General features: G+C 64.2%; 2 long non-coding RNA genes across 2 annotated transcripts; one reads left to right on the top strand and one right to left on the bottom strand.

Moving 5' to 3' along the window:
• Window positions 1-27,532: 27,532 nt before the first annotated feature.
• On the top strand, window positions 27,533-28,491 carry LOC127042667 (uncharacterized). Its single transcript, XR_007772010.1, has 3 exons — window positions 27,533-27,649; window positions 27,729-27,781; window positions 28,058-28,491. It is a non-coding gene; the product is annotated as an uncharacterized LOC127042667 (long non-coding RNA).
• A 4,091-nt stretch (window positions 28,492-32,582) lies between these two features.
• On the bottom strand, window positions 32,583-33,826 carry LOC127042666 (uncharacterized). Its single transcript, XR_007772009.1, has 2 exons — window positions 33,790-33,826; window positions 32,583-32,751 (listed from the first exon to the last, which is right to left on the bottom strand). It is a non-coding gene; the product is annotated as an uncharacterized LOC127042666 (long non-coding RNA).
• Window positions 33,827-68,116: the final 34,290 nt, after the last annotated feature.

The following is a 68,116-nucleotide window of genomic DNA, read 5'->3' as shown; positions in this document are numbered from 1 at the left end:
CTCCAGAGGGCCCAACCCCTGGGGGCCCAACACCAGCTCCGAGGGGCCCAAACCCTGGGGGACCCCAACACCAAGCTCCAGGGGCCCAACCCCTGGGGTGCCCCAACATCAGCTCCAGGGGCCCAAACCCTGGGGCCCCAACACCAAGCTCCAGGGGCCCAAACCCTGGGGCCCGAACCATAACTCCAGGGGCCCAACCCCTGGGGGGACCCCAAAACCAAGCTCCAGGGGCCCAACCCCTGGGGGCCCGAACCATAGCTCCAGGGGCCCAACCCCTGGGGGCCCCAACATCAGCTCCAGGGGCCCAAACCCTGGGGGCCCGAACCCAAGCTCCAGGGGCCCAACCCCTGGGGGCCCAACACCTAGCCTCCAGGGGCCCAACCCCTGGGGGCCCCAACACCAGCTCCAGGGGACCCAACCCCTGGGGGCCCGAACCATACGCTCCAGGGGCCCAACCCCTGGGGGACCCAACACCACTCTCCAGGGGCCCAACACCCTGGGGACCCCAACACCAGCTCCAGGGGGCCCAACCCCTGGAGGGCCCCGAACCATAGCTCCAGGGGCCCAACCCCTGGGGGACCCAACCACCAAGCTCCAGGGGCCCAACCCTGGGGGCCCCAACACCAAGCTCCAGGGGCCCAACCCCGGGGGGCCCGAACCATAGCTCCAGGGGGCCCAACCCCTGGGGGCCCCAACACACAGCTCCAGGGGCCCAAACCCTGGGGGCCCGAACCATAGCTCCAGGGGCCCCAACCCCTGGGGGCCCCAACACCAGACTCCAGGGGCCCAAACCCTGGGGGCCCCAACACCAGCTCCAGGGGCCCAAACCCTGGGGCCCCGAACCATAGCTCCAGGGGCCCAACCCCTGGGGGCCCCAACATCCAGCTCCAGGGGGCCCAAACCCTGGGGTCCCCAACACCAGCTCCAGGGGCCCAACCCCTGGGGGCCCTAACACCATACTCCAGGGGCCCAAACCCCTGGGCCCCAACACCAAAGCTCCAGGGGCCCAAAACCCTGGGGGCCCCAACACCAACTCCAGGGGCCCAACCCCTGGGGGCCCGAACAATAGCTCCAGGGGCCCAACCCCCTGGGGGCCCCAACACCAGCTCCAGGTGGCCCAAACCCTGGGGGCCCCAACACCAAACTCAGGGCCCCAACCCTTGGGGCCCGAACCATAGCTCCAGGGGCCCAACCCCTGGGGGCCCCAACACCAGCTCCAGGGGCCCACACCCCTGGGGCCCAAAACACCATCTCCAGGGGCCCAACCCCTGGGGCCCCCAACACCACCTCCAGGGGCCCACCCCTGGGGCCCAAACACCAGCCCAGGGGCCCAACCCCTGGGGCCCGAACCATAGCTCCAGGGGCCCAACCCCTGGGGGCCCCAACACCAGCTCCAGGGGCCCAACCCCTGGGGCCCGAACAATAGCTCCAGGGGCCCAAACCCTGGGGGCCCCAACACCAGCTCCAGGGGCCCAAACCCTGGGGGACCCCAACACCAAGCTCCAGAGGCCCAACCACCTGGGGGCCCCGAACCATAGCTCCAGGGGCCCAACCCTGGGGCCCCAACACCAGCTCCAGGGGCCCAAACCCTGGGGGCCCCAACACCAACTCCAGGGGCCCAACCCCTGGGGGCCCGAACCATAGCTCCAGGGGCCCAACCCCTGGGGGCCCCCAACACCAGCTCCAGGGGCCCAAACCCTGGGGCCCCAACACAAGCTCCAGGGGCCCAACACCCTGGGGGCCCCAACACATAGCTCCAGGGGCCCAACCCCTGGGGGCCCAACACCAGCTCCAGGGGGCCCAAACCCCTGGGGGGCCCCAACACCAACTCCAGGGGCCCAACCCCTGGGGGCCCAAACCATAGCTCCAGGGGCCCAACCCCTGGGGGCCCCAACACCAGCTCCAGGGGCCAAACCCTGGGGGACCCAACACCAACTCCAGGGGCCCAACCCCTGGGGGCCCGAACCATAGCTCCAGGGGCCCAACCCCTGGGGGCACCAACACCAGCTCCAGGGGCCCAAACCATGGGGCCCCAACACCAGCTACAGGGGCCCAACCCCTGGGGGACCCAACACCAGCTCCAGGGGCCCAAAACCCTGGGGCCCCCAACACCAACTCCAGGGGCTCCAACCCTTGGGCCCCAAACATCCAAGCTCCAGGGGCCCAAAACCCTGGGGGCCCCGAACACCAGCTCCAGGGGCCCAAACCCTGGGGGCCCAACACAACTCCAGGGGCCCAACCCCTGGGGGCCCCAAACCAAGCTCCAGGGGCCCAACCCTGGGGCCCCAACACCAGCTCCAGGGGCCCAAACCTGGGGGCCCCAACCAAGCTCCAGGGGCCCAACCTCTGGGGCCCCAACACCAAGCTCCAGGGGCCAAACCCCTAGGGGCCCAACACTAGCTCCAGGGGCCCAACCCCTGGGGGCCCCGAACACAAGCTAAAGGGGCTCAACCCCTGGGGGCCCAACACCAACTCCAGGAGCCCAACCCTGGGGGCCCCAACACCAGCTCCAGGGGCCCAACCCCTGGGGGCCCCAACACCAGCTCCAGGGTCCAAACCCATGGGGCCCTGAACCATAGCTCCAGGAGTCCAACCCTTGGGGGCCCCAACACCAGCTCCAGGGTCCCAATCCGTGGGGGCCCCAACACTAGCTCCAGGGGCCCAACCCCTGGGGGCCCGAACCATAGCTCCAGGGGCCCAACCCCTGGGGGCCCCAAACACCACACCAGGGGCCCAACCCCTGGTGGCCCCAACACCAAGCTCCAGGGGCCCAAACCCCTGGGGCCACGACCATAGCTCCAGGGGCCAAACCCCTGGGGGCCCCAACACCAGCTCCAGGGGCCCAAACCCTGGGGGCCCCAACACCAGCTCCAGGGGCCCAAACCCTGGGGGCCCCAACACCAGCTCCAGGGGGCCAACCCCTGGGGGCCCGAACCATAGCTCCAGGAGCCCAACCCCTGGGGGCCCCAACACAACTCCAGGGGCCCAACCCCTGGGAGCCCGAACCATAGCTCCAGGGGCCAACTCCTGGGGGCCCCCAACACCAGCTCCAGGGGCCCAAACCCCTGGGCTGACCCCAACACCTAGCTCCAGGGGCCCAACCCTGGGGACCGAACCATAGCTCCAGGGGGCCCAACCCTGGGGGCCCCAACACCATAGCTCCAAGGGGCCCAAACCCTGGGGGACCCAACACCATAGCTCCAGGGGCCCAACCCCTGGGGGCCCCAACACCAGCTCCAGGGGCCCAACCCCTGGGGGCCCGAACCATAGCTCCAGGGGCCCAACCCCTGGGGGCCCCAACACCAGCTCCAGGGGCCCAACCCTGGGGGCCCCAACACAGCTCCAGGGGCCCAACCCCTGGGGCCCGAACCATAGCTCCAGGGGCCCAAACCCTGGGGGCCCCAACACCAGCTCCAGGGGCCCAAACCCTGGGGCCCCAACACCATAGCTCCAGGGGCCCAACCCCTGGGGGCCCGAACCAGCTCCAGGGGCCCAACCCTGGGGGCCCCAACACCAGCTCCAGGGGCCCAAACCCTGGGGGCCCAACACCAGCTCCAGGGGCCCAAACCCTGGGGGCCCAACACCAACTCCAGGGGCCCAACCCCTGGGTGCCCAAACACCAGCTCCAGGGGCCCAACCCCTGGGGGCCCGAACCATAGCTCCAGGGGCCCAACCCCTGGGGGCCCCAACACCAGCTCCAGGGGCCCAAACCCTGGGGGCCCCAACACCAACTCCAGGGGCCCAACCCCTGGGGGCCCGAACCATAGCTCCAGGGGCCCAACCCCTGGGGGCCCCAACACCAGCTCCAGGGGCCCAAACCCTGGGGGCCCCAACACCAACTCCAGGGGCCCAACCCCTGGGGGCCCGAACCATAGCTCCAGGGGCCCAACCCCTGGGGGCCCCAACACCAGCTACAGGGGCCCAAACCCTGGGGGCCCCAACACCAACTCCAGGGGCCCAAACCCTTGGGGCCCCAACACCAGCTCCAGGGGCCCAAACCCTGGGGGCCCCAACACCAACTCCAGGGGCCCAAACCCCGGGGGCCCCAACACCAGCTCCAGGGGCCCAACCCCTGGGGGCCCGAACCATAGCTCCAGGGGCCCAACCCCTGGGGGCCCCTAACACCAACTCCAGGGGCCCAACCCCTGGGGGCCCGAACCATAGCTCCAGGGGGCCCAAACCCCTGGGGGCCCCAACACCAGCTCCAGGGGCCCAAACCCTGGGGGCCCCAACACCAACTCCAGGGGCCCAACCCCTGGGGGCCCCAACACCAGCTCCAGGGGCCCAACCCCTGGGGCCCCAACACCAACTCCAGGGGCCCAACCCCTGGGGGCCCGAACCATAGCTCCAGGGGCCCAACCCCTAGGGGCCCCAACACCAGCTCCAGGGGCCCAAACCTGGGGCCCCCAACACCAACTCCTAGGGGCCCAAACTCCTGGGGGCCCGAACCATAGCTCCAGGGGCCCAACCCCTGGGGGCCCCAACACCAACTCCAGGGGCCCAAACCCTGGGGGCCCCAACACCAGCTCCAGGGCCCAACCCCTGGGGGCCCCAACACCAGCTCCAGGGCCCAACCCCTGGGGGCCCGAACCATAGCTCCAGGGGCCCAAACCCTGGGGGGTCCCAACACCAGCTCCAGGGGCCCAACCCCTGGGGGCCCCCAACACCAGGTCCAGGGGCACAAACCCTGGGGGCCCGAACACCATAGCTCCAGGGGCCCAACCCCTGGGGACCCGAACACCAGCTCCAGGGGCCCAAACCCTGGGGGACCGAACCATAGCTCCAGGGGCCCAACCCCTGGGGGCCCCAACATCAGCTCTAGGGGCCCAACCCCTGGGGGCCCCAACACAAGCTCCAGGGGCCCAACCCCTGGGGGCCCGAACCATAGCTCCAGGGGCCCAACCCCTGGGGGCCCCAACACCAGCTCCAGGGGCCCAAACTCTGGGGGCCCCAACACCAGCTCCAGGGGCCCAAACCCTAGGGGCCCCCAACACCAGCTCCAGGGGCCCAACCCCGTGGGGGCCCCAACACCAGCTCCAGGGGCCCAACCCCTAGGGGCCCCAACACCAGCTCCAGGGGCCCAAACCCCTAGGGGCCCGAACCATAGCTCCAGGGGCCCAACCCCTGGGGGCCCCAACACCAACTCCAGGGGCCAAACCCTTGGGGGCCCAACACCAGCTCCAGGGGCCAAACCCCTGGGGGCCCGAACACCATAGCTCCAGGGGCCCAACCCCTGGGGGCCCCACACCAGCTCCAGGGCCCAACCCCTGGGGCCCAACACCAGCTCCAGGGCTCCAAACCCTGGGGGCCCCAACACCAACTCCAGGGGCCCAACCCCTGGCGGCCCGAACCATAGCTCCAGGGGCCCAACCCCTGGGGACCCCAACACCAGCTCCAGGGGCCCAAACCCTGAGGGACCGAACCATAGCTCCAGGGGCCCAACCCCTGGGGGCCCCAACATCAGCTCCAGGGGCCCAACCCCTGGGGGCCCCAACACCAGCTCCAGGGGCCCAACCCCTGGGGGCCCGAAACCATAGCTCCAGGGGCCCAAACCCTGGGGGCCCCAACACCAGCTCCAGGGGCCCAAACCCTGGGGGCCCCAACACCAACTCCAGGGGCCCAACCCCTGGGGGCCCGAACCATAGCTCCAGGGGCCCAACCCCTGGGGGCCCCAACACCAGCTCCAGGGCCCAAACCCTGGGGGCCCCAACACCAACTACCAGGGGCCCAACCCCTGGGGGCCCCAAACACCAGCTCCAGGGGCCCAACCCCTGGGGGCCCCGAAACCATAGCTCCAGGGGCCAACCCCCCAACAACAACCCCTGGGGGGGGGGGCCCCCAGGGCAACCAAACACCAACTCCAGGGGCCCAACCCCTGGGGGGGGAAACCAGCTCGGGGCCCAACACCACCCAACATCAGCTCCAGGGGCCCAACCCTGGGGGCCCGAACCATAGCTCCAGGGGCCCAACCCCTGGGGGCCCCAACACCAACTCCAGGGCCCAAACCCCTGGGGCCCCAACACCAGCTCCAGGGGCCCAACCCCTGGGGGCCCGAACCATAGCTCCAGGGGCCCAAACCCCTGGGGGCCCCAACACAGCTCCAGGGGCCCAACCCCTGGGGGCCCAAACCAAGCTCCAGGGGCCCAACCCCTGGGGGCCCAACACCAGCTCCAGGGGCCCAAACCCCTGGGGGCCCCAACACCAACTCCAGGGGCCCAAACCCTGGGGGCCCGAACCATAGCTCCAGGGGCCCAACCCCTGGGGGCCCCAACACCAGCTCCAGGGGCCCAACCCCTGGGGGCCCCAACACCAGCTCCAGGGGCCCAAACCCTGGGGGCCCCAACACCAACTCCAGGGGCCCAACCCCTGGGGGCCCCAACACCAGCTCCAGGGGCCCAAACCCTGGGGGCCCCAACACCAACTCCAGGGGCCCAACCCCTGGGGCCCCAACACCAACTCCAGGGGCCCAACCCCTGGGGGCCCCAACACCAGCTCCAGGGGCCCAAACCCCTGGGGACCCCAACACCAGCTCCAGGGGCCCAAACCCTGGGGGACCCAACCATAGCTCCAGGGGCCCAACCCCTGGGGGCCCGAACATAGCTCCAGGGGCCCAACCCCGGGGGCCCAACACCAGCTCCAGGGGCCCAACCCCTGGGGGCCCCAACACCAGCTCCAGGGGCCCAACCCTGGGGCCCCAACACCAGCTCCAGGGGCCCAACCCCTGGGGGCCCGAACCATAGCTCCAGGGGCCCAACCCTGGGGGCCCCAACCATAGCTCCAGGGGCCCAACCCCTGGGGGCCCCAACACCAGCTCCAGGGGCCCAAACCCTGGGGGCCCCAACACCAACTCCAGGGGCCCAACCCCTGGGGGCCCGAACCATAGCTCCAGGGGCCCAACCCCTGGGGGCCCCAACACCAGCTCCAGGGGCCGAAACCCTGGTGCCCCAACACCAGCGCCAGGGGCCCAACCCTGGGGGCCCGAACCATAGCTCCCAGGGGCCCAACACCTTTGGGCCCAACCCAACTCCATGGGGCCCAACCCCTGGGGGCCCCAACACCAGCTCCAGGGTCCCAACCCCTGGGGGGCCCCACACCAACACCAGGGACCCAAAACTCTGGGGGGCCTCAAACACCAGCTCCAGGGGCCCAACCCCTGGGGGACCGAACCATAGCTCAGGGGCCCAACCCCTGGGGGCCCCAACACCAACTCCAGGGGCCCAACCCCATGGGGGCCCGAACCATAGCTCCAGGGGCCCAACTCCTGTGGACCCCAACACCAGCTCCAGGGCCCAAACCCCTGGCTGCCGAACCATAGCTCCAGGGGCCCAACCCCTGGGGGCCCGAACCAAGCTCCAGGGGCCCAACCCCTTGGGGGCCCGAACCATAGCTCCTGGGGCCCACCCCTGGGGGCCCAAACACCAACTCCAGGGGCCCACCCTGGGGGCCCCAACACCAAGCTCCAGGGGCCCAACCCCTGAGGGGCCCGAACCCATAGCTCCAGGGGCCCAACCCCTGGGGCCCCAACACCAGCTCCAGGGGCCCAAACCCCTGGGGGCCCCAACACAACTCCAGGGGCCCAACCCTGGGGGCCCCAACACCAAGCTCCAGGGGCCCAACCCCTGGGGGCCCCAACACCAAGCTCCAGGGGCCCAAACCCCTGGGGCCCACACCATAGCTCCAGGGGCCCAAACCCTGGGGCCCCAACACCAAGCTCCAGGGCCCAAACCCTGGGGGCCCCAACACCAGCTCCAGGGGCCCAACCCTGGGGGCCCCGAACACCTAGCTCCAGGGGCCCAACCCCTGGGGGCCCCACACCAGCTCCAGGGGCCCAACCCCTGGGGGCCCCAGAACCATAGCTCCAGGGGCCCAACCCCTGGGGGCCCCGAACACCAACTCCAGGGGCCCAACCCCTGGGGGCCCCGAACACCATAGCTCCAGGGGCCCAACCCCTGGGGGCCCCAACACCAGCTCCAGGGGCCCAAACCCTGGGGGCCCCAACACCAACTCCAGGGGCCCAACCCCTGGGGGCCCGAACCATAGCTCCAGGGGCCCAACCCCTGGGGGCCCCAACACCAGCTCCAGGGGCCCAACCCCTGGGGGCCCCAACACCAACTCCAGGGGCCAAACCCCTGAGCCCGAACCATAGCTCCAGGGGCCCAACCCCTGGGGGCCCCAACACCAGCTCCAGGGGCCCAAACCCCTGGGGGCCCCGAACACAAGCTCCAGGGGCCCAAACCCTGGGGGCCCCAACACCAGCTCCAGGGGCCCAACCCTGGGGGCCCCAACACCAGCTCCAGGGGCTCAACCCCTGGGGGCCCCAACACGAGCTCCAGGGGCCCAACCCCTGGTGGCACGAACCATAGCTCCAGGGGCCCAACCCCTGGGGGCCCCAACACCAGCTCCAGGGGCCCAAACCCTGGGGGCCCCAACACCAACTCCAGGGGCCCAACCCCTGGGGGCCCGAACCATAGCTCCAGGGCCCCAACCCTGGGGGCCCCAACACCAGCTCCAGGGGCCCAAACCCTGGGGGCCCAACACCAACTCCAGGGGCCCAACCCTGGGGCCCCAACACCAGCTCCAGGGGCCCAACCCCTGGGGACCGAACCATAGCTCCAGGGGCCCAACCCCTGGGGGCCCCAACACCAGCTCCAGGGGCCCAAACCCTGGGGGCCCCAACACCAGCTCCAGGGGCCCAACCCCTGGGGGCCCGAACCATAGCTCCAGGGGCCCAGCCCCTGGGGGCCCCAACACCAGCTCCAGGGGCCAAACCCTGGGGGCCCCAACACCAACTCCAGGGGCCCAACCCCTGGGGGCCCGAACCATAGCTCCAGGGGCCCAAACCCTGGGGGCCCCAACACCAGCTCCAGGGGCCCAAACCTGGGGGCCCCCAACACCAGCTCCAGGGGCCCAAACCGTGGGGGCCCCAACACCAGCTCCAGGGGCCCAACCCCTAGGGGCCCCAACACCAGCTCCAGGGGCCCAAGCCCTGGGGGCCCGAACCATAGGCTCCAGGGGCCCAACCCCTGGGGGCCCCAACACCAGCTCCAGGGGCCCAAACCCTGGGGGCCCCAACACCAACTCCAGGGGTCCAACTCCTGGGGGCCCGAACCATAGCTCCAGGGGCCCAACCCCTGGGGGCCCCAACACCAGCTCCAGGGGCCCAAACCCTGGGGGCCCCAACACCAACTCCAGGGGCCCAAACCCCTGGGGGCCAGAACCATCAGATCCAGGGGCCCAAACCCTGGGGGCCCCAACACCAGCTCCAGGGGCCCAAACCCTGGGGGCCCCAACACCAACTCCAGGGGCCCAACCCCTGGGGGCCCGAACCATAGCTCCAGGGGCCCAACCCCTGGGGGCCCCAACACCAGCTCCAGGGCCCAACCCTGGGGGCCCCAACACCAACTCAGGGGCCCAACCCCTGGGGGCCCGAACCATAGCTCCAGGGGCCCAACCCCTGGGGGCCCCAACACCAGCTCCAGGGGCCCAAACCCTGGGGCCCCAACACCAAGCTCCAGGGGCCCAAACCCTGGGGGCCCGAACACCATAGCTCCAGGGGCCCAAACCCTGGGGGCCCCAACACCAGCTCCAGGGGCCCAACCCCTGGGGGCCCCTAACCATAGCTCCAGGGGCCCAACCCGTGGGGGCCCCAACACCAGCTCCAGGGGCCCAACCCCTGGGGGCCCCAACACCAGCTCCAGGGGCCCAACCCCTGGGGGCCCGAACCATAGCTCCAGGGGCCCAACCCCTGGGGCCCCAACCACAGCTCCAGGGGCCCAACCCCTGGGGGCCCCAACACCAGCTCCAGGGGCCCAACCCCTGGGGGCCCCAACACATAGCTCCAGGGGCCCAACCCCTGGGGGCCCCAACCATAGCTCCAGGGGCCCAACCCCTGGGGGCCCCAACACCAGCTCCAGGGGCCCAAACCCCTGGGGGCCCCAACACCAACTCCAGGGGCCCCAACCCTGGGGGCCCCAACACCAGCTCCAGGGGCCCAAACCCTGGGGGCCCCAACACCACAATCCAGGGGCTCAAACCCCTGGGGGCCCCAAACACCAACTCCAGGGGCCAAACCCTGGAGGCCAGAACCATACGCTCCAGGGGCCCCAACCCCTGGGGGCCCCAACACCAACTCCAGGGGCCCAAACCTGGAGTCCCCCAACACCAGCTCCAGGGGCCCAAACCCCTGGGGCCCGAAACCATAGCTCCCAGGGGCCAACCCCTGGGGGCCCCCAACACCAACTCCAGGGGCCCAACCCCTGGGGGCCCCAACACCTAGCTCCAGGGGCCCAACACCCTGGGGCCCCAACACAACTCCAGGAGGGCCCAACCCCTGGGGCCCCAACACCAGCTCCAGGGGGCCAACCCCTGGGGCCCGAACCATAGCTCCCAGGGGCCCAACCCCTGGGGGCCCCCAACACCAGCTCCAGGGGGCCCAAACCCCTGGGGGCCCAACACCAGCTCCAAGGGCCCAACCCCTGGGGGCCCGAACCATAGCTCCAGGGGCCCAACCCCTGGGGGCCCCAACACCAACTCCAGGGGCCCAAACCCTGGGGGACCGAACCAAAGCTCCAGGGGCCCAACCCCTGGGGGCCCGAACCATAGCTCCAGGGGCCCAACCCCTGGGGACCCGAACCATAGCTCCAGGGGCCCAAACCCTGGGGGCCCCAACACCAAGCTCCAGGGGCCCAAACCCTGGGGGCCCCAACACCATAGCTCAGGGGCCCAAACCCTGGGGGCCCCAACACCAGCTCCAGGGGCCCAACCCCTGGGGGCCCCAACACCAGCTCCAGGGGCCCAAACCCTGGGGGCCCCAACACCAGCTCCAGGGGCCCAACCCCAGGGGGCCCCAAACCAACCACCAGGGGCCCAACCCCTGGGGGCCCAACACCAGCTCCAGGGGCCCAAACCCTGGGGGCCCCAACACCAACTCCAGGGGCCCAAACCCTGGGGGCCCCAACACCAGCTCCAGGGGCCCAACCCCTGGGGGCCCGAACACCATAGCTCCAGGGGCCCAAACCCTGGGGGCCCCAACACCAGCTCCAGGGGCCCAAACCCCTGGGGCCCCAACCACTAACTCAAGGGGCCCAACCCCTGGGGCCCCAACACCAGCTTCAGGGGCCCAACCCCTGGGGTCCCAACACCAGCTCCAGGGGCCCAAACCCTGGGGGCCCCAACACCAGCTCCAGGGCCCAACCCCTGGGGGCCCGAACCATAGCTCCAGGGGCCCAACCCCTGGGGGCCCCAACACCAACTCCAGGGGCCCAACCCCTGGGGGCCCCAAACCATAGCTCCAGGGGCCCAACCCCTGGGGGCCCCGAACACCATAGCTCCAGGGGCCCAACCCCTGGGGGCCCCAACACCAGCTCCAGGGGCCCAACCCCTGGGGCCCGAACCATAGCTCCAGGGGCCCAACCCCTGGGGGCCCCAACACCAGCTCCAGGGGCCCAACCCCTGGGGGCCCCAACACCAGCTCCAGCGGGCCCAACCCCTGGGGGCCCGCACACCATAGCTCCAGGGGGCCCAACCCCTGGGGGCCCCAACACCAGCTCCAGGGCCCAAACCCTGGGGGCCCCAACACCACTCCAGGGGCCCAACCCCTGGGGGCCCGAACCATAGCTCCAGGGGCCCAACCCTAGTGGGCCCCAACACCAGCTCCAGGGGCCCAAACCCTGGGGGCCCCAACACCAACTCCAGGGGCCAAACCCTGGGGGCCCCAACACCAGCTCCAGGGGCCCAACCCCTGGGGGCCCCAACACCACCTCCAGGGGCCCAACCCCTGGGGGCCCCAACACCAACTCCAGGGGCCCAACCCCTGGGGCCCAACACCAGCTCCAGGGGCCCAAACCCCTGCGGGGACCGAAACCATAGCTCCACGGGGCCCAACCCCTGGGGGCCCCAACACCAGCTCCAGGGTCCCAACCCCTGGGGGCCCCAACACCAGCTCCAGGGGCCCAACCCCTGGGGGCCCCAACACGAGCTCCAGGGGCCCAAACCCTGGGGGCCCCAACACCAACTCCAGGGGCCCAACCCCTGGGGGCCCGAACCATAGCTCCAGGGGCCCAACCCCTGGGGGCCCCAACACCAGCTCCAGGGGCCCAAACCCTGGGGGCCCCAACACCAACTCCAGGGGCCCAACCCCTGGGGGCCCGAACCATAGCTCCAGGGCCCAACCCCTGGGGGCCCCAACACCAGCTCCAGGGGCCCAAACCCTGGGGGCCCCAACACCAACTCCAGGGGCCCAACCCCTGGGGGCCCGAACCATAGCTCCAGGGGCCCAACCCCTGGGGGCCCCAACACCAGCTCCAGGGGCCCAAACCCTGGGGGCCCCAAAAACAACTCCAGGGGCCCAAACCCTGGGGGCCCGAACACCAGCTCCAGGGGCCCAACCCCTGGGGGCCCCAACACCAACTCCAGGGGCCCAACCCCTGGGGGCCCGAACACCATAGCTCCAGGGGCCCAACCCCTGGGGGCCCCAACACCAGCTCCAGGGGCCCAAACCCTGGGGGCCCCAACACCAACTCCAGGGGCCCAACCCCTGGGGCCCCCAACACCAGCTCCAGGGGCCCAACCCCTGGGGGCCCGAACCATAGCTCCAGGGGCCCAATCCCTGGGGCCCCCAACACCAACTCCAGGGGCCCAACCCCTGGGGGCCCCAACACCGACTCCAGGGGCCCAACCCGTGGGGACCCCAACACCAGCTCCAGGGGCCCAACCCCTGGGGGCCCGAACCAGAGCTCCAGGGGCCCAACCCCTGGGGGCCCCAACAGCAGCTCCAGAGGCCCAAACCCTAGGGGCCCCAACACCAACTGCAGGGGCCCAACCCCTGGGGGCCCGAACCATACCTCCAGGGGCCCAACCCCTGGGGGCCCCAACACCAGCTCCAGGGGCCCAAACCCTGGGGGCCGCAACACCAATTCCAGCGTCCCAAACCCTGGGGGCCCAACACCAGCTCCAGGGGCCCAAACCGTGGGCGCCCCAACACCAACTCCAGGGGTCCAACCCCTGGGGGCCCCAACACCATCTCCAGGGGCCCACCCCTGGGGGCCCGAACCATAGCTCCAGGGGCCCAAACCCTGGGGGCCCCAACACTAGCTCCAGGGGCCCAACCCCTGGGGGCCCTAACACAAACTCCAGGGGCCCAACCCCTGGGGGCCCGAACCATGGCTCCAGGGGCCCAACCCCTGGGGGCCCCAACACTAGCTCCAGGGGCCCAACCCCTGGGGGCCCGAACCATAGCTCCAGGGGCCCAACCCCTGGGGGCCCCAACACCAGCTCCAGTGGCCCAAACCCTGGGGGCCCCAACACCAACTCCAGGGTCCCAACCCCTGGGGGCCCGAACCATAGCTCCAGGGGCCCAACCCCTGGGGGGCCCCAATACCAGCTCCAGGGGCCCAAACCCTGGGGGCCCCAACACCAACCGCAAGGGCCCAACCCCTGGGGGCCCGAACCATAGCTCCAGGGTCCCAACCCGTGGGGCCCCAACACCAGCTCCAGGGGCCCAAACCCTGGGGGCCCAAACACCAGCTCCAGGGGCCCAAACCCTGGGGGCCCCAACACTAGCTCCACGGGCCCAACCCCTGGGGGCCCCAACACCAGCTCCAGGGGCCCAACCCCTGGGGGCCCGAACCATAACTCCAGGGGCCCAACCCCTGGGGGCCCCAACACCAGCTCCAGGGGCCCAAACCCTGGGGGCCCCCACACCAAGTCCAGGGGCCAAACCCCTTGGGGCCCGAACCATAGCTCCAGGGGCCCAACCCCTGGGGGCCCCAACACCGACTCCAGGGGCCCAACCCGTGGGGACCCCAACACCAGCTCCAGGGGCCCAACCCCTGGGGGCCCGAACCATAGCTCCAGGGGCCCAACCCCTGGGGGCCCCAACAGCAGCTCCAGAGGCCCAAACCCTAGGGGCCCCAACACCAACTGCAGGGGCCCAACCCCTGGGGGCCCGAACCATACCTCCAGGGGCCCAACCCCTGGGGGCCCCAACACCAGCTCCAGGGGCCCAAACCCTGGGGGCCCGCAACACCAACTCCAGGGCCCAAACCCTGGGGGCCCAACACCAGCTCCAGGGGCTCAAACCCTGGGCGCCCCAACACCAACTCCAGGGGCCCAACCCCTGGGGGCCCCAACACCATCTCCAGGGGCCCAACCCCTGGGGGCCCGAACCATAGCTCCAGGGGCCCAAACCCTGGGGGCCCTAACACCAACTCCAGGGTCCCAACCCCTGGGGGCCCGAACCATAGCTCCAGGGGCCCAACCCCTGGGGGCCCCAACACCAGCTCCAGGGGCCCAACCCCTGGGGGCCCGAACCATAGCTCCAGGGGCCCAACCCCTGGGGGCCCCAACACCAGCTCCAGGGGCCCAAACCCTGGGGGCCCCAACACCAACTCCAGGGTCCCAACCCCTGGGGGCCCGAACCATAGCTCCAGGGGCCCAACCCCTAGGGGGCCCCAACACCAGCTCCAGGGGCCCAAACCCTGGGGGCCCCAACACCAACTGCAGGGGCCCAACCCCTGGGGGCCCGAACCATAGCTCCAGGGGCCCAACCCCTGGGGGCCCCAACACCAGCTCCAGGGGCCCAAACCCTGGGGGCCCAAACACCAGCTCAGGGGCCCAAACCCTGGGGGCCCCAACACTAGCTCCACGGGCCCAACCCCTGGGGGCCCCAACACCAGCTCCAGGGGCCCAACCCCTGGGGGCCCGAACCATAGCTCCAGGGGCCCAACCCCTGGGGGCCCCAACTCCAGCTCCAGGGGCCCAAACCCTGGGGGCCCCAACACCAACTCCAGTGGCCCAACCCCTGGGGGTCCGAACCATAGCTCCAACGGCCCAACCCTGGGGGCCCCAACACCAGCTCCAGGGGCCCAAACCCTGGGGGCCCCAACACCAACTCCAGGGGCCCAACCCCTGGGGACCCCCTACACCAGCTCCAGGGGCCCAAACCCTGGGGGACCGCACCATAGCTCCAGGGGCCCAACCCCTGGGGGCCCCAACACCAGCTCCAGGGGCCCAACCCCTGGGGTCCCGAACCATAGCTCCAGGGGCCCAAACCCTGGGGGCCCCAATACCAGCTCCAGGGGCCCAAACCCTAGGGGCCCCAACACCAACTCCATTGGCCCAACCCCTGGGGTCCCGAACCATAGCTCCAGGGGCCCAACCCCTGGGGGCCCCAACACCAGCTCCAGGGGCCCAAACCCTGGGGGCCCCAACACCAGCTCCAGGGGCCCAAACCCTGGGGGCCCCAACACCAGCTCCAGGGGCCCAAACCGTGGGGGCCCCAACACCAACTCCAGGGGCCCAACCCCTAGGGGCCCCAACACCAGCTCCAGGGGCCCAACCCCTGGGGGCCAGAACCATAGCTCCAGGGGCCCAACCCCTGGGGGCCCCAACACCAACTCCAGGGGCCAAACCCCTGGGGGCCCCAACACCAACTCCAGGAGCCCAACCCCTGGGGGCCCGAACCATAGCTCAAGGGCCCAACCCCTGGGGGCCCCAACACCAGCTCAAGGGGCCCAAACCCTGGGGGCCCCAACACCAACTCCAGGGGCCCAAACCCTGGGGGCCCGAACACCAACTCCAGGGGCCCAAACCCTGGGGGCCCCAACACCAGCTCCAGGGGCCCAAACCCTGGGGGCCCCAACACCAGCTCCAGGGGCCCAACCCCTGGGGGCCCGAACCATAGCTGCAGGGGCCCAACCCCTGGGGCCCCCAACACCAACTCCAGGGGCCCAACCCCTGGGGGCCCCAACACCAGCTCCAGGGGCCCAACCCCTGGGGGCCCGAACCATAGCTCCAGGCGCCCAACCCCTGGGGACCCCAACAGCAGCTCCAGGGGCCCAAACCCTGGGGGACCGAACCATAGCTCCAGGGGCCCAACCCCTGGGGACCCCAACATCAGCTCTAAGGGCCCAACCCCTGGGGACCCGAACACCAGCTCCAGGGGCCCAAACCCTGGTGGCCCCAACACCAGCTCCAGGGGCCCAACCCTGGGGGCCCCCACACCAGCTCCAGGGGCCCAACCCCTGGGGGCCCGAACCATAGCTCCAGGGGCCCAACCCCTGGGGGCCCCAACACCAGCTCCAGGGGCCCAAACCCTGGGGGCCCCAACACCAACTCCAAGGGCCCAAACCCTGGGGGCCCCAACACCAGCTCCAGGGGCCCAAACCCTGGGGGCCCCCACACCAACTCCAGGGGCCAAACCCCTGGGGGCCCGAACCATAGCTCCAGGGGCCCAACCCCTGGGGGCCCCAACACCAACTCCAGGGGCCCAACCCGTGGGGGCCCCAACACCAGCTCCAGGGGCCCAACCCCTGGGGGCCCGAACCATAGCTCCAGGGGCCCAACCCCTGGGCTCCCCAACACGAGCTCCAGGGGCCCAAACCCTAGGGGCCCCAACACCAACTCCAGGGGCCCAACCCCTGGGGGCCCGAACCATACCTCCAGGGGCCCAACCCCTGGGGGCCCCAACACCAGCTCCAGGGGCCCAAACCCTGGGGGCCCCAACACCAACTCCAGGGTCCCAAACCCTGGGGGCCCAACACCAGCTCCAGGGGCCCAAACCGTGGGCGCCCCAACACCAACTCCAGGGGCCCAACCCCTGGGGGCCCGAACCATAGCTCCAGGGGCTCAACCCCTGGGGGCCCCAACACCAGCTCCAGGGGCCCAAACCCTGGGGGCCCCAACACCAACTCCAGGGGCCCAACCCCTGGGGGCCCGAACCATAGCTCCAGGGGCCCAACCCCTAGGGGGCCCCAACACCAGCTCCAGGGGCCCAAACCCTGGGGGCCCCAACACCAGCTCCAGGGGCCCAACCCCTGGGGGCCCCAACACCAACTCCAGGGGCCCAAACCCTGGGGCCCCAACACCAGCTCCAGGGGCCCAAACCCTGGGGGCCCCAACACCAACTCCAGGGGCCCAACCCCTGGGGACCCCAACACCAGCTCCAGGGGCCCAAACCCTGGGGGACCGAACCATAGCTCCAGGGGCCCAACCCCTGGGGGCCCCAACATCAGCTCTAGGGGCCCAAACCCTGGGGGCCCCAACACCAGCTCCAGGGGCCCAACCCCTGTGGGTCCGAACCATAGCTCCAGGGGCCCAAACCCTGGGGGCCCCAACACCAGCTCCAGGGGCCCAAACCCTAGGGGCCCCAACACCAGCACCAGGGACCCAAACCCTAGGGGCCCCAACACCAGCTCCAGGGGCCCAAACCGTGGGGGCCCCAACACCAGCTCCAGGGGCCCAACCCCTGGGAGCCCCAACACCAACTCCAGGGGCCCAAACCCTGGGGGCCCCAACACCAGCTCCAGGGGCCCAAACCGTGGGGGCCCCAACACCAACTCCAGGGGCCCAACCCCTGGGGGCCCCAACACCAGCTCCAGGGGCCCAACCCCTGGGGGCCCGAACCATACCTCCAGGGGCCCAACCCCTGGAGGTCCCAATACCAGCTTCAGGGGCCCAAACCCTGGGGGCCCCAACACCAACTCCAGCGTCCAAAACCCTGGGGGCCCAACACCAGCTCCAGGGGCCCAAACCGTGGGTGCCCCAACACCAACTCCAGGGGCCCAACCCCTGGGGGCCCCAACACCAGCTCCAGGGGCCCAACCCCTGGGGGCCCGAACCATAGCTCCAGGGGCCCAACCCCTGGGGGCCCCAACACCAGCTCCAGGGGCCCAACCCCTTGGGGCCCGAACCATAGCTCAAGGGGCCCAACCCCTGGGGGCCCCAACAGCAGCTCCAGGTGCCCAACCCCTGGGGGACCCAACACCAGCTCCAGCGGCCCAACCCCTTGGGGCCCGAACCATAGCTCCAGGGGCCCAACCCCTAGGGGGCCCCAACACCAGCTCCAGGGGCCCAAACCCTGGGGGCCCCAACACCAACTGCAGGGGCCCAACCCCTGGGGGCCCGAACCATAGCTCCAGGGGCCCAACCCCTGGGGGGCCCCAACACCAGCTCCAGGGGCCCAAACCCTGGGGGCCCAAACACCAGCTCCAGGGGCCCAAACCCTGGGGGCCCCAACACTAGCTCCACGGGCCCAACCCCTGGGGGCCCCAACACCAGCTCCAGGGGCCCAACCCCTGGGGGCCCGAACCATAGCTCCAGGGGCCCAACCCTGGGGGCCCCAACTCCAGCTCCAGGGGCCCAAACCCTGGGGGCCCCAACACCAACTCCAGTGGCCCAACCCCTGGGGGTCCGAACCATAGCTCCAACGGCCCAACCCCTGGGCGCCCCAACACCAGCTCCAGGGGCTCAAACCCTGGGGGCCCCAACACCAACTCCAGGGGCCCAAGCCCTGGGGACCCCAACACCAGCTCCAGGGGCCCAAACCCTGGGGGACCGCACCATAGCTCCAGGGGCCCAACCCCTGGGGGCCCCAACACCAGCTCCAGGGGCCCAACCCCTGGGGTCCCGAACCATAGCTCCAGGGGCCCAAACCCTGGGGGCCCCCAACACCAGCTCCAGGGGCCCAAACCCTGGGGGCCCCAACACCAACTCCATTGGCCCAACCCCTGGGGTCCCGAACCATAGCTCCAGGGGCTCAACCCCTGGGGGCCCCAACACCAGCTCCAGGGGCCCAAACCCTGGGGGCCCCAACACCAGCTCCAGGGACCCAAACCCTAGGGGCCCCAACACCAGCTCCAGGGGCCCAAACCGTGGGGGCCCCAACACCAACTCCAGGGGCCCAACCCCTAGGGGCCCCAACACCAGCTCCAGGGGCCCAACCCCTGGGGGCCCGAACCACAGCTCCAGGGGCCCAACCCCTGGGGGCCCCAACACCAACTCCAGGGGCCAAACCCCTGGGGGCCCCAACACCAACTCCAGGAGCCCAACCCCTGGGGGCCCGAACCATAGCTCAAGGGCCCAACCCCTGGGGGCCCCAACACCAGCTCAAGGGGCCCAAACCCTGGGGGCCCCAACACCAACTCCAGGGGCCCAAACCCTGGGGGCCCGAACACCAACTCCAGGGGCCCAAACCCTGGGGGCCCCAACACCAACTCCAGGGGCCCAAACCCTGGGGGCCCCAACACCAGCTCCAGGGGCCCAACCCCTGGGGGCCCGAACCATAGCTGCAGGGGCCCAACCCCTGGGGCCCCCAACACCAACTCCAGGGGCCCAACCCCTGGGGGCCCCAACACCAGCTCCAGGGGCCCAACCCCTGGGGGCCCGAACCATAGCTCCAGGCGCCCAACCCCTGGGGACCCCAACAGCAGCTCCAGGGGCCCAAACCCTGGAGGTCTGAACCATAGCTCCAGGGGCCCAACCCCTGGGGACCCCAACATCAGCTCTAAGGGCTCAACCCCTGGGGACCCCAACACCAGCTCCAGGGGCCCAAACCCTGGTGGCCCCAACACCAGCTCCAGGGGCCCAAACCCTGGGGGCCCCCACACCAACTCCAGGGGCCAAACCCCTGGGGGCCCGAACCATAGCTGCAGGGGCCCAACCCCTGGGGGCCCCAACACCAGCTCCAGGGGCCCAAACCCTGGGGGCCCCAACACCAACTCCAAGGGCCCAAACCCTGGGGGCCCCAACACCAGCTCCAGGGGCCCAAACCCTGGGGGCCCCCACACCAACTCCAGGGGCCAAACCCCTGGGGGCCCGAACCATAGCTCCAGGGGCCCAACCCCTGGGGGCCCCAACACCAACTCCAGGGGCCCAACCCCTGGGGGCCCCAACACCAGCTCCAGGGGCCCAACCCCTGGGGGCCCGAACCATAGCTCCAGGGGCCCAACCCCTGGGGGCCCCAACACGAGCTCCAGGGGCCCAAACCCTAGGGGCCCCAACACCAACTCCAGGGGCCCAACCCCTGGGGGTCCGAACCATACCTCCAGGGGCCCAACCCCTGGGGGCCCCAACACCAGCTCCAGGGGCCCAAACCCTGGGGGCCCCAACACCAACTCCAGGGTCCCAAACCCTGGGGGCCCAACACCAGCTCCAGGGGCCCAAACCGTGGGCGCCCCAACACCAACTCCAGGGGCCCAACCCCTGGGGGCCCGAACCATAGCTCCAGGGGCTCAACCCCTGGGGGCCCCAACACCAGCTCCAGGGGCCCAAACCCTGGGGGCCCCAACACCAACTCCAGGGGCCCAACCCCTGGGGGCCCGAACCATAGCTCCAGGGGCCCAACCCCTAGGGGGCCCCAACACCAGCTCCAGGGGCCCAAACCCTGGGGGCCCCAACACCAGCTCCAGGGGCCCAACCCCTGGGAGCCCCAACACCAACTCCAGGGGCCCAAACCCTGGGGCCCCAACACCAGCTCCAGGGGCCCAAACCCTGGGGGCCCCAACACCAACTCCAGGGGCCCAACCCCTGGGGACCCCAACACCAGCTCCAGGGGCCCAAACCCTGGGGGACCGAACCATAGCTCCAGGGGCCCAACCCCTGGGGGCCCCAACATCAGCTCTAGGGGCCCAAACCCTGGGGGCCCCAACACCAGCTCCAGGGGCCCAATCCCTGGGGGTCCGAACCATAGCTCCAGGGGCCCAAACCCTGGGGGCCCCAACACCAGCTCCAGGGGCCCAAACCCTAGGGGCCCCAACACCAGCACCAGGGACCCAAACCCTAGGGGCCCCAACACCAGCTCCAGGGGCCCAAACCGTGGGGGCCCCAACACCAGCTCCAGGGGCCCAACCCCTGGGGGCCCCAACACCAACTCCAGGGGCCCAAACCCTGGGGGCCCCAACACCAGCTCCAGGGGCCCAAACCGTGGGGGCCCCAACACCAACTCCAGGGGCCCAACCCCTGGGGGCCCCAACACCAGCTCCAGGGGCCCAACCCCTGGGGGCCCGAACCATACCTCCAGGGGCCCAACCCCTGGAGGTCCCAACACCAGCTCCAGGGGCCCAAACCCTGGGGGCCCCAACACCAACTCCAGCGTCCAAAACCCTGGGGGCCCAACACCAGCTCCAGGGGCCCAAACCGTGGGTGCCCCAACACCAACTCCAGGGGCCCAACCCCTGGGGGCCCCAATACCAGCTCCAGGGGCCCAACCCCTGGGGGCCCGAACCATAGCTCCAGGGGCCCAACCCCTGGGGGCCCCAACACCAGCTCCAGGGGCCCAACCCCTTGGGGCCCGAACCATAGCTCAAGGGGCCCAACCCCTGGGGGCCCCAACAGCAGCTCCAGGTGCCCAACCCCTGGGGGACCCAACACCAGCTCCAGCGGCCCAACCCCTGGGGGCCCGAACCATAGCTCCAGGGGCCCAACCCCTGGGGGCCCCAACACCAGCTCCAGGGGCCCAAACCCTGGGGGCCCCAATACCAACTCCAGGGGCCCAACCCCTGGGGGCCCGAACCATAGCTCCAGGGGCCCAACCCCTAGTGGCCCCAACGCCAGCTCCACGGGCCCAAACCCTGGGGGCCCCAACACCAACTGCAGGGGCCAAACCCCTGGGGGCCCGAACCATAGCTCCAGGGGCCCAACCCCTGGGGGCCCCAACACCAGCTCCAGGGGCCCAACCCCTGGGGGCCCCAACACCAACTCCAGGGGCCCAAACCCTGGGGGCCCCAACACCAGCTCCAGGGGCCCAAACCCTGGGGGCCCCAACACCAGCTCCACGGGCCCACCCCTGGGGGCCCCAACACCAGCTCCAGGGGTCCAACCCCTGGGGGCCCGAACCATGGCTCCAGGGGCCCAACCCCTGGGGGCCCCAACACGAGCTCCAGAGGCCCAAACCCTGGGGGCCCCAACACCAACTCCAGGGGCCCAACCCCTGGGGGCCCGAACCATAGCTCCAGGGGCCCAACCCCTGGGGTCACCAACACCAGCTCCAGGGGCCCAAACCCTGGGGGCCCCAACACCAACTCCAGGGGCCCAACCCCTGGGGGCCCGAACCATAGCTCCACGGGCCCAACCGCTGGGGGCCCCAACACCAGCTCCAGGGGCCCAAACCCTGGGGGCCCCAACACCAACTCCAGGGGCCCAACCCCTGGGGGCCCGAACTATAGCTCAAAGGCCCAACCCCTGGGGGCCCCAACACCAGCTCAAGGGGCCCAAACCCTGGCTGCCCCAACACCAACTCCAGGGGCCCAAACCCTGGGAGCCCGAATACCAGCTCCAGGGGCCCAAACCCTGGGGGCCCCAACACCAACTCCAGGGGCCCAACCCCTGGGGGCCCGAACCATAGCTCCAGGGGCCAAACCCCTGGGGGCCCCAACACCAGCTCCAGGGGCCCAAACCCTGGGGGCCCCAACACCAACTCCAGGGGCCCAACCCCTGGGGCCCCCCAAACCAGCTCCAGGGGCCCAACCCCTGGGGGCCCGAACCATAGCTGCAGGGGCCCAATCCCTTGGGCCCCCAACACCAACTCCAGGGGCCCAAGCCCTGGGGGCCCCAACACCAGCTCCAGGGGCCCAACCCCTGGGGGCTAGAACCATAGCTCCAGGCGCCCAACCCCTGGGGACCCCAACAGCAGCTTCAGGGGCCCAAACCCTGGGGACCCCAACACCAGCTCCAGGGGCCCAAACCCTGGTGGCCCCAACACCAGCTCCAGGGGCCAAACCCCTCGGAGCCCGAACAATAGCTGCAGGGGCCCAACCTCTGGGGGCCCCAACACCAGCTCCAGGGACCCAAACCCTGGGGGCCCCAACACCAACTCCAAGGGCCCAAACCCTGGGGGCCCCAACACCAGCTCCAGGGGCCCAAACCCTGGGGGCCCCAACACCAACTCCAGGGTCCCAACCCCTGGGGGCCCGAACCATAGCTCCAGGGGCCCAACCCCTAGGGGGCCCCAACACCAGCTCCAGGGGCCCAAACCCTGGGGGCCCCAACACCAACTGCAGGGGCCCAACCCCTGGGGGCCCGAACCATAGCTCCAGGGGCCCAACCCCTGGGGGCCCCAACACCAGCTCCAGGGGCCCAAACCCTGGGGGCCCAAACACCAGCTCCAGGGGCCCAAACCCTGGGGGCCCCAACACTAGCTCCACGGGCCCAACCCCTGGGGGCCCCAACACCAGCTCCAGGGGCCCAACCCCTGGGGGCCCGAACCATAGCTCCAGGGGCCCAACCCCTGGGGGCCCCAACTCCAGCTCCAGGGGCCCAAACCCTGGGGGCCCCAACACCAACTCCAGTGGCCCAACCCCTGGGGGTCCGAACCATAGCTCCAACGGCCCAACCCCTGGGGGCCCCAACACCAGCTCCAGGGGCTCAAACCCTGGGGGCCCCAACACCAACTCCAGGGGCCCAAGCCCTGGGGACCCCAACACCAGCTCCAGGGGCCCAAACCCTGGGGGACCGCACCATAGCTCCAGGGGCCCAACCCCTGGGGGCCCCAACACCAGCTCCAGGGGCCCAACCCCTGGGGTCCCGAACCATAGCTCCAGGGGCCCAAACCCTGGGGGCCCCAACACCAGCTCCAGGGGCCCAAACCCTATGGGCCCCAACACCAACTCCATTGGCCCAACCCCTGGGGTCCCGAACCATAGCTCCAGGGGCTCAACCCCTGGGGGCCCCAACACCAGCTCCAGGGGCCCAAACCCTGGGGGCCCCAACACCAGCTCCAGGGACCCAAACCCTAGGGGCCCCAACACCAGCTCCAGGGGCCCAAACCGTGGGGGCCCCAACACCAACTCCAGGGGCCCAACCCCTAGGGGCCCCAACACCAGCTCCAGGGGCCCAACCCCTGGGGGCCAGAACCACAGCTCCAGGGGCCCAACCCCTGGGGGCCCCAACACCAACTCCAGGGGCCAAACCCCTGGGGGCCCCCAACACCAACTCCAGGGGCCCAACCCCTGGGGGCCCGAACCATAGCTCAAGGGCCCAACCCCTGGGGGCCCCAACACCAGCTCAAGGGGCCCAAACCCTGGGGGCCCCAACACCAACTCCAGGGGCCCAAACCCTGGGGGCCCGAACACCAACTCCAGGGGCCCAAACCCTGGGGGCCCCAACACCAACTCCAGGGGCCCAAACCCTGGGGGCCCCAACACCAGCTCCAGGGGCCCAACCCCTGGGGGCCCGAACCATAGCTGCAGGGGCCCAACCCCTGGGGCCCCCAACACCAACTCCAGGGGTCCAACCCCTGGGGGCCCCAACACCAGCTCCAGCGGTCCAACCCCTGGGGGCCCGAACCATAGCTCCAGGCGCCCAACCCCTGGGGACCCCAACAGCAGCTCCAGGGGCCCAAACCCTGGGGGACCGAACCATAGCTCCAGGGGCCCAACCCCTGGGGACCCCAACATCAGCTCTAAGGGCCCAACCCCTGGGGACCCGAACACCAGCTCCAGGGGCCCAAACCCTGGTGGCCCCAACACCAGCTCCAGGGGCCCAAACCCTGGGGGCCCCCACACCAGCTCCAGGGGCCAAACCCCTGGGGGCCCGAACCATAGCTGCAGGGGCCCAACCCCTGGGGGCCCCAACACCAGCTCCAGGGGCCCAAACCCTGGGGGCCCCAACACCAACTCCAAGGGCCCAAACCCTGGGGGCCCCAACACCAGCTCCAGGGGCCCAAACCCTGGGGGCCCCCACACCAACTCCAGGGGCCAAACCCCTGGGGGCCCGAACCATAGCTCCAGGGGCCCAACCCCTGGGGGCCCCAACACCAACTCCAGGGGCCCAACCCGTGGGGGCCCCAACACCAGCTCCAGGGGCCCAACCCTTGGGGGCCCGAACCATAGCTCCAGGGGCCCAACCCCTGGGCTCCCCAACACGAGCTCCAGGGGCCCAAACCCTAGGGGCCCCAACACCAACTCCAGGGGCCCAACCCCTGGGGGTCCGAACCATACCTCCAGGGGCCCAACCCCTGGGGGCCCCAACACCAGCTCCAGGGGCCCAAACCCTGGGGGCCCCAACACCAACTCCAGGGTCCCAAACCCTGGGGGCCCAACACCAGCTCCAGGGGCCCAAACCGTGGGCGCCCCAACACCAACTCCAGGGGCCCAACCCCTGGGGGCCCGAACCATAGCTCCAGGGGCTCAACCCCTGGGGGCCCCAACACCAGCTCCAGGGGCCCAAACCCTGGGGGCCCCAACACCAACTCCAGGGGCCCTACCCCTGGGGGCCCGAACCATAGCTCCAGGGGCCCAACCCCTGGGGGGCCCCAACACCAGCTCCAGGGGCCCAAACCCTGGGGGCCCCAACACCAGCTCCAGGGGCCCAACCCCTGGGAGCCCCAACACCAACTCCAGGAGCCCAAACCCTGGGGGCCCCAACACCAGCTCCAGGGGCCCAAACCCTGGGGGCCCCAACACCAACTCCAGGGGCCCAACCCCTGGGGACCCCAACACCAGCTCCAGGGGCCCAAACCCTGGGGGACCGAACCATAGCTCCAGGGGCCCAACCCCTGGGGGCCCCAACATCAGCTCTAGGGGCCCAAACCCTGGGGGCCCCAACACCAGCTCCAGGGGCCCAATCCCTGGGGGCCCGAACCATAGCTCCAGGGGCCCAAACCCTGGGGGCCCCAACACCAGCTCCAGGGGCCCAAACCCTAGGGGCCCCAACACCAGCACCAGGGACCCAAACCCTAGGGGCCCCAACACCAGCTCCAGGGGCCCAAACCGTGGGGGCCCTAACACCAGCTCCAGGGGCCCAACCCCTGGGAGCCCCAACACCAACTCCAGGGGTCCAAACTCTGGGGGCCCCAACACCAGCTCCAGGGGCCCAACCCCTGGGGGCCCCAACACCAGCTCTAGGGGCCCAACCCCCGGGGGCCCGAACCATAGCTCCAGGGGCCCAACCCCTTGGGGCCCTAACACCAGCTCCAGGGGCCCAACCCCTGGGGGCCCCAACACCAACTCCAGGGGCCCAACCCCTGAGCGCCCGAACCATAGCTCCAGGGGCCTAACCCCTGGGGGTCCCAACCCCAGCTCTAGGGGCCCAACCGCTTTGGGACCGAACCCCGCAATAGGGACCTACCCCCTGGGGCCCCAACCGTAGCTCCAGGGTCTCAACCGCTGCGGGCCCCAACCTTGGCCCCGGAGAACCATGAGTAGTAATAAGCTCGATAGTACTCATCACCATGCAATTTTGAGACGTTTCCACGGCACTTTTAGGGCTTATGTCCGTCTTCCCACCCTCCATTTCCGTTGGCTCCGTAGACTATTCTGAAAAAAAATGGGCGTGTATGTGTTTGACTAGGGGAAGTGTTGTGGAGTTTTGTGCTTGATGACATGAATAAAAAGTGTATTAAATATCAGGGTGTATTAATAAAAAAGTTAAATAATATTGTAATCTAGGTTTATAAAGGGAATTTTCTAAGGCAAAACCTGTTTGGTAAGCACAGCATAAAAACTTTTTTTAAAAGTGTCTAAGAAAAATACAATAAAGCTTAGGGTAAACTTAAAAAAAGTTTACCTTTGCAGTCTTTTTGTAAAACCAGGTAGCTTTTTTGGTTTAACCTTAGTAAATAAAACACATTAAAACTATATAATACCAATGTAGATTAAGAAAAAACGAAGTTTAAAAGGAAAATTGACAAAGGCAAAGCCTGTTTTGTAAGCACGGGGTAAAAAAGTATTTAGACTATTCAATATCATTGCAGATTAAGAAGAAAGATCAAAGATAGACAGCACATGGCGGAATCAGAATGAGACAGAGAGAGAAGCAGGCAGAGTCTGTTTAGTAAGCACAGGGTAAAAAAGAATTCAGAATCAGGGCGGTTTACAAGACTAGAAAAGCGAAGAGAGAGTCCAATTTGCAATAAAAAAGGTTTGTTTTTCTTAATTTTAGGCTAACCCGGGCCATTTTATAGTAAAAACAGCAGGCTCTTTCAGCAGCTCTTAGCAAAAACAGCCTCTGTAAGTCAGTAAATTTAAAAAAAAAGAACAAAACATAACAAGGTCTTCTTTTAAAGCAAAAGAACCCCCAAAACAGGTATTAAGAAGCATACTAATTTACTATAAAAACTAAGCTTTTTAACCATTAAAGTTTAAAAGCTAAAGTGTGTAGCCAAAAACCTTCCCGCGTTTTTTAAAAAACCAACTAAGACAACTCCCCCTCCTCTCTTAGCTAAACAGCCAGAGCCTTCGGCTTTTTTTTTAACCCTGTAACAAAACCTAAATACCGTTTTAAAATATGTTTTAAAGAAATATATAATTTTTTTAACTTACTAACAATGTAAAATAAGTTGTGTAAAAGTTTAACGTGGTTTATTTTTAAATTAGCAGTTTTGTTTTAAAAACTAAGGCCATAAAACAAATTAAAGAAATACAGGTTGCAGTTTTAAAAAAGTTTTTGGTTACAAAGGTGTAAATGGGTACATTACCATTTAAAAAAGGCTTTTTATTAACTGTTTAAACACATTTACTATAAAAAAATAACATTTTTAGCCATTAAAACTAAAGCATGTTAGCAGTCTGGGGACCGACACCCGCCTTTTTTCCTAGAAAAGTGCCCTTTACGCACCCTGTTTTTTTAAAGAAACGCCTTTTTAAATATTAATTTTGGGGGGGGTGGAGGGCAAAACCTTTTTTAAAAAAAGGTTTAAACCTATAAATAGAGGAACAAAAAACTTAACAAGACTGTTAAAGAAATATTGCTAATACAAGACTTTGACCGTTATTGGGAGCAACCACATGGTAAGAAACCTTACTATAATTTGCGTGGGTCGTCAAGGTATTATACTAGCGTTATGCTCACTTAAAAGGCAATATTTTTTCTTTTAAATAGGACGAGGCCTTTTTTCTTGACATTCCAGATGCCGCGCTACAAGCTTTAAACTTTGGTAAGCTAATTAATATGCTACACAAGAATAATTTATTTTTAAGATAAAAGGTTTAAAAAAAATTATTTTTTTAATTTAGAACAAGATGGAAGTCAAAACCACCCAATAGTTTTCCTGAAATTACAGAAGAAGGTGTGAACTGTTTTTCAAATATGTGTTTTTTAAAATAAAAAAAATCTGTAGTTGGAAATAGTGTGCATTTTAGGGGCTTGAAAACCCTTAATGCTTTTATTGTACAAAAGTTGCCGTTCTACCGCCCCTGCGTGGTGTAAACTATAATTTAAACGCGGTTTTTAGCCCGCTTATTGCAAAGACGTTTTTAAAATATATATTTTTGGGGAACAGCTTTGTTGTTGTTAGTTAAAAAAAAGCCGTGCTAAAAAACATTCTGTTTATGTGTATCGGCAGACTCATCAAGCGTTATTCCTCAAGAAGAAATGTTGAAGGTGAGCGCGCTTAAAGAGGCCAAGAAATTTCCCTTTGAGGCAGCTGCAGTTGGAAGCAAGGGTATTAAGCACAGCGATTTTGAACAGCCCTGCGCGTCCAAATCTCTTATTGCACAAAACCAGCCGGCACTAAAAAAGGCCAAAAAGTCTACCTCTAAAACAGCATTCGTTTTCAGGGAGGGGGGGAAAGGGGCTCAGACCCCCCCCAAGCTTTTGAACCACCCAAAGCTACCTCTACAACTTCCAGGAACCATGGTAAGCGAGGCAGAGGAGTTAAAGCCCCTAGTTTTCAACAGACTTTTGCCTCCCCGACCCAAAACAATTAGCTTTAAAAACAAACAACTCTGTGGAAGCAACCATGTTTACGCGTGGTTTGAGCAGGGTGAAGAAGTTAATCCCCCGGGTTTTCGAACCCGCAAAACCCTTGCCAGAAATAAGAATGTTCCTGTGGGGCTGGCTGCATCTGTTGCTGCTTTTAACTAGCTGTTTAGTGTTTGTACATCTCTAAAGCGTTTAATAGATAAAAAAGTTTTCAAAGCTAATTCTTGAGGTGTTTCAAAAACAAAATTTTCCAGAAGAAATTGTGGTTTTTTAGACCAAAAAATAGCAGATACACGGGCACTAATTAAAAAAGTGGAAAGTGCGATAAATGGGGAAGGAAGAGGCTGACTGCACATGAAACCTAAAAATGAAAAGAGGGGTAGGGAAAAAAATGGAAAAAATCTAAAATAGTAAGAAGGCTTTTGGCCAAAAACATAAAAAAAACCAAAGCTATTTTAAAAAACAACCCCCCCAACCAAGAAAGGGAAATAGACCCTCCCACCCCTTCTTCTTCTTCTGAAGGTCCAGATTCCCCCGCTCCTGATACACCACCACAGGTGTATTTGGAGCGTGTAAGATACTGGATAAGACCCCGAAGGAAGTTTAAGGCTTATGACTATTTTGAAGAATTTCGTTTTGATAATTTGGACAGAGTAACCGGGTTCACAGAAACCATGGTGGCCATCGACATCGCTTTTCAAAATTTGCTAGATGATATTAATAATCAGGTGGGCCCTGAAGATTTTGTACAGCCACGCTTAGATGTCCCGGGGATAAATCACCAGCTCTTTTCTTTACGGAGGCCTTGGGAAAATTTAAACGACGTAGATTTTTTAAATAACATCGTTAATGTGTTGCAAAGTAACGCAGAGATTGTGTGGTCCGAAACTATACGCCTGGCTGTTACACTTATTAATAACAGGGTTGGTGGAGTTGGGTCTGTAAGACCTCTAAAAACTATTACGTGCAGTAACATTTTTGAAAAAAAGAAAACATTTAATTGGTTTAAATAACCAGGGTGACAACCTGTCTTTTGCCGGTAGCGTGCTGGGTCTTCTATCAGATAAAAAAGTTACAGATGCCCAGCTGTTAGAGGGGGCCAAACACCTTCATCAGGAATTGGGGTTTTCGGACCAAAAAATGATTAGCTTGACAGGCGAGAGCTCTTTCGAAGTGTGCTTGGGGGTAGCTATTACCGTTATGTATTATGAAAATGAAAATTGGTGTTTTTTTACAACGGGGGGTGTACAGCCTTCCCACGGCCTTTGAATTTAACGGGTGTTTTTTCACCGGTGCCCCATTTGCTATTGCGAAAATGATTACAACCCGTTGCTTAAGGCAAAAGTTTAAAGGTTAAAGTGTACCCTCCAAGAGGTTTGTATTTTCCCGTGTTACCATACAGGGTTGATGGTAAACTAATGTTTCCCCTCTGCGCCCTTTGTGCAGAAACAAAACAAAAGGACCCCTGCAGGCACAGTTAGGAGGAGAGGGCTCTAGCAGGGGCTTGGTGCCGTATAGAGTTGGTGGAGGCTTTAAACAAAGGGTACAGAATCGCTGAAAGTTATTAAGTCTGGCATTTTAGCCGCTCTTCGGATGCCCTGTTTTCGGACTACATTAAAACACACCTAAGACGAAAACAAGAGGCCTCGGGGTTCCCTCACTGGTGTACGGACAAGTTTAAAAAAGAACAGTACCTTAAAGAGTACCGTGAAAAAGAAGGTGTGTGTCTGCGTCTTAAAAAAATTAAGGTTAAACCCCGTAAAAAGACAAATCTCAAAGCTGTTTTTAAATTCCCTGTGGGGAAGACTTGGTCAGCGAACAAATTTGACTAATACTAGTATAGTAACAGACACTGACGAGCTCTTCAAGTAAGTTTTTGTACCTTATTACGATGTGTCATAGTGCGAGTTTATCGATGATGACACAGCCGTAGTGTCTTGGAAGTACGCAAAAGAACCCTACACCCATTCCAGCAACACTAAATTGTTTATAGCGTGCTTTACCACCGCTTATGCTGGGCTAGAGGTCGACCGCTTGTTAGACCGTTTACAGCAGCGGAGTCTTTATCATGATACGGATTCTATAATTTTTGTAAGTAAAGAAGGGGAGTGGAATCCTCCCCAGGGGATTATTTACACATTGTGGAGTTTGTATCCGCGGGACCTAAAACATACGGGTACAAACTGTCCAGCGGTAAAACCTCTATGAAATTAAAAGGAATCACACTTAACTCAGGAAACACTGAAAAAATTAATTTTGAAAGCTTAAAAGAACTCGTCTGGGATTACCCCGCGGGATAGGACCCAAAAGAAATCGTAACACAGCAGCCAGGAATCGTAAGGGTAAAAAAACACTGGTTAATAGAAACAAGGACTCAAAAAAAACCCCAAGAAGTCATTCACGACAAATGTTTTGGAGCATGAGCTTTCGTGGGTGAATACCCACTTCCTCAGATACATGCATCTGAGGAAGTGGGTGTTCACACACGAAAGCTCATGCTCCAAAACGTCTGTTAGTTTATAAGGTGCCACAGGATTCTTTGCTGTTTTTACAGATTTACGACAAAAGAGCCCTCGAGGAGCCTTTTAAAACTTTGTCGTACGGGTATTAATAATTATGAAAAACCACGTTTGTTCATCCCTTTTACTTTTTGCTCTGTCGTCCCTCAAATTCTGGAGAATCTTATTTTATAAATCAGTTGGTAGAAAATGGTCAACAAACTGTTTTCATGTATGCCTGAAAATATTGTGTGGTATTATAGCTGATGGTAACTGCTGTATACAGAGTTGCTCCAAAAATTTTCATGTATTACATTTTTGAAGATTACCTAACACATTTAATGATGACCATTTATTTCGTAATAAAGTGAATGTGGTTGTTATTGATGATCTAGTTGAGTCTGCTTCTGAAAGCGCTGAAATTGAAAAAGCCTTTACAAAATACGTACACCACAAAAAAATAAGTATTCTGTTCATTGTGCAAAATATGTTTTGTCAGGGAAAAAAGCCGTACAATTAATTTATATACTAAATATATGGTTCTTTTAAAAAACCCCCGCGATAAACTACAATTTTTTTGGAGGCTTCTGATCGCGGTACCAAAAAACCCTTCGCGTATCTGCTGGTGGATTTAAACGTTCAGCGTCCGAAAACCTCAGGTTAAAAACAGGTCTTTTCCCCACAGACCGGCCCTATGCATACTCCTTTAAAAAAAACCATAAAAAATAGTTACGGCTTCTGACGACCTAGCAACGTCCATCTCAGAAATAGAGCTTAACACTTTAAAAGGAAACGTTCCTCTAAAACCTCGACAAATAAGCATCCTTAAAAAAAAACCCGAAAAATTATTAAAAAGCTAAACGATAAAAAGCTATCCCTAAAAAGAAAAAAAGCTTATTGTAAAACAAACCGGTGACTTTAATGGTCGTTTGTTAAGCTTTGCACTCCCCCTGCTGTCAAGCCTTTTAATTAACAGGTAACGGAACACACTGAAAAAACTGTACCTCGTCGGACTTCTAGCGGTGAAGAATATACGTGAACCACAACCACTCGCCAATTGGATTCAGAAATGAAAGACATTCTTCAAAGAACCGGTTTATCCGACTACGAAAAGGCTAAACTCTACGAGGGGGTCCTGCAAAGATACCTGGTATTGGCCAAGCGTGGTGAAATGGAAAAGACTAAAATAAACCTCTTTTTTTTCCCCGAGCAAGAGCAAGAGCAAGAGGAGATTCAACCTCCTAAAGTTGAGGGAGGTATATCGGACTTTGTTATTCTGGAGGTATTGGAGAGGTAAACCCTCGTTATAAAAAAAAGCTGAAATATTGTTAAATAAGCTTAAACAGCGTAAAGATGTTTCTTCTTGGGCTGATAACTGCCGCTTGTGTACCGGGGAAAAGCGATTGAGGGGTCTCACATGCTTGATATAGTCAGGGGGTAACCGGCTCTTATTCTTTCGCTAACAAGAGGACTCCTAAACGGTGGCATGTTTTTATGAAAGCCTTGGCAGAGCTAAACGTGCCTAAGACCGTCGTAGGGCATGTTACCAATAAACAATTTTTAGAGCGCCAAAAAATAGGGCTAAAGCCTGTCAAGGCCAAGTAGAACCACCCCTTTTAAAAACGTCCCTGTTAAAAAACGAAAAATCGACTGGTTAAAAAGGTAAAATAAAAGACGTAAACAAAATTTTATTGGTGCACCTCTTTAAACACACGAGAAGACAAACACGTTTGAACATGTTGAAATATGTTTAAAACAGGTCTGGGCATGCCGGTCTTCTTCCTTTTACAAATTGCACCACCAAGCGGTCATTTTCTGGTAAATCATCTGTGTACAACTTTAAAATACAATCAAAAGATAAACCCTTATTACGTTGTTTAAGATAAAAATCCAATGATAACCGCAGGTTACTGCTAGGAGGTCCTGAAGTTGTCTCTGATGAAACACAACTTTATCACAGTTACGGTTTAAAAAATTCATAATAGACTTAGGGAAAAAGTTACTGTCTTCGGAAAAACCGCAGGAGTCAAAAACTCGCCGGGCCCCCGTTTTGGAAAATAAAGGGCCAACAATGTTCCCCGGGTAACTTATGGGGGTGGATGTTAACAATATACCCCAAAGGTCTTCCGGACTCAAAACCTTTCGAAAGCAATCGCTAGAAAAAGCATCTAAAAAAGAAGGGTCCTTTGATAAAATATCACGTAGCTGCACGGTGTGCATGATTACATATAGTTAAACAGAACGTTTCTTCTATGATTTACTTCGAGCACGTTATCAAAAACCCCATACCCTATCATGTTAACCGTAGACGGCAAAGCCGTTGCAAACCGAATTTCCGCTCTCAGGTTTCCAGTTTTAATTAAAGAATAATGATCGGCGGACTCCTGATATGGGGTCAAATCAAAGGCGTACAGCGTATAGCCCTGGGCAAATTCATCGCCGGTTCCATTTTCAAAATCGGGTTGTAGGGGATTTGCTGGCACCTGTTCGCCATCCACATACAAGGCCACAAAATTAAGGTTATAATGTTTAAAGTTAAAAGGATTTTTAACGTAGCTGCCGCTGAAGGCGTCGTTATCTATAAAACCTACTACTAGCTGCTTGAGTAGCTGTCCTAAAAAAAGGTTTTCCTGGTAGCTGACACGACTGCCGGCCGGTATGCTAAACACCTTTATGCTTACCCGGTCTACTGGATACTTAGCGTTGACAATCATTAAAGCTTCGCCGTGCCCCAAACGAACTTCCAGGGTTACTTTTGCACGATTTAAAAGCAAAGAAACCGAAATAATGTGTACTTCATAATTCTGGTTTTCAATCCCGCTCATAAGGCAAAAAACATCTTTGCAACTTGTTAGTTTAATTTTTAAAACTACACCGTTTAGCAGTAGATTTTCTTTAAAAAAACAAATTGCGTAGCGAGGCTGTCGTGGCTTTTCGTTTAAAATTAGCTCTATTAAGGCTCTCTAAGGGTAACAATTGTTGCTCTAGCTATTAATACGATCGCCTAAAGTAACATCCAGCTGGTTAAAAAGAGTGGCGAAGGGGTAGTCTATTCGGGGCACCCGGGCATCACCATCACCTTGCAGCACACGTACAGTAGAGTGTTGTTAAGGTCTAAGTAATGATCCCCAAGCCCCGTAATAAAAAATTCAAGAGGTGCATTTACCCTAAAAGCGGTCAAAGAAGGTACCTCTACATAAAAGTTATTTTAAATACTGGTTTTTGTAGGGGCTATTTGAAATAAATCCAGTTCCGATTTTGGTGCATTCGTCAGACCCACAATGAATAAAAGCCATTTTAAAATATATCCCTTTTATCGCGGGAACGAAACGCTTCCTCTTCTTAGGAGGCCTTTTAGGTATATGGCTAAGACGTCTTCCGACAGCTTTTTTTTAAATGGTCTATATGGTACCTTAAATGGCTGGCGCATCGCTGCTCTTTTTCTTCTCATTACCACTAAACCGGAACCTTCCTGTGCTCCTGTTTTGTTTTTAACTGCGCTAGACACGTGGTTTACGACATTTTTGGTTATATTTTTTGCGGCTGTTTTATGTGGGGTTTAATAATGTAAAAAAACCTCTTTTTAAAGGGGACACGACTTTTCTAAAAAGACTGCGAAATATGCCTTCTAAACCTATCCCGTACAAAACGAGTAATCCTTGATATCCTGCTAAGGCATAGCCAGCCTGGGCCTTGTAGTCGTTTCTATACAAAAAGGGGTCTCCATAGTTTTTCTTAGTCACAATTCTCCAGCTTCTTGGGGGCGCAAATATAGTTTAACAATTATCTTTCCAAAACTAAATGAAGCGCGCTTATTTTGATCCGTCTTTATTTCAATAGTAATGGTTCTTATGTGCTGCTTACTTAAGGGAACGTAACGCGGTTTGTCATACATTATTGTAAGAAATTCGTTGTTGCTACCGCGGATGGGAACGCAGCGCAACAGCGGCACATAGTAGTCCCCCACTAACTGATGTTCCACTATATCCGTGTACACGTATAAAGAGTTAACCACCCCGTAATGTCTGCGGGGTACTATCCTACACGGATGATTTGAAAGCATTCCCAATATTGTTGCCAATTTACCCACTGTGGAAAAAAACTACTTTCCATCGTTTGGTTTTAACTGAACGCTTCTAGTCACAGGGTTGTAAATAACGTAGGTATTTGGTTTTTCGGCATCTTTGTCTATATTCGTGATGATTTCTATTAAATGGTGAATGATTGAATAATAGCCGGAATCCATGTTGTAGGTTGGAATTTTTTTCCGAGGCTAAAGTAAATGCTGTTTCGTAAAGAAGCGTGTTCCGAAAGTGACAATAATAAATTTCCAATAAAGCGACATCCCACCGCCTTATTAAATTTAAAGGCTTGGCTAGTTTTATTGTAAAATTGGAACTAGTATTTTGAGGAAAAACCCCCGCTCAGGCGTTGCTTGGTAAGGTCATGTAAAAACTTTTTTCAGTCATTTTTTTATTAAAGGTAGTGCACTTGAGACGCTTTAAGCCAACTATTAAATTTCTTAGGCCAGCCTTTCCATTTTACAAAAAAAATTTGTTTATTCCCTGACCTTTTTCTGCTAAAAAATTTTCTACCCTGTAAACGCAGTCCTCGTTAGGGTTTACTTTTTGTAAGTCTTCAGGATAAGAAGACCGCACGACTTCCTCCCCTTCATAATCTTGTAATGCATACACCTGTCTTTGTCCTCTTAATAAAACCCCTGAAACGATAAATATTTCATCGGTAATGGTTTGCTGATTCCCCTTTTCAACAATGCACTTTGTTTTAGATACTATTTCTTGATCCCCTTTTTTAGAAATCACACGTTGCGTCTTTATTTTAAAATTACCCCCGTAGACGGTTTTCCACAGGCTTAGCGCTTTAGCTTGTGTCAGGTCAATTGGGCGTCCTCTTTGTAGTTCTGTGTTAATTTCTGTTGTAACCGTCTATGAAGACCCGGCATGTCCAGACCTGTTTTAAGCATGTTTCAACATGTTCAAACGTGTTTATCTTGCGTGTGTTTAAAGAGGTGCACCAATAAAATTTTATTTACGTCTTTTATTTTACATTGTTAACCAGTCGATTTTTCGTTTTTTAACAGGGACGTTTTTAAAAGGGGTGGTTCTACTTGTGGCCTTGACAGGCTTTAGCCCTACTTTTAGACGCTCTAAAAATTGTTCATTGGTAACATGCCCTACGATTGTCGTAGGCACGTTTAGCTCTGCCAAGGCTTTCATAGAAACATGCCACCCTTTAGGAGTCCTCTTGTTAGCGAAAGAGTTAAGTGTGATTCTTTTTAATTTCATAGAGGTTTTACCGCTGGACAGTGTGTCCCCGTATGTTTTAGGTCCCGCGGACACAAACTCCACAATGTGATCATCTGGGGGTATTTCGCTAGGTAAATCTCCTAAATAATCCAATGGGGTGGATTCCACTCCCCTTTTTACTGAACCCTTTGTTTAAAGCCTCCACCAACTCTATAGGGCACCAAGCCCCTGTTAAAGCCCTCTCCTCCTAACTGTGCCTGCAGGGGTCCTTTTGTTTTGTTTCTGCACAAAGTGCGCACAGGGGAAACATTAGTTTACCATCAACCCTGTATTGTAACACGGGAAAATACAAACCTCTTGGAGGGTACACTCTAACCTTGGCAACGCCAAATACTGGCAGATATCCCCAAAACCCTCATACACAATAACGGGATGTCCTACAGGATATTGATTAGTTTTGTTAACAAAAGGGTAGAGGTTGGTAAAATCGTAGTAATGAACCGGCTCCCCGGGCTGCGGTTTGTAATAATGGTAAATGGCGTTTGTTCTAGCACCGTAAAGGGCGTCTCTAGGAACCAAAGGTTGTGGCAGCTTTTTTTCTCGTAAAAAATTTTCCACCTGGTTATCGTTTGCTAGCATAGTCCTTACCTAAAACCCCTGGCTTTTTGAAAATTCAGCCTTAATGATGGTTCTGTTGTACAGCTGTCCGTGGGTTGCCTTCGGGGTCTTATCCAGTATCTTACACGCTCCAAATACACCTGTGGTGGTGTATCAGGAGCGGGGGAATCTGGACCTTCAGAAGAAGAAGAAGGGGTGGGAGTGTCTATTTCCCTTTCTTGGTTGGAGGGGTTGTTTTTTAAAATAGCTTTGGTTTTTTTTATGTTTTTGGCCAAAAGCCTTCTTACTATTTTAGATTTTTTCCATTTTTTTCCCTACCCCTCTTTTCATTTTTAGGTTTCATGTGCAGTCAGCCTCTTCCTTCCCCCTTTATCGCACTTTCCACTTTTTTAATTAGTGCCCGTGTATCTGCTATTTTTTGGTCTAAAAACCACCCTTTCTTCTGGAAAATTTTGTTTTTGAAATACCTCAAGAATTAGCTTTGAAAACTTTTTTATCTATTAAACGCTTTAGAGATGTACAAACACTAAACAGCTAGTTAAAAGCAGCAACAGATGCAGCCAGCCCCACAGGAACATTCTTATTTCTGGCAAGGGTTTTGCGGGTTCGAAAACCCGGGGGATTAACTTCTTCACCCTGCTCAAACCACGCGTAAACATGGTTGCTTCCACAGAGTTGTTTGTTTTTAAAGCTAATTGTTTTGGGTCGGGGAGGCAAAGGTCTGTTGAAAACTAGGGGCTTTAACTCCTCTGCCTCGCTTACCATGGTTCCTGGAAGTTGTAGAGGTAGCTTTGGGTGGTTCAAAAGCTTGGGGGGGGTCTGAGCCCCTTTCCCCCCTCCCTGAAAACGAATGCTGTTTTAGAGGTAGACTTTTTGGCCTTTTTTAGTGCCGGCTGGTTTTGTGCAATAAGAGATTTGGACGCGCAGGGCTGTTCAAAATCGCTGTGCTTAATACCCTTGCTTCCAACTGCAGCTGCCTCAAAGGGAAATTTCTTGGCCTCTTTAAGCGCGCTCGCCTTCAACATTTCTTCTTGAGGAATAACGCTTGATGAGTCTGCCGATACACATAAACAGAATGTTTTTTAGCACGGCTTTTTTTAACTAACAACAACAAAGCTGTTCCCCTAAAATATAGGTTTTGCCCTCCACCCCCCCCAAAATTAATATTTAAAAAGGCGTTTCTTTAAAAAAACAGGGTGCATAAAGGGCACTTTTCTAGGAAAAAACGCGGGTGTCGGTCCCCAGACTGCCAACATGCTTTAGCTTTAATGGCTAAAAATGTTATTTTTTTATAGTAAATGTGTTTAAACAGTTAATAAAAAGCCTTTTTTAAATGGTAATGTACCCATTTACAACCTTGTAACCAAAAACTTTTTTAAAACTGCAACCTGTATTTCTTTAATTTGTTTTATGGCCTTAGTTTTTAAAACAAAACTGCTAATTTAAAAATAAACCACGTTAAACTTTTACACAACTTATTTTACATTGTTAGTAAGTTAAAAAAATTATATATTTCTTTAAAACATATTTTAAAACGGTATTTAGGTTTTGTTACAGGGTTAAAAAAAAAGCCGAAGGCTCTGGCTGTTTAGCTAAGAGCGGAGGGGGAGTTGTCTTAATTGGTTTTTTAAAAAACGCGGGAAGGTTTTTGGCTACACACTTTAGCTTTTAAACTGTAATGGTTAAAAAGCTTAGTTTTTATAGTAAATTAGTATGCTTCTTAATACCTGTTTTGGGGGTTCTTTTGCTTTAAAAGAAGACCTTGTTATTGTTTTGCTCTTTTTTTTAAATTTACTGACTTACAGAGGCTGTTTTTGCTAAGAGCTGGTGCAAGAGCCTGCTGTTTTTACTATAAAATGGCCCGGGTTAGCCTAAAATTAAAAAAAGCAAACCTTTTTTATTACAGCGCATTAGTTTTATCGCACTAAAATGTTTTTGCACAGTTACATGTTATTAAAACACCTATGCCTAAATAAAGGCTATGGGTCTTCAGATTTCCTTTTCAACCTTACTTGTTAAAAAGTGGGGAAAAAAGCAATCTTCTCTCTAACCCGCCGGTATCCTAAATATGGGGACTATAAACCGCCTGTTACTAAAAAAAAATCTAGGTTGCTTCTGCATAATTTTTTATTACAACACCTACAAAAGGGTTGTGGCTTAGGTTTGTCTTTTCGAGTCATTATCCCTTTGCAAAACTTAATGTAATTGTAACTTGTGTTTGTTAAAAAGTTTGGGAAAGAAGCAGCCTTCTTATCTCTGACCCACTGCTCACAGAGGCTTCTTTACTAACAGGTGCTTTGCCCGACTTTCACATTGTTTATACTAAAAAAGAAAAACAAAAAAACCCAAATAGTTTAAAACCTAGGGAAAAACTTTAAAAAAGGGTGTATTACGAAAAGCTTGCGCGTTTTAAAAACATCTTTGTAAAAGGGCTACTTGGTGGGAAAATGCTGCGGGTCTGTTTCTTTAGATAAGAAAAAACAGATAATAGGAAGGGTGGAAAGAGGGGGAGCTGGCTCTTGCTTAAAGTCTTGAGACACTAGGTTTGGTTCAGGAAAATGAATTCTATGACGCTGTTGTAAAACTACCTCTGATTGGTCCGATCCAAAGGCGGTGATAACGAGGCTAAGAGGGTTTGAACCCGGAAAGCTGCCTCATTCTGCAGAAAGACGGGAAAAGGTAACAATTCTATCTCTTTCTCTTTAATCCTACCATGTGTTCTCTATTTTTGCTCTTTGCAAATTGGACTCTCTCTTCGCTTTTCTTGTCTTGTAAACCGCCCTGATTCTGAATTCTTTTTTACCCTGTGCTTACTAAACAGACTCTGCCTGCTTCTCTCTCTGTCTCATTCTGATTCCGCCATGTGCTGTATATCTTTGATCTTTCTTCTTAATCTGCAATGATATTGAATAGTCTAAATACTTTTTTACCCCGTGCTTACAAAACAGGCTTTGCCTTTGTCAATTTTCCTTTTAAACTTCGTTTTTTCTTAATCTACATTGGTATTATTTAGTTTTAATGTGTTTTATTTACTAAAGTTAAACCAAAAAAGCTACCTGGTTTTACAAAAAGACTGCAAAGGTAAACTTTTTTTAAGTTTACCGTGAGCTTTATTGTATTTTTCTTAGACACTTTTTAAAAAAGTTTTTATGCTGTGCTTACCAAACAGGTTTTGCCTTAGAAAATTCCCTTTACAAACCTAGATTACAATATTATTTAACTTTTTTATTAATACACCCTGATATTTAATACACTTTTTATTCATGTCATCAAGCACAAAACTACACAACACTTCCCCTAGTCAAACACATACACGCCCATTTTTTTCAGAATAGTCTACGGAGCCAACGGAAATGGAGGGTGGGAAGCCGGACATAAGCCCTAAAAGTGCCGTGGAAACGTGTCAAAATTGCATGGTGATGAGTACTATCGAGCTTATTACTACTCATGGTTCTCCGGGGCCACGGTTGGGGCCCGCAGCGGTTGAGACCCTGGAGCTACGGTTGGGGCCCCAGGGGGTAGGTCCCCATTGCGGGGTTCGGTCCCAAAGCGGTTGGGCCCCTAGAGCTGGGGTTGGGGCCCCGAGGGTTTAGGCCCCTGGAGCTATGGTTCGGGCGCTCAGGGGTTGAGCCCCTGGAGTTGGTGTTGGGGCCACCGGGGGTTGGGTCCCTGGAGCTATGGTTCGGGCCCCCAGGGTTTGGGCCCCTAGAGTTGGTGTTGGGGCCCCCAGGGTTTGGGCCCCTGGAGTTGGTGTTGGGGCGCCCAGGGGTTGGGCCCCTGGAGCTGGTGTTGGGGCCCACAGGGTTTGGGCCCCTGGAGTTGGTGTTGGGGCCCCCAGGGGTTGGGCCCCTAGAGTTGGTGTTGGGGCCTCCAGGGTTTCGGCCCCTGGAATTGGTTTTGGGGCCCCCAGGGGATGGGACCTTGGAGCTGGTGTTGGGGCCCCCAGGGTTTGGGCCTCTGGAGTTGGTGTTGGGGCCCACAGGGTTTGGGCCTCTGGAGTTGGTGTTGGGGCCCCCAGGGTTTGGGCCCCTGGAGTTGGTGTTGGGGCCCCCAGGGGTTGGGTCCCTGAGGTTGGTGTTGGGGCCCCCAGGGTTTGGGCCCCTGGAGCTATGGTTCGGGCCCCCAGGGGTTGGGCCCCTGGAGTTGGTGTTGGGGCCCACAGGGTTTCGGCCCCTGGAGTTGGTGTTGGGGCCCCCAGGGTTTGGCCCCTGGAGTTGGTGTTGGGGCCCCCAGGGGTTGGGCCCCTGGAGCTATGGTTCGGGCCCCCAGGGTTTGGGCCCCTGGAGTTGGTGTTGGGGCCCCCAGGGGTTGGGCCCCTGGAGTTGGTGTTGGGGCCCCGAGGGATTGGGCCCCTGGAGCTATGGTTCGGGCCCAAAGGGGTTGGGCCCCTGGAGTTGGTGTTGGGGCCCCCAGGGGTTGGGCCAATGGAGTTGGTGTTGGGGCCCCCAGGGTTTGGGCCCCTGGAGCTGGTGTTGGGGCCCACAGGGGTTGGGCCCCTGGAGTTGGTGTTGGGGTCCCCAGGGGTTGGGACCCTGGAGCTGGTGTTGGGGCCCCCAGGGTTTGGGCCTCTGGAGTTGGTGTTGGGGCCCCCAGGGGTTGGGCCCCTGGAGTTGGTGTTGGGGCCCCCAGGGTTTGGGCCCCTGGAGCTATGGTTCGGGCCCCCAGGGGTTGGGCCCCTGGAGTTGGTGTTGGGGCCCCCAGGGGTTGGGCCCCTGGAGCTATGGTTCGGGCCCCCAGGGGTTGGGCCCCTGGAATTGGTGTTGGGGCCCCCAGGGGTTGGGCCAATGGAGTTGGTGTTGGGGCCCCCAGGGTTTGGGCCCCTGGAGCTGGTGTTGGGGCCCACAGGGGTTGGGCCCCTGGAGTTGGTGTTGGGGCCCCCAGGGGTTGGGCCCCTGGAGCTATGGTTCGGGCCCCCAGGGGTTGGGCCCCTGGAGCTATGGTTCGGGCCCCCAGTGGTTGGGCCCCTGGAGCTGGTGTTGGGGCCCCCAGGGTTTGGGCCCCTGGAGCTGGTGTTGGGGCCCACAGGGGTTGGGCCCCTGGAGTTGGTGTTGGGGCCCCCAGGGGTTGGGCCCCTGGAGCTGGTGTTGGGGCCCCCAGGGGTTGGGCCCCTGGAGCTATGGTTCGGGCCCCCAGGGGTTGGGCCACCTGGAGCTGGTGTTGGGGCCCCCAGGGGTTGGGCCCCTGGAGTTGGTGTTTGGGCCCCCAGGGGTTTGGCCCCTGCAGCTATGGTTCGAGCCCCCAGGGTTTGGGCCCCTGGAGTTGGTGTTGGGGCCCCCAGGGTTTGGGCCCCTGGAATTGGTGTTCGGGCCCTCAGGGGTTGGGCCCCTGGAGCTATGGTTCGGGCCCCCAGGGGTTGGGCCCCTGGAGCTATGGTTCGGTCCCCCAGGGTTTGGGCCCCTGGAGCTGGTGTTGGGGTCCAGAGGGGTTGGGCCCCTGGAGCTATGGTTCGGGCCCCCAGAGGTTGGGCCCCTGGAGCTGGTGTTGGAGCCCCCAGGGGTTGGGCCCCTGGAGTTGGTGTTGGGGCCCCCAGGGATTGGGCCCCTGGAGTTGGTGTTGGGGCTCCCAGGGATTGGGCCCCTGGAGCTATGGTTCGGTTCCCCAGGGTTTGGGCCGCTGGAGCTGGTGTTGGGGGTCCCCAGGGGTTGGGCCCCTGGAGCTATGGTTCGGGCCCCCAGGGGTTGGGCCCCTGGAGCTGGTGTTGGGGCCCCCAGGGGTTGGGCCCCTGGAGTTGGTGTTGGGGCCCCCAGGGTTTGGGCCCCTGGAGCTGGTGTTATGGCCCTCAGGGGTTGGGCCCCTGGAGCTAGTGTTGGGGCCCCCAGGTGTTGGGCCCCTGGAGCTGGTGTTGGGGCCCCCAGGGTTTGGGCCCCTGGAGCTGGTGTTGGGGTCCCCAGGGGTTGGGCCCTTAGAGCTGATGTTGGGGCCCCCAGGGCTTGGGCCCCTGGAGCTATGGTTCGGTCCTCCAGGGTTTGGGCCCCTGGAGCTGGTGTTGGGGTCCCCAGGGGTTGGGCCCCTGGAGCTATGGTTCGGGCCCCCAGGGGTTGGGCCCCTTGAGCTGGTGTTAGGGCCCCCAGGGGTTGGGCCCCTGGAGTTGTTGTTGGGGCCCCCAGGGGTTGGGCCCCTGGAGCTATGGTTCGGGCCCCAAGGGGTTGGGCCCCTGGAGCTGGTGTTGGGGCCCCCAGGGGTTGGGCCCCTGGAGCTGGTGTTGGGGTCCCCAGGGGTTGGGCCCTTAGAGCTGATGTTGAGGCCCCCAGGGCTTGGGCCCCTGGAGCTATGGTTCGGTCCTCCAGGGTTTGGGCCCCTGGAGCTGGTGTTGGGGTCCCCAGGGGTTGGGCCCCTGGAGCTATGGTTCGGGCCCCCAGGGGTTGGGCCTCTTGAGCTGGTGTTAGGGCCCCCAGGGGTTGGGCCCCTGTAGTTGTTGTTGGGGCCCCCAGGGGTTGGGCCCCTGGAGCTATGGTTCGGGCCCCCAGGGGTTGGGCCCCTGGAGGTGGTGTTGGGGCCCCCAGGGGTTGGGCCCCTGGAGTTGGTGTTGGGGCCCCCAGGGTTTGGGCCCCTGGAGCTGGTGTTGGGGCCCCCAGGGTTTGGGACCCTGGAGCTGGTGTTGGGGCCCCCAGGGGTTGGGCCCCTGGAGCTATGGTTCTGGCCCCTAGGGGTTGGGCCCCTGGAGTTGCTGTTGGGGCCCCCAGGGTTTGGGCCCCTGGAGCTGGTGTTGGGGCCCCCAGGGATTGGGCCCCTGGAGTTGGTGTTGGGGCCCCCAGGGTTTGGGCCCCTGGAGCTTGGGTTGGGGCCCCCAGGGGTTGGGCCCCTGGAGCTATGGTTCGGGCCCCCAGGGGTTGGGCCCCTGGAGTTGGTGTTGGGGCCCCCAGGGTTTGGGCCCTTGGAGCTGGTGTTGGGGCCCCCAGGGGTTGGGCCTCTGTAGCTATGGTTCGGTCCTCCAGGGTTTGGGCCCCTGGAGCTGGTGTTGGGGCCCCCAGGGGTTGGGCCCCTGGAGCTATGGTTCGGGACCCCAGGGGTTGGGCCCCTGGAGTTGGTGTTGGGGCCCCCAGGGTTTGGGCCCCTGGAGCTGGTGTTGGGGCCCCCATGGGTTGGGCCCCTGGAGCTATGGTTCGGGACCCCAGGGGTTGGGAACCTGGAGCTGGTGTTGGGGCCCCCAGGGTTTGGGCCCCTGGAGCTGGTGTTGTGGTTCCCAGGGGTTGGGCCCCTGGAGCTATGGTTCGGTCCCCCAGGGTTTGGGCCCCTGGAGCTGGTGTTGGGGTCCCCAGGGGTTGGGCCCCTGGAGCTATGGTTCGGGCCCCCAGCGGTTGGGCCCCTGGAGCTGGTGTTGGGGCCCCCAGGGTTTGGGCCCCTGGAGTTGGTGTTGGGGCCCCCAGGGGTTGGGCCCCTGGAGCTATGGTTCGGGGCCCCAGGGTTTGGGCCCCTGGAGCAGGTGTTGGGGCCCCCAGGGGTTGGGCCCCTGGAGTTGGTGTTGGGGCCCCCAGGGTTTGGGCCCCTGGAGCTGGTGTTGGGGCCCCCAGGGTTTGGGACCCTGGAGCTGGTGTTGGGGCCCCCAGGGGTTGGGCCCCTGGAGCTATGGTTCTGGCCCCTAGAGGTTGGGCCCCTGGAGTTGGTGTTGGGGCCCCCAGGGTTTGGGCCCCTGGAGCTGGTGTTGGGGCCCCCAGGGTTTGGGCCCCTGGAGCTGGTGTTGGGGCCCCCAGGGGATTGGCCCCTGGGGCTATGGTTCGGGCCCCCAGGGGTTGGGCCCCTGGAGTTGGTGTTGGGGCCCCCAGGGTTTGGGCCCCTGGAGTTGGTGTTGGGTCTCCCAGAGTTTGGGCCCTTAGAGATGGTATTGGGGCCCCCAGGGGTTGGGCCCCTGGAGCTATGGTTCGGGCCCCCAGGGGTTGGGCCCCTGGAGTTGGTGTTGGGGCCCCCAGGGTTTGGGCCCCTGGAGCTGGTGTTGGGGCCCCCAGGGGTTGGGCCTCTGGAGCTATGGTTCGGGCCCCCAGGGGTTGGGCCCCTAGAGTTGGTGTTGGGGCCCCCAGGGTTTAGGCACCTGGAGCTGGTGTTGGGGTCCCCAGGGGTTCGGCCCCTGGAGCTATGGTTCGGGCCCCCAGGGTTTGGGCCCCTGGAGTTGGTGTTGTGGCCCCCAGGGATTGGGCCCCTGGAGCTATGGTTCGGGCCCCCAGGGGTTGGGCCCCTGGAGTTGGTGTTGGGGCCCCCAGGGGTTGGGCCAATGGAGTTGGTGTTGGGGCCCCCAGGGTTTCGGCCCCTGGAGCTGGTGTTGGGGCCCACAGGGGTTGGGCCCCTGGAGTTGGTGTTGGGGCCCCCAGGGGTTGGGCCCCTGGAGCTGGTGTTGGGGCCCCCAGGGGTTGGGATCCTGGAGCTGGTGTTGGGGCCCCCAGGGTTTGGGCCTCTGGAGTTGGTGTTGGGGCCCCCAGGGGTTGGGCCCCTGAGGTTGGTGTTGGGGCCCCCAGGGTTTGGGCCCCTGGAGCTATGGTTCGGGCCCCCAGGGGTTGGGCCCCTGGAGTTGGTGTTGGGGCCCCCAGGGGTTGGGCCCCTGGAGCTATGGTTCGGGCCCCCAGGGTTTGGGCCCCTGGAGTTGGTGTTGGGGCCCCCAGGGGTTGGGCCCCTGGAGTTGGTGTTGGGGCCCCCAGGGTTTGGGCCCCTGGAGCTATGGTTCGGGCCCCCAGGGGTTGGGCCCCTGGAGTTGGTGTTGGGGACCCCAGGGGTTGGGCCCCTGGAGCTATGGTTCGGGCCCCCAGGGTTTGGGCCCCTGGAGTTGGTGTTGGGGCCCCCAGGGGTTGGGCCCCTGGAGTTGGTGTTGGGGCCCCCAGGGTTTGGGCCCCTGGAGCTATGGTTCGGGCCCCCAGGGGTTGGGCCCCTGGAGTTGGTGTTGGGGCCCCCAGGGGTTGGGCCAATGGAGTTGGTGTTGGGGCCCCCAGGGTTTGGGCCCCTGGAGCTGGTGTTGGGGCCCACAGGGGATGGGCCCCTGGAGTTGGTGTTGGGGCCCCCAGGGGTTGGGCCCCTGGAGCTGGTGTTGGGGCCCCCAGGGGTTGGGCCCCTGGAGCTATGGTTCGGGCCCCCAGTGGTTGGGCCTCTGGAGCTGGTGTTGGGGCCCCCAGGGTTTGGGCCCCTGGAGCTGGTGTTGGGGCCCACAGGGGTTGGGCCCCTGGAGTTGGTGTTGGGGCCCCCAGGGGTTGGGCCCCTGGAGCTGGTGTTCGGGCCCCCAGGGGTTGGGCCCCTGGAGCTATGGTTCGGGCCCCCAGGGGTTGGGCCCCTGGAGTTGGTGTTGGGGCCCCCAGGGTTTGCGCCCCTGGAGCTATGGTTCGGGCCCCCAGGGGTTGGGCCCCTGGAGCTATGGTTCGGGCCCCCAGGGTTTGGGCCCCTGGAGCTGGTGTTGGGGTCCCCAGGGGTTGGGCCCTTAGAGCTGATGTTGAGGCCCCCAGGGCTTGGGCCCCTGGAGCTATGGTTCGGTCCACCAGGGTTTGGGCCCCTGGAGCTGGTGTTGGGGTCCCCTGGGGTTGGGCCCCTGGAGCTATGGTTCGGGCCCCCAGGGGTTGGGCCTCTTGAGCTGGTGTTAGGGCCCCCAGGGGTTGGGCCCCTGTAGTTGTTGTTGGGGCCCCCAGGGGTTGGGCCCCTGGAGCTATGGTTCGGGCCCCCAGGGGTTGGGCCCCTGGAGCTGGTGTTGGGACCCCCAGGGGTTGGGCCCCTGGAGTTGGTGTTGGGGCCCCCAGGGTTTGGGCCCCTGGAGCTGGTGTTGCGGCCCCCAGGGTTTGGGACCCTGGAGCTGGTGTTGGGGCCCCCAGGGTTGGGCCCCTGGAGCTATGGTTCTGGCCCCTAGGGGTTGGGCCCCTGGAGTTGCTGTTGGGGCCCCCAGGGTTTGGGCCCCTGGAGCTGGTGTTGGGGCCCCCAGGGTTTGGGCCCCTGGAGCTTGGGTTGGGGCCCCCAGGGGTTGGGCCCCTGGAGCTATGGTTCGGGCCCCCAGGGGTTGGGCCCCTGGAGTTGGTGTTGGGGCCCCCAGGGTTTGGGCCCTTGGAGCTGGTGTTGGGGCCCCCAGGGGTTGGGCCCCTGGAGCTATGGTTCGGTCCTCCAGGGTTTGGGCCCCTGGAGCTGGTGTTGGGGCCCCCAGGGGTTGGGCCCCTGGAGCTATGGTTCGGGCCCCCAGGGGTTGGGCCCCTGGAGTTGGTGTTGGGGCCCCCAGGGTTTGGGCCCCTGGAGCTGGTGTTGGGGCCCCCATGGGTTGGGCCCCTGGAGCTATGGTTCGGGACCCCAGGGGTTGGGAACCTGGAGCTGGTGTTGGGGCCCCCAGGGTTTGGGCCCCTGGAGCTGGTGTTGTGGTTCCCAGGGGTTGGGCCCCTGGAGCTATGGTTCGGTCCCCCAGGGTTTGGGCCCCTGGAGCTGGTGTTGGGGTCCCCAGAAGTTGGGCCCCTGGAGCTATGGTTCGGGCCCCCAGGGGTTGGGCCCCTGGAGCTGGTGTTGGGGCCCCCAGGGTTTGGGCCCCTGGAGTTGGTGTTGGGGCCCCCAGGGGTTGGGCCCCTGGAGCTATGGTTCGGGCCCCAGGGTTTGGGCCCCTGGAGCAGGTGTTGGGGCCCCTAGGGGTTGGGCCCCTGGAGTTGGTGTTGGGGCCCCCAGGGTTTGGGCCCCTGGAGCTGGTGTTGGGGCCCCCAGGGTTTGGTACCCTGGAGCTGGTGTTGGGGCCCCCAGGGGTTGGGCCCCTGGAGCTATGGTTCTGGCCCCTAGAGGTTGGGCCCCTGGAGTTGGTGTTGGGGCCCCCAGGGTTTGGGCCCCTGGAGCTGGTGTTGGGGCCCCCAGGGGATTGGCCCCTGGGGCCATGGTTCGGGCCCCCAGGGGTTGGGCCCCTGGAGTTGGTGTTGGGGCCCCCAGGGTTTGGGCCCCTGGAGTTGGTGTTGGGTCTCCCAGAGTTTGGGCCCTTAGAGATGGTATTGGGGCCCCCAGGGGTTGGGCCCCTGGAGCTATGGTTCGGGCCCCCAGGGGTTGGGCCCCTGGAGTTGGTGTTGGGGCCCCCAGGGGTTGGGCCCCTGGAGCTGGTGTTGGGGCCCCCAGGGGGTTGGGCCTCTGGAGCTATGGTTCGGGCCCCCAGGGGTTGGGCCCCTGGAGTTGGTGTTGGGGCCCCCAAGGTTTAGGCCCCTGGAGCTGGTGTTGGGGTCCCCAGGGGTTCGGCCCCTGGAGCTATGGTTCGGGCCCCCAGGGTTTGGGCCCCTGGAGTTGGTGTTGTGGCCCCCAGGGATTGGGCCCCTGGAGCTATGGTTCGGGCCCCCAGGGGTTGGGCCCCTGGAGTTGGTGTTGGGGCCCCCAGGGTTTGGGCCCCTGGAGCAGGTGTTGGGGCCCACAGGGGTTGGGCCCCTGGAGTTGGTGTTGGGGCCCCCAGGGGTTGGGCCCCTGGAGCTGGTGTTGGGGCCCCCAGGGGTTGGGACCCTGGAGCTGGTTTTGGGGCCCCCAGGGTTTGGGCCTCTGGAGTTGGTGTTGGGGCCCCCAGGGGTTGGGCCCCTGAGGTTGGTGTTGGGGCCCCCAGGGTTTGGGCCCCTGGAGCTATGGTTCGGGCCCCCAGGGGTTGGGCCCCTGGAGTTGGTGTTGGGGCCCCCAGGGGTTGGGCCCCTGGAGCTATGGTTCGGGCCCCCAGGGTTTGGGCCCCTGGAGTTGGTGTTGGGGCCCCCAGGGGTTGGGCCCCTGGAGTTGGTGTTGGGGCCCCCAGGGTTTGGGCCCCTGGAGCTATGGTTCGGGCCCCCAGGGGTTGGGCCCCTGGAGTTGGTGTTGGGGACCCCAGGGGTTGGGCCCCTGGAGCTATGGTTCGGGCCCCCAGGGTTTGGGCCCCTGGAGCTGGTGTTGGGGTCCCCAGGGGTTGGGCCCTTAGAGCTGATGTTGAGGCCCCCAGGGGTTGGGCCCCTGGAGCTATGGTTCGGTCCACCAGGGTTTGGGCCCCTGGAGCTGGTGTTGGGGTCCCCTGGGGTTGGGCCCCTGGAGCTATGGTTCGGGCCCCCAGGGGTTGGGCCTCTTGAGCTGGTGTTAGGGCCCCCAGGGGTTGGGCCCCTGTAGTTGTTGTTGGGGCCCCCAGGGGTTGGGCCCCTGGAGCTATGGTTCGGGCCCCCAGGGGTTGGGCCCCTGGAGCTGGTGTTGGGACCCCCAGGGGTTGGGCCCCTGGAGTTGGTGTTGGGGCCTCCAGGGTTTGGGCCCCTGGAGCTGGTGTTGCGGCCCCCAGGGTTTGGGACCCTGGAGCTGGTGTTGGGGCCCCCAGGGGTTGGGCCCCTGGAGCTATGGTTCTGGCCCCTAGGGGTTGGGCCCCTGGAGTTGCTGTTGGGGCCCCCAGGGTTTGGGCCCCTGGAGCTGGTGTTGGGGCCCCCAGGGTTTGGGCCCCTGGAGCTTGGGTTGGGGCCCCCAGGGGTTGGGCCCCTGGAGCTATGGTTCGGGCCCCCAGGGGTTGGGCCCCTGGAGTTGGTGTTGGGGCCCCCAGGGTTTGGGCCCTTGGAGCTGGTGTTGGGGCCCCCAGGGGTTGGGCCCCTGGAGCTATGGTTCGGTCCTCCAGGGTTTGGGCCCCTGGAGCTGGTGTTGGGGCCCCCAGGGGTTGGGCCCCTGGAGCTATGGTTCGGGCCCCCAGGGGTTGGGCCCCTGGAGTTGGTGTTGGGGCCCCCAGGATTTGGGCCCCTGGAGCTGGTGTTGGGGCCCCCATGGGTTGGGCCCCTGGAGCTATGGTTCGGGACCCCAGGGGTTGGGAACCTGGAGCTGGTGTTGGGGCCCCCAGGGTTTGGGCCCCTGGAGCTGGTGTTGTGGTTCCCAGGGGTTGGGCCCCTGGAGCTATGGTTCGGTCCCCCAGGGTTTGGGCCCCTGGAGCTGGTGTTGGGGTCCCCGGAAGTTGGGCCCCTGGAGCTATGGTTCGGGCCCCCAGGGGTTGGGCCCCTGGAGCTGGTGTTGGGGCCCCCAGGGTTTGGGCCCCTGGAGTTGGTGTTGGGGCCCCCAGGGGTTGGGCCCCTGGAGCTATGGTTCGGGGCCCCAGGGTTTGGGCCCCTGGAGCAGGTGTTGGGGCCCCCAGGGGTTGGGCCCCTGGAGTTGGTGTTGGGGCCCCCAGGGTTTGGGCCCCTGGAGCTGGTGTTGGGGCCCCCAGGGTTTGGTACCCTGGAGCTGGTGTTGGGGCCCCCAGGGGTTGGGCCCCTGGAGCTATGGTTCTGGCCCCTAGAGGTTGGGCCCCTGGAGTTGGTGTTGGGGCCCCCAGGGTTTGGGCCCCTGGAGCTGGTGTTGGGGCCCCCAGGGGTTGGGCCCCTGGGGCTATGGTTCGGGCCCCCAGGGGTTGGGCCCCTGGAGTTGGTGTTGGGGCCCCCAGGGTTTGGGCCCCTGGAGTTGGTGTTGGGGTCTCCCCAGAGTGTTGGGCCCTTAGAGATGGTATTGGGGCCCCCAGGGTGTTGGCCCCTGGAGCTTGGTTCGGGGCCCCCAGGGGTTGGGCCCCTGGAGTTGGTGTTGGGGCCCCAGGGTTTGGGCCCCTGGAGCTGGTGTTGGGGCCCCAGGGGTTGGGCCCTCTGGAGCTATGGTTCGGGCCCCCAGGGGTTGGGCCCCTGGAGTTGGTGTTGGGGCCCCCAAGGGTTAGGCCCCTGGAGCTGGTGTTGGGGTCCCCAGGGGTTCGGCCCCTGGAGCTATGGTTCGGGCCCCCAGGGTTTGGGCCCCTGGAGTTGGTGTTGTGGGCCCCAGGGATTGGGCCCCTGGAGCTATGGTTCGGGCCCCCAGGGGTTGGGCCCCTGGAGTTGGTGTTGGGGCCCCCAGGGTTTGGGCCCCTGGAGCAGGTGTTGGGCCCACAGGGGTTGGGCCCCTGGAGTTGGTGTTGGGGCCCCCAGGGGTTGGGCCCCTGGAGCTGGTGTTGGGGCCCCCAGGGGTTGGGACCCTGGAGCTGGTTTGGGGCCCCAGGGTTTGGGCCTCTGGAGTTGGTGTTGGGGCCCCCAGGGGTTGGGCCCCTGGAGCTGGTGTTGGGGGCCCCCAGGGTTTGGGCCCCTGGAGCTATGGTTCGGGCCCCCCAGGGGTTGGGCCCCTGGAGTTGGTGTTGGGGCCCCCAGGGGTTGGGCCCCTGGAGCTATGGTTCGGGCCCCCAGGGTTTGGGCCCCTGGAGTTGGTGTTGGGGCCCCCAGGGGTTGGGCCCCTGGAGTTGGTGTTGGGGCCCCCAGGGTTTGGGCCCCTGGAACTATGGTTCGGGCCCCCAGGGGTTGGGCCCCTGGAGTTGGTGTTGGGGACCCCCAGGGTTGGGCCCCTGGAGCTATGTTCGGGCCCCCAGGGTTTGGGCCCCTGGAGTTGGTGTTGGAGCCCCCAGGGGTTGGGCCCCTGGAGCTATGGTTCGGGCCCCCACGGGTTTGGGCCCCTGGAGTTGGTGTTGGGGCCCCCAGGGGTTGTTCCATGGAGTTGGTGTTGGGGGCCCCCAGGGTTTGGGCCCCTGGAGCTGGTGTTGGGGCCCACAGGGGTTTGGGCCCCTGGAGTTGGTGTTGGGCCCCTAGGGGTTGGGCCCCTGGAGCTGGTGTTGGGGCCCCCAGGGGTTGGGCCCCTGGAGCTATGGTTCGGGCCCCCAGTGGTTGGGCCTCTGGAGCTGGTGTTGGGGCCCCCAAGGTTTGGGCCCCTGGAGCTGGTGTTGGGGCCCACAGGGGTTGGGCCCCTGGAGTTGGTGTTGGGGCCCCCAGGGGTTGGGCCCCTAGAGCTGGTGTTCTGGCCCCCAGGGGTTGGGCCCCTGGAGCTATGGTTCGGTCCCCCAGGGGTTGGGCCCCTGGAGCTGGTGTTGGGGCCCCCAGGGTTTGGGCCCCTGGAGATATGGTTCGGGCCCTCAGGGGTTGGGCCCCTGGAGCTATGGTTCGGGCCTCCAGGGGTTGGGCCCCTGGAGCTATGGTTCAGTCCCCCAGGGTTTGGGCCCCTGGAGCTCGTGTTGGGGTCCCGAGGGGTTGGGCCCCTGGATCTATGGTTCGGGCCCCCAGGGGTTGGGCCCCTGGAGCTGGTGTTGGGGCCCCCAGGGGTTGGGCCCCTGGAGTTGGTGTTTGGGCCCCAGGGGTTTGGGCCTCTGAAGCTATGGTTCGGGCCCCCAGGGTTTGGGCCCCTGGAGTTGGTGTTGGGGCCCCCAGGGTTTGGGCCGCTGGAATTGGTGTTCGGGCCCCCAGGGGTTGGGCCCCTGGAGCTATGGTTCGGGCCCCCAGGGATTGGGCCCCTGGAGTTGGTGTGGGGCCCCCAGGGTTTGGGCCCCTGGAGCTTGTGTTGGGGCCCCCAGGGTTTGAGCCCCTGGAGTTGGTGTTCGGGCCCCCAGGAGTTGGGCCCCTGGAGTTGGTGTTGGGGCCCCCCAGGGGTTGGGCCCCTGGAGCTATGGTTCGGGCCCCCAGGGTTTGGGCCCCTGGAGATATGGTTCGGGCCCTCAGGGTTTGGGCCCCTGGAGCTATGGTTCGGGGCCCCAGGGGTTGGGCCCCTGGAGCTATGGTTCGGGCCCCCAGGGTTTGGGCCCCTGGAGCTGGTGTTGGGGTCCAGAGGGGGTTGGGCCCCTGAGCTATGGTTCGGGCCCCCAGAGGTTGGGCCCCTGGAGCTGGTGTTGGGGCCCCCAGGGGTTGGGCCCCTGGAGCTGGTGTTGGGGCCCCCAGGGGTTGGGCCCCTGGAGCTATGGTTGGGGCCCCCAGGGTTTGGGCCCCTGGAGCTGGTGTTGGGGCCCCCAGGGTTTGGGCCCCTGGAGCTATGGTTCGGGCCCCCAGGGTTTGGGCCCCTGGAGCTGGTGTTGGGGCCCCCAGGGGTTGGGCCCCTGGAGCTATGGTTCGGGCCCCCAGGGGTTGGGCCCCTGGAGCTGGTGTTGGGGCCCCCAGGGGTTGGGCCCCTGGAGCTGGTGTTGGGGCCCCCAGGGTTTGGGCCCCTGGAGCTGGTGTTGGGGCCCCAGGGGTTGGGCCCCTGGAGCTGGTGTTGGGGCCCCAGGGTTTGGGCCCCTGGAGCTGGTGTTGGGGCCCCCAGGGTTTGGGCCCCTGGAGCTGGTGTTGGGGCCCCCAGGGGTTGGGCCCCTGGAGCTGGTGTTGGGGCCCCCAGGGGTTGGGCCCCTGGAGCTATGGTTGGGGCCCCCAGGGGTTGGGCCCCTGGAGCTGGTGTTGGGGCCCCCAGGGGTTGGGCCCCTGGAGTTGGTGTTGGGGCCCCCAGGGGTTGGGCCCCTGGAGCTATGGTTCGGGCCCCCAGGGGTTGGGCCCCTGGAGCTGGTGTTGGGGCCCCCAGGGGTTGGGCCCCTGGAGCTGGTGTTGGGGCCCCCAGGGGTTGGGCCCCTGGAGCTGGTGTTGGGGCCCCCAGGGGTTGGGCCCCTGGAGCTGGTGTTGGGGCCCCCAGGGTTTGGGCCCCTGGAGCTGGTGTTGGGGCCCCCAGGGGTTGGGCCCCTGGAGTTGGTGTTGGGGCCCCCAGGGTTTGGGCCCCTGGAGCTGGTGTTGGGGCCCCCAGGGTTGGGCCCCTGGAGTTGGTGTTGGGGCCCCCAGGGGTTGGGCCCCTGGAGCTGGTGTTGGGGCCCCCAGGGGTTGGGCCCCTGGAGCTGGTGTTGGGGCCCCCAGGTTTGGGCCCCTGGAGCTGGTGTTGGGGCCCCCAGGGGTTGGCCCCTGGAGCTTGGTGTTGGGCCCCCAGGGTTTGGGCCCCTGGAGCTATGGTTCGGGCCCCCAGGGGTTGGGCCCCTGGAGCTGGTGTTGGGGCCCCCAGGGGTTGGGCCCCTGGAGCTATGGTTCGGGCCCCCAGGGTTTGGGCCCCTGGAGTTGGTGTTGGGGCCCCCAGGGTTTGGGCCCCTGGAGCTGGTGTTGGGGCCCCCAGGGTTTGGGCCCCTGGAGCTATGGTTCGGGCCCCCAGGGGTTTGGCCCCTGGAGTTGGTGTTGGGGCCCCCAGGGGTTGGCCCCCTGGAGCTATGGTTCGGGCCCCCAGGGTTTGGGCCCCTGGAGTTGGTGTTGGGGCCCCCAGGGGTTGGGCCCCTGGAGTTGGTGTTGGGGCCCCCAGGGTTTGGGCCCCTGGAGCTATGGTTCGGGCCCCCAGGGTTTGGGCCCCTGGAGTTGGTGTTGGGGCCCCCAGGGGTTGGGCCCCTGGAGTTGGTGTTGGGGCCCCCAGGGTTTGGGCCCCTGGAGCTGGTGTTGGGGCCCCCAGGGTTTGGGCCCCTGGAGTTGGTGTTGGGGCCCCAGGGGTTGGGCCCCTGGAGCTGGTGTTGGGGCCCCCAGGGGTTGGGCCCCTGGAGCTATGGTTCGGGCCCCCAGGGGTTGGGCCCCTGGAGCTGGTGTTGGGGCCCCCAGGGTTTGGGCCCCTGGAGCTGGTGTTGGGGCCCCCAGGGTTTGGGACCCTGGAGTTGGTGTTGGGCCCCCAGGGGTTGGGCCCCTGGAGCTGGTGTTGGGGCCCCCAGGGGTTGGGCCCCTGGAGCTATGGTTCGGGCCCCCAGGGGTTGGGCCCCTGGAGCTGGTGTTGGGGCCCCCAGGGTTTGGGCCCCTGGAGCTATGGTTCGGGCCCCCAGGGGTTGGGCCCCTGGAGCTATGGTTCGGGCCCCCAGGGTTTGGGCCCCTGGAGCTGGTGTTGGGGCCCCCAGGGGTTGGGCCCCTGGAGCTGGTGTTGGGGCCCCCAGGGGTTGGGCCCCTGGAGCTATGGTTGGGGCCCCAGGGTTTGGGCCCCTGGAGCTGGTGTTGGGGCCCCCAGGGGTTGGGCCCCTGGAGCTATGGTTCGGGCCCCCAGGGGTTGGGCCCCTGGAGCTGGTGTTGGGGCCCCCAGGGGTTGGGCCCCTGGAGCTGGTGTTGGGGCCCCCAGGGGTTGGGCCCCTGGAGCTATGGTTCGGGCCCCCAGGGGTTGGGCCCCTGGAGCTGGTGTTGGGGCCCCAGGGGTTGGGCCCCTGGAGTTGGTGTTGGGGCCCCCAGGGTTTGGGCCCCTGGAGCTGGTGTTGGGGCCCCCAGGGGTTGGGCCCCTGGAGCTGGTGTTGGGGCCCCCAGGGGTTGGGCCCCTGGAGCTATGGTTGGGGCCCCCAGGGGTTGGGCCCCTGGAGCTTGTGTTGGGGCCCCCAGGGTTTGGGCCCCTGGAGCTGGTGTTGGGGCCCCCAGGGTTTGGGCCCCTGGAGTTGGTGTTGGGGCCCCCAGGGGTTGGGCCCCTGGAGCTATGGTTCGGGCCCCCAGGGGTTGGGCCCCTGGAGTTGGTGTTGGGGCCCCCAGGGTTTGGGCCCTGGAGCTGGTGTTGGGGCCCCCAGGGGTTGGGCCCCTGGAGCTATGTTCGGGCCCCCAGGGTTTGGGCCCCTGGAGCTGGTGTTGGGGCCCCCAGGGGTTGGGCCCCTGGAGCTATGGTTCGGGCCCCCAGGGTTGGGCCCCTGGAGTTGGTGTTGGGGCCCCCAGGGTTTGGGCCCCTGGAGCTGGTGTTGGGCCCCCAGGGTTGGGCCCCTGGAGCTATGGTTCGGGCCCCCAGGGGTTGGGCCCCTGGAGCTGGTGTTGGGGCCCCCAGGGTTTGGGCCCCTGGAGCTGGTGTTGGGGCCCCCAGGGGTTGGGCCCCTGGAGCTATGGTTCGGGCCCCCAGGGTTTGGGCCCCTGGAGCTGGTGTTGGGGCCCCCAGGGGTTGGGCCCCTGGAGCTATGATTCGGGCCCCCAGGGGTTGGGCCCCTGGAGCTGGTGTTGGGGCCCCCAGGGTTTGGGCCCCTGGAGCTGGTGTTGGGGCCCCCAGGGGTTGGGCCCCTGGAGCTATGGTTCGGGGCCCCAGGGTTTGGGCCCCTGGAGCTGGTGTTGGGGCCCCCAGGGGTTGGGCCCCTGGAGTTGGTGTTGGGGCCCCCAGGGGTTGGGCCCCTGGAGCTATGGTTCGGGGCCCCAGGGTTTGGGCCCCTGGAGCTGGTGTTGGGGCCCCCAGGGGTTGGGCCCCTGGAGTTGGTGTTGGGGCCCCCAGGGTTTGGGCCCCTGGAGCTGGTGTTGGGGCCCCCAGGGTTTGGGCCCCTGGAGCTGGTGTTGGGGCCCCCAGGGGTTGGGCCCCTGGAGCTATGGTTCGGGCCCCCAGGGGTTGGGCCCCTGGAGCTGGTGTTGGGGCCCCCAGGGTTTGGGCCCCTGGAGCTGGTGTTGGGGCCCCCAGGGGTTGGGCCCCTGGAGCTATGGTTCGGGCCCCCAGGGGTTGGGCCCCTGGAGCTGGTGTTGGGGCCCCCAGGGTTTGGGCCCCTGGAGTTGGTGTTGGGGCCCCAGGGTTTGGGCCCCTGGAGCTGGTGTTGGGGCCCCCAGGGGTTGGGCCCCTGGAGCTATGGTTCGGGCCCCCAGGGGTTGGGCCCCTGGAGTTGGTGTTGGGGCCCCCAGGGTTTGGGCCCCTGGAGCTGGTGTTGGGGCCCCCAGGGGTTGGGCCCCTGGAGCTATGGTTCGGGCCCCCAGGGGTTGGGCCCCTGGAGTTGGTGTTGGGGCCCCCAGGGTTTGGGCCCCTGGAGCTGGTGTTGGGGCCCCAGGGGTTTGGCCCCTGGAGTTGGTGTTGGGGCCCCCAGGGTTTGGGCCCCTGGAGTTGGTGTTGGGGCCCCCAGGGTTTGGGCCCCTGGAGCTGGTTCGGGCCCCCAGGGTTTGGGCCCCTGGAGTTGGTGTTGGGGCCCCCAGGGGTTGGGCCCCTGGAGCTGGTGTTGGGGCCCCCAGGGTTTGGGCCCCTGGAGCTTTGGTTCGGGCCCCCAGGGTTTGGGCCCCTGGAGCTATGGTTCGGGGCCCCAGGGGTTGGGCCCCTGGAGCTATGGTTCGGGCCCCCAGGGTTTGGGCCCCTGGAGCTGGTGTTGGGGCCCCCAGGGGTTGGGCCCCTGGAGCTATGGTTCGGGCCCCCAGGGGTTGGGCCCCTGGAGCTGGTGTTGGGGCCCCCAGGGGTTGGGCCCCTGGAGTTGGTGTTGGGGCCCCCAGGGGTTGGGCCCCTGGAGCTATTGTTCGGGCCCCCAGGGTTTGGGCCCCTGGAGCTGGTGTTGGGGCCCCCAGGGTTTGGGCCCCTGGAGCTATGGTTCGGGCCCCCAGGGTTTGGGCCCCTGGAGCTGGTGTTGGGGCCCCCAGGGGTTGGGCCCCTGGAGCTATGGTTCGGGCCCCCAGGGGTTGGGCCCCTGGAGCTGGTGTTGGGCCCCCAGGGGTTGGGCCCCTGGAGTTGGTGTTGGGGCCCCCAGGGTTTGGGCCCCTGGAGCTGGTGTTGGGGCCCCCAGGGTTTGGGCCCCTGGAGCTGGTGTTGGGCCCCCAGGGTTTGGGCCCCTGGAGCTGGTGTTGGGGCCCCCAGGGTTTGGGCCCCTGGAGCTGGTGTTGGGGCCCCCAGGGGTTGGGCCCCTGGAGCTGGTGTTGGGGCCCCCAGGGTTGGGCCCCTGGAGGTATGGTTCGGGCCCCCAGGGTTTGGGCCCCTGGAGCTGGTGTTGGGGCCCCGCAGTGGTTGGGCCCCTGGAGCTGGTGTTGGGCCCCCAGGGGTTGGGCCCCTGGAGCTATGGTTCGGGCCCCCAGGGGTTGGGCCCCTGGAGCTGGTGTTGGGGCCCCCAGGGGTTGGGCCCCTGGAGCTGGTGTTGGGGCCCCCAGGGGTTGGGCCCCTGGAGCTGGTGTTGGGGCCCCCAGGGGTTGGGCCCCTGGAGCTGGTGTTGGGGCCCCCAGGGTTTGGGCCCCTGGAGTTGGTGTTGGGGCCCCCAGGGTTTGGGCCCCTGGAGTTGGTGTTGGGGGCCCCAGGGTTTGGGCCCCTGGAGTTGGTGTTGGGGCCCACAGGGTTGGGCCCCTGGAGCTGGTGTTGGGGCCCCCAGGGGTTGGGCCCCTGGAGCTATGGTTCGGGCCCCCAGGGTTTGGGCCCCTGGAGTTGGTGTTGGGGCCCCCAGGGTTGGGCCCCTGGAGTTGGTGTTGGGGCCCCCAGGGTTTGGGCCCCTGGAGCTATGGTTTCGGGCCCCCAGGGGTTGGCCACTGGAGTGGTGTTTGGGGCCCCCAGGGGTTGGGCCAATGGAGTTGGTGTTGGGGCCCCCAGGGTTTGGGCCCCTGGAGCTGGTGTTGGGGGACACAGGGGTTGGGCCCCTGGAGTTGGTGTTGGGGCCACCCAGGGGTTGGGCCCCTGGAGCTGGTGTTGGGGCCCCCAGGGGTTGGGCCCCTGGAGCTATGGTTCGGGCCCCCCAGTGGTTGGGCCTCTGGAGGTGGTTTTGGGGCCCCCAGGGTTTGGGCCCCTGGAGCTGGTGTTGGGGCCCACAGGGGTTGGGCCCCTGGAGTGGTGTTGGGCCACCAGGGGTTGGGCCCCTGGAGCTGGTGTTCGGTCCCCCCCGGGGTTGGGCCCCTGGAGCTATGGTTCGGGCCCCCAGGGTTTGGGCCCCTGGAGTTGGTGTTGGGGCCCCCAGGGTTTGCGCCCCTGGAGCTATGGTTCGGGCCCCCAGGGGTTGGGCCCCTGGAGCTATGGTTGGGGCCCCTGGAGCTGGTGTTGGGGTCCCCATGGGTTGGGCCCTTAGAGCTGATGTTGAGGGCCCCAGGGCTTGGCTCCCCTGGAGCTATGGTTCGGTCCTCCAGGGTTGGGCCCCTGGAGCTGGTGTTTGGGTCCCCAGGGGTTGGGCCCCTGGAGCTATGGGTTCGGGCCCCAGGGGGTTGGGCCTCTGTGAGCTGGTGTTAGGGCCCCCCAGGGGTTGGGCCCCCTGTAGTTGGTTGTTGGGCCCCCAGGGGTTGGGCCCCCTGGAGCTATTTTTCGGGCCCCCAGGGGTTGGGCCCCTGGAAGTGGTGTTGGGGACCCCCAGGGGTTGGGCCCCCTGGAGTTGGTGTTGGGGCCTCCAGGGTTTGGGCCCTGGAGCTGTGTTGGGGCCCCCAGGGTTTGGGACTCTGGAGCTGGTGTTGGGGCCCCCAGGGGTTGGGCCCCTGGAGCTATGGTTCTGGCCCCTAGGGGTTTGGGCCCTGGACTTGCTGTTGGGGCCCCCAGTGTTTGGGCCCCTGGAGCTGGTGTTGGGGCCCCAGGGTTTGGGCCCCTGGAGCTGGTGTTGGGGCCCCCAGGGGTTGGGCCCCTGGAGCTATGGTTCGGGCCCCCAGGGGTTGGGCCCCTGGAGTTGGTGTTGGGGCCCCCAGGGTTTGGGCCCCTGGAGCTGGTGTTGGGGCCCCAGGGTTGGGCCCCTGGAGCTATGGTTCGGGCCCCAGGGTTTGGGCCCCTGGAGCTGGTGTTGGGGCCCCCAGGGGTTGGGCCCCTGGAGCTATGGTTCGGGCCCCCAGGGTTGGGCCCCTGGAGTTGGTGTTGGGCCCCCAGGGTTTGGCCCCTGGAGCTGGTGTTGGGGCCCCCAGGGGTTGGGCCCCTGGAGCTATGGTTCGGGCCCCCAGGGTTTGGGCCCCTGGAGCTGGTGTTTGGGGCCCCCAGGGTTTGGGCCCCTGGAGCTGGTGTTGGGGCCCCCAGGGGTTGGGCCCCTGGAGCTATGGTTCGGGCCCCCAGGGTTTGGGCCCCTGGAGCTGGTGTTGGGGCCCCCAGGGGTTGGGCCCCTGGAGCTATGGTTCGGCCCCCAGGGGTTGGGCCCCTGGAGCTGGTGTTGGGGCCCCCAGGGTTTGGGCCCCTGGAGCTGGTGTTGGGGCCCCCAGGGTTGGGCCCCTGGAGCTATGGTTCGGGCCCCAAGGGGTTGGGCCCCTGGAGCTGGTGTTGGGGCCCCCAGGGGTTGGGCCCCTGGAGTTGGTGTTGGGGCCCCCAGGGTTTGGGCCCTGGAGCTGGTGTTGGGGCCCCCAGGGTTTGGGCCCTGGAGCTGGTGTTGGGGCCCCCAGGGGTTGGGCCCCTGGAGCTATGGTTCGGGCCCCCAGGGGTTGGGCCCCTGGAGCTGGTGTTGGGGCCCCCAGGGTTTGGGCCCCTGGAGCTGGTGTTGGGGCCCCCAGGGTTGGGCCCCTGGAGCTATGTTCGGGCCCCCAGGGTTTTGGCCCCTGGAGTTGGTGTTGGGGCCCCCAGGGGTTGGGCCCCTGGAGTTGGTGTTGGGGCCCCAGGGTTTGGGCCCCTGGAGCTGGTGTTGGGGCCCCCAGGGTTGGGCCCCTGGAGCTATGGTTCGGGCCCCCAGGGGTTGGGCCCCTGGAGTTGGTGTTGGGGCCCCCAGGGTTTGGGCCCCTGGAGCTGGTGTTGGGGCCCCCAGGGGTTGGGCCCCTGGAGCTATGGTTCGGGCCCCAGGGGTTGGGCCCCTGGAGTTGGTGTTGGGGCCCCCAGGGTTTGGGCCCCTGGAGCTGGTGTTTGGGACCCCTGGGGTTGGGCCCCTGGAGCTATGGTTCGGGCCCCCAGGGTTTGGGCCCCTGGAGTTGGTGTTGGGGCCCCCAGGGTTTGGGCCCCTGGAGCTATGGTTCGGGCCCCCAGGGTTTGGGCCCCTGGAGTTGGTGTTGGGCCCCCAGGTTTGGGCCCCTGGAGCTGGTGTTGGGGCCCCCAGGGTTGGGCCCCTGGAGTTGGTGTTGGGGCCCCCAGGGTTTGGGCCCCTGGAGCTGGTGTTGGGCCCCCAGGGGTTGGGCCCCTGGAGCTGGTGTTGGGGCCCCCAGGGTTTGGGCCCCTGGAGCTGGTGTTGGGGCCCCCAGGGGTTGGGCCCCTGGAGCTTGGTGTTTGGGGCCCCCAGGGTTGGGCCCCTGAGCTGGTGGTTCGGGCCCCCAGGGTTGGGCCCCTGGAGTTGGTGTTGGGGCCCCCAGGGGTTGGGCCCCTGGAGCTATGGTTCGGGCCCCCAGGGTTTGGGCCCCTGGAGTTGGTGTTGGGGCCCCCAGGGGTTGGGCCCCTGGAGCTGGTGTTGGGGCCCCCAGGGTTTGGGCCCCTGGAGCTATGGTTCGGGCCCCCAGGGTTGGGCCCCTGGAGTTGGTGTTGGGGCCCCCAGGGGTTGGGCCCCTGGAGCTATGGTTTCGGGCCCCCAGGTTTGGGCCCCTGGAGCTGGTGTTGGGCCCCCAGGGTTGGGCCCCTGGAGCTGTGGTTCGGGCCCCCAGGGGTTGGGCCCCTGGAGTTGGTGTTGGGGCCCCCAGGGTTGGGCCCCTGGAGCTGGTGTTGGGCCCCCAGGGTTTGGGCCCCTGGAGCTGGTGTTGGGGCCCCAGGGGTTGGGCCCCTGGAGTGGTGTTGGGGCCCCAGGGTTGGGCCCCTGGAGCTGGTGTTGGGGCCCCCAGGGGTTGGGCCCCTGGAGCTATGGTTCGGGCCCCCAGGGTTGGGCCCCTGGAGCTGGTGTTGGGGCCCCCAGGGTTTGGGCCCCTGGAGCTGGTGTTGGGCCCCCAGGGGTTTGGGCCCCTGGAGTTGGTGTTGGGGCCCCCAGGGGTTGGGCCCCTGGAGCTGGTGTTGGGGCCCCCAGGGTTTGGGCCCCTGGAGCTATGGTTCGGCCCCCAGGGGTTTTGCCCCCCGGAGCTGGTGTTGGGGCCCCCAGGGTTTGGGCCCCTGGAGCTATGGTTCGGGCCCGCAGGGGTTTGGGCCCTGGAGCTATGGTTCGGGCCCCCAGGGGTTGGGCCCCTGAGCTATGGTTCGGGCCCCCAGGGTTTGGGCCCCTGGAGCTGGTGTTGGGGCCCCCAGGGGTTGGGCCCCTGGAGCTATGGTTCGGGCCCCCAGGGGTTGGGCCCCTGGAGCTGGTGTTGGGGCCCCCAGAGGTTTTGCCCCTGGAGTTGGTGTTGGGGCCACCAGGGGTTGGGAACCTGGAGCTATGGTTCGGGCCCCCAGGGTTTGGGCCCCTGGAGTTGGTGTTGGGGCCCCAGGGTTTGGGCCCCTGGAGCTTGTGTTGGGGCCCCCAGGGGTTGGGCCCCTGGAGCTTTGGTTGGGGCCCCAGGGGTTGGGCCCCTGGAGTTGGTGTTGGGGCCCCCAGGGTTGGGGCCCCTGGAGCTGGTGTTGGGGCCCCCAGGGTTTGGCCCCTGGAGTTGGTGTTCGGCCCCCAGGGTTGGGCCCCTGGAGTGGTGTTGGGGCCCCCAGGGGTTGGGCCCCTGGAGCTATGGTTGGGCCCCCAGGGTTTGGGCCCCTGGAGCTGTGGTTTGGGCCCCAGGGTTGGGCCCCTGGAGCTGGGTTCGGGGCCCCAGGGGTTGGGCCCCTGGAGCTATGGTTCGGCCCCCAGGTTTGGGCCCCTGGAGTTGGTGTTGGGGCCCCCAGGGGTTGGGCCCCTGGAGCTATGGTTCGGGCCCCCAGGGGTTGGGCCCCTGGAGCTGGTGTTGGGGCCCCCAGGGGTTTGGGCCCCGGGAGTTGGTGTTGGGGCCCCCAGGGGTTGGGCCCCTGGAGCTATGGTTCGGGCCCCAGGGTTTGGGCCCCTGGAGTTGGTGTTGGGGCCCCCAGGGTTGGGCCCCTGGAGCTGGTGTTGGGGCCCCCAGGGTTTGGGCCCCTGGAGCTATGTTTCGGGCCCCCAGGGGTTGGGCCCCTGGAGCTGGTGTTGGGGCCCCCAGGGGTTGGGCCCCTGGAGTTGGTGTTGGGGCCCCCAGGGTTTGGGCCCCTGGAGCTGGTGTTGGGGCCCCAGGGTTTGGGCCCCTGGAGTTGGTGTTGGGGCCCCCAGGGGTTGGGCCCCTGGAGCTGGTGTTGGGGCCCCCAGGGGTTGGGCCCCTGGAGCTATGGTTCGGGCCCCCAGGGTTGGGCCCCTGGAGCTGGTGTTGGGGCCCCCAGGGGTTGGGCCCCTGGAGCTGGTGTTGGGGCCCCCAGGGGTTTGGGCCCCTGGAGCTTGGTGTTGGGGCCCCCAGGGTTTGGGCCCCTGGAGCTGGTGTTGGGGCCCCCAGGGGTTGGGCCCCTGGAGCTATGGTTCGGGCCCCCAGGGGTTTGGGCCCCTGGTTGGTGTTGGGCCCCCAGGGTTTGGGCCCCTGGAGCTATGGTTCGGGCCCCCAGGGGTTGGGCCCCTGGAGCTATGGTTCGGGCCCCCAGGGTTTGGGCCCCTGGAGCTGGTGTTGGGGCCCCCAGGGGTTGGGGCCCTGGAGCTGGTGTTGGGGCCCCCAGGGGTTGGGCCCCTGGAGCTATGGTTCGGGCCCCAGGGTTTGGGCCCCTGGAGCTGGTGTTGGGGCCCCCAGGGGTTGGGCCCCTGGAGCTATGGGTGGGCCCAGGGGGTTGGGCCTGGAGTTGGGGCCCCCAGGGGTTTGGGCCCCTGGAGTTAGTGTTCGGGCCCCCAGGGGTTGGGCCCCTGGAGTTGGTGTTGGGGCCCCCAGGGGTTGGGCCCCTGGAGCTGGTGTTTCGGGCCCCCAGGGGTTGGGCCCCTGGAGCTGGTGTGGGGCCCCCAGGGGTTGGGCCCCTGGAGCTGGTGTTGGGGCCCCCAGGGTTTGGGCCCCTGGAGCTGGTGTTTGGGCCCCCAGGGTTTGGGCCCCTGGAGCTGGTGTTGGGGCCCCCAGGGTTGGGCCCTGGAGCTATGGTTCGGGCCCCAGGGTTGGGCCCCTGGAGCTTGGTGTTGGGCCCCCAGGGTTTGGGCCCCTGGAGCTGGTGTTGGGGCCCCCAGGGTTTGGGCCCCTGGAGCTTGGGTTGGGGCCCCCAGGGGTTGGGCCCCTGGAGCTATGGTTCGGGCCCCAGGGGTTGGGCCCCTGGAGTTGGTGTTGGGGCCCCCAGGGTTTGGGCCCCTGGAGCTGGTGTTGGGGCCCCCAGGGGTTGGGCCCCTGGAGCTATGGTTTGGGGCCCCCAGGGTTTGGGCCCCTGGAGCTGGTGTTGGGGCCCCCAGGGTTGGGCCCCTGGAGCTATGCTTGGGGCCCCCCAGGGGTTGGGCCCCTGGTGTTGGTGTTGGGCCCCCAGGGTTTGGGCCCCTGGAGCTGGTGTGGGGCCCCCAGGGTTGTGGTGGGCCCCTGGAGCTATGGTTCGGGGCCCCAGGGGTTGGGCCCTGGAGCTGGTGTTGGGGCCCCCAGGGTTTGGCCCCTGGAGCTGGTGTTGGGCCCCCAGGGGTTGGGCCCCTGGAGCTGGTGTTGGGGCCCCCAGGGTTTGGGCCCTGGAGCTGGTGTTGGGGCCCCCAGGGGTTGGGCCCCTGGAGCTATGGTTCGGGCCCCCAGGGGTTGGGCCCCTGGAGCTGGTGTTGGGGCCCCCTGGGGTTTGGCCCCTGGAGCTGGTGTTGGGGCCCCCAGGGGTTGGGGCCCCTGGAGCTCGGTTTCGGGCCCCCAGGGTTTGGGCCCCTGGAGCTGGTGTTGGGGCCCCCAGGGGTTGGGCCCCTGGAGTTGGTGTTGGGGCCCCCAGGGGTTGGGCCCCTGGAGCTGGTGTTGGGGCCCCCAGGGTTTGGGCCCCTGGAGCTGGTGTTTGGGGCCCCTAGGGGTTGGGCCCCTGGAGCTATGGTTCGGGCCCCCAGGGGTTGGGCCCTGGAGCTGGTGTTGGGGCCCCCAGGGGTTGGGCCCCTGGAGCTGGTGTTGGGGCCCCCAGGGGTTGGGCCCCTGGAGCTATGGTTCGGGCCCCCAGGGGTTGGGCCCCTGGAGCTGGTGTTGGGGCCCCCAGGGTTTGGGCCCCTGGAGTTGGTGTTGGGCCCCCAGGGTTTGGGCCCCTGGAGCTGGTGTTGGGGCCCCCAGGGGTTTTGCCCCTGGAGCTATGGTTCGGGCCCCCAGGGGTGGGCCCCTGGAGTTGGTGTTGGGGCCCCCAGGGTTTGGGCCCCTGGAGCTGGTGTTGGGGCCCCCAGGGTTTGGCCCCTGGAGCTTGGTTTTGGGCCCCCAGGGGTTGGGCCCCTGGAGTTGGTGTTGGGGCCCCCAGGGTTTTGGCCCCTGGAGCTGGTGTTGGGGCCCCCAGGGGTTGGGCCCCTGGAGCTGGTGTTCGGGCCCCCAGGGTTTGGGCCCCTGGAGCTGGTGTTGGGGCCCCAGGGGTTGGGCCCTGGAGCTATGGTTCGGGCCCCCAGGGTTTGGGCCCCTGGAGTTGGTGTTGGGGCCCCCAGGGTTTGGGCCCCTGGAGCTGGTGTTGGGGCCCCAAAGGGTTGGGCCCCTGGAGTTGGTGTTGGGGCCCCCAGGGTTTGGGCCCCTGGAGCTGGTGTTGGGGCCCCAGGGGTTTGGGCCCCTGGAGCTGGTTCGGGGCCCCCAGGGTTTGGGCCCCTGGATTGGTGTTGGGGCCCCCAGGGTTTGGGCCCCTGGAGCTGGTGTTGGGGCCCCCAGGGTTTGGGCCCCTGGAGCTATGGTTCGGGCCCCCAGGGGTTGGGCCCCTGGAGTTGGTGTTGGGGCCCCCAGGGGTTGGGCCCCTGGAGCTATGTTTCGGGCCCCCAGGGTTTGGGCCCCTGGAGCTGGTGTTGGGGCCCCCAGGGGTTGGGCCCCTGGAGCTGGTGTTGGGGCCCCCAGGGTTTGGGCCCCTGGAGCTATGGTTCGGGCCCCCAGGGGTGGGCCCCTGGAGCTGGTGTTGGGGCCCCCCAGGGTTGGGCCCCTGGAGCTATGGTTCGGGCCCCCAGGGTTTGGGCCCCTGGAGTTGGTGTTGGGGCCCCCAGGGGTTGGGCCCCTGGAGCTATGGTTCGGGCCCCCAGGGTTTGGGCCCCTGGAGCTGGTGTTGGGGCCCCCAGGGGTTGGGCCCCTGGAGTTGGTGTTGGGGCCCCCAGGGTTTGGGCCCCTGGAGCTGGTGTTGGGGCCCCCAGGGGTTGGGCCCCTGAGCTTGTGTTGGGGCCCCCAGGGGTTGGGCCCCTGGAGCTGGTGTTGGGGCCCCCAGGGGTTGGCCCCTGGAGCTATGGTTGGGCCCCCAGGGTTGGGCCCCTGGAGCTGGTGTTGGGGCCCCCAGGGTTGGGCCCCTGGAGCTGGTTGTTGGGGCCCCAGGGTTTGGGCCCCTGGAGTTGTGTTGGGGCCCCCAGGGTTGGGCCCCTGGAGCTGGTGTTGGGGCCCCCAGGGTTGGGCCCCTGGAGCTATGGTTGGGCCCCCAGGGGTTGGGCCCCTGGAGCTGGTGTTGGGGCCCCCAGAGGGTTTGGGCCCCTGGATTATGGTTCGGGCCCCAGGGGTTTGGGCCCCTGGAGCTGGTGGTTGGGGCCCCAGGGGTTGGGCCCCTGGAGCTATGGTTTTGGGGCCCCCAGGGTTTGGGCCCCTGGAGCTTGTTGTTGGGGCCCCCAGGGTTGGGCCCCTGGAGCTGGTGTTCGGGCCCCCAGGGGTTGGGCCCCTGGAGCTGGTGTTGGGGCCCCCAGGGGTTTGGCCCCTGGAGTTGGTGTTGGCCCCCAGGGTTTGGCCCCTGGAGCTATGGTTCGGGCCCCCAGGGGTTGGGCCCCTGGAGTTGGTGTTGGGGCCCCCAGGGTTTGGGCCCCTGGAGTTGGTGTTGGGCCCCCAGGGGTTGGGCCCCTGGAGCTATGGTTCGGGCCCCCATTGGTTGGGGCCCTGGAGTTGGTGTTGGGGCCCCCAGGGTTTGGGCCCCTGGAGCTGGTGTTGGGGCCCCCAGGGTTTGGGCCCCTGGAGCTGGTGTTCGGGCCCCCAGGGGTTGGGCCCCTGGAGTTGGTGTTGGGGCCCCCAGGGGTTGGGCCCCTGGAGCTATGGTTGGGGCCCCCAGGGTTTGGGCCCCTGGAACAATGGTTCTGGCCCCCAGGGTTTGGGCCCCTGGAGCTATGGTTCGGGCCCCAGGGTTTGGGCCCCTGGAGCTGGTGTTGGGGGCCCCCAGGGTTTGGGCCCCTGGAGCTGGTGTTGGGGCCCCCAGGGGTTGGGCCCCTGGAGCTATGGTTCGGGCCCCCAGGGGTTGGGCCCCTGGAGCTGGTGTTGGGGCCCCCGGGGTTGGGCCCCTGGAGTTGGTGTTGGGGCCCCCAGGGGTTGGCCCCTGGAGCTGGTGTTGGGGCCCCCAGGGTTGGGCCCTGGAGCTGGTGTTGGGCCCCCCAGGGTTTGGGCCCCTGGAGTTGGTGTTGGGGCCCCCAGGGGTTGGGCCCCTGGAGTTGGTGTTGGGGCCCCCAGGTTTGGGCCCCTGGAGCTGGTGTTGGGGCCCCCAGGGATTGGGCCCCTGGAGCTGGTGTTGGGCCCCCAGGGATTGGGCCCCTGGAGCTGGTGTTGGGGCCCCCAGGGGTTGGGCCCCTGGAGCTGGTGTTGGGGCCCCCAGGGTTTGGGCCCTGGAGTTGGTGTTGGGCCCCCAGGGGTTGGGCCCTGGGTTGGTGTTGGGGCCCCCAGGGTTTGGGCCCCTGGAGCTATGGTTCGGGCCCCCAGGGGTTGGGCCCCTGGAGCTGGTGTTGGGGCCCCCAGGGGTTGGGCCCCTGGAGCTATGGTTCGGCCCCCAGGGTTTGGGCCCCTGGAGTTGGTGTTGGGGCCCCCAGGGTTTGGGCCCCTGGAGTGGTGTTGGGGCCCCCAGGGGTTTGGGCCCCTGGAGCTTGGTTTGGGGCCCCCAGGGGTTGGGCCCCTGGAGTTGGTGTTGGGGCCCCAGGGGTTGGGCCCCTGAGCTATGTTGGTGGGCCCCCCAGGGTTGGGCCCCTGGAGCTGGTGTTGGGGCCCCCAGGGGTTGGGCCCCTGGAGCTGGTGTTGGGCCCCCAGGGTTTGGGCCCCTGGAGCTATGGTTCGGGCCCCCAGGGGTTGGGCCCCTGGAGTTGGTGTTGGGGCCCCCAGGGGTTGGGCCCCTGGAGCTTGGTGTTGGGGCCCCAGGGTTTGGGCCCCTGGAGCTGGTGTTTGGGGCCCCAGGGTTTGGGCCCCTGGAGTTGGTGTTGGGGCCCCCAGGGGTTGGGCCCCTGGAGCTGGGTTGGGGCCCCCAGGGTTTGGGCCCCTGGAGCTATGGTTCGGGCCCCCAGGGTTTGGTCCCCTGGAGCTGGTGTTGGGGGCCCCCAGGGTTTGGGCCCCTGGAGCTGGTGTTGGGGCCCCAGGGGTTGGGCCCCTGGAGTTGGTGTTGGGCCCCCAGGGGTTGGGCCCCTGGAGCTGGTGTTGGGGCCCCCAGGGGTTGGGCCCCTGGAGTTTGCTATGGTTGGGGCCCCCAGGGTTTGGGCCCCTGGAGCTGGTGTTGGGGCCCCCAGGGTTGGGCCCTGGAGCTATGGTTCGGGCCCCAGGGGTTGGGCCCCTGGAGCTAGTGGTTGGGGCCCCCAGGGTTTGGGCCCCTGGAGCTGGTGTTGGGGCCCCAGGGGTTGGGCCCCTGGAGCTGGTGTTGGGGCCCCCAGGGTTGGGCCCCTGGAGCTATGTTGGGGCCCCCAGGGTTTGGGCCCCTGGAGCTGGTGGTTGGGCCCCCAGGGGTTGGGCCCCTGGAGCTATGGTTCGGGCCCCCAGGGTTGGGCCCCTTGAGTGGGTGTTGGGGCCCCAGGGGTTGGGCCCCTGGAGCTGGTGTTGGGGCCCCCAGGGGTTGGGCCCCTGGAGCTATGGTTCGGGCCCCCAGGGGTTGGGCCCCTGGAGCTGGTGTTGGGGGCCCCCAGGGGTTGGGCCCCTGGAGTTGGTGTTGGGGCCCCAGGGTTTGGCCCCTGGAGCTGGTGTGGGGGCCCCCAGGGTTTGGCCCCTGGAGCTGGTGTTGGGGCCCCAGGGGTTGGGCCCCTGGAGCTATGTTTCGGGCCCCCAGGGTTTGGGCCCCTGGAGCTGGGTTGGGGCCCCCAGGGTTTGGGCCCCTGGAGCTGGTGTTGGGGCCCCCAGGGTTTGGGCCCCTGGAGCTTCTGGTTTGGGCCCCCAGGGTTGGGCCCCTGGAGCTATGGTTCGGGCCCCC

Source organism: Gopherus flavomarginatus, unplaced genomic scaffold (assembly GCF_025201925.1).
Source record: "Gopherus flavomarginatus isolate rGopFla2 unplaced genomic scaffold, rGopFla2.mat.asm mat_scaffold_891_arrow_ctg1, whole genome shotgun sequence".
In the NCBI taxonomy this organism is placed as follows: domain Eukaryota; kingdom Metazoa; phylum Chordata; order Testudines; family Testudinidae; genus Gopherus; species Gopherus flavomarginatus.
Note: the sequence above shows the minus strand (reverse complement) of the source record. Positions and strands in the feature narration are given on the sequence as shown.